This window comes from Amia ocellicauda, chromosome 4 (genome assembly GCF_036373705.1).
Source record: "Amia ocellicauda isolate fAmiCal2 chromosome 4, fAmiCal2.hap1, whole genome shotgun sequence".
Classification (NCBI taxonomy): domain Eukaryota; kingdom Metazoa; phylum Chordata; class Actinopteri; order Amiiformes; family Amiidae; genus Amia; species Amia ocellicauda.
This window is the reverse complement of record NC_089853.1, coordinates 20148697-20209644: the sequence shown is the minus strand read 5'-3', so window position 1 is coordinate 20209644 and position 60948 is coordinate 20148697. Positions and strand designations below refer to the sequence as shown.

Here is a 60948-nt window from a genome sequence, read left to right as displayed (position 1 = left end):
GGACACTGGCGCCGACTCTCGTCTCCTGAGGACCTGCGGCTCTCCCACTACTGCCGGGAGGGCATACCTGACCCCTCTCCCGGGGAGAAGTCCGGGCCCTGGCTGCAGGAGGCCTCCCTCAGGGACGTTACCGATCGGCCTGGTCGGTCCCTGGAATCCGAGGCCTCTCCTGGATCCTGGCTGGTGACGTCAGCAGGGAGCAGTCCTGGTCAGGCCGGGCTCCGGGTAGATGGTCGGCCGGGTTTCTGGATGGGACCCATCCGCCGACTCCTCTGGCTAGGTCCCCTGTCGCTCCCGGTCCGTCCCAATCTCCACTCGCCTCGGCCTCCGGACCGCTCCAAGGACCCAGGACTCTGCAGCTCTGTCAACCGGCACCTCCCCGTCTCGTCTGGTCTGGCCTGATGGATCAGCTCCCTGCAAGGAAAAGAAGAAGACTGTCAAATACAGCTCGATGCCCCCTGCTGGACAAAGGTTTCTCTCACTATTACTGCATAGTTTTGATATATTGATCCTACTATTGGAAAGATAATAAAAACGTTAATATCAATTACATCCCAACAATAATGACAATTCATTTTCATATAAACATGATCACTCACCATATTCCACATGAAAGAATCAAATCTGAACAATACATTTTTCCCAAAACTTATCCATTCACAAAAAAGAACTAAGATCCAGGGTTTCATTTAACCCATATGGTTCCATTGCTTTTACAGTGAAAATCCAAAACGCTTCTCTGTTTAGCAAACGCTTAATGTTATTCTGCTATTTTTTCAATTGCCACAAATGTCAAACTAGAGGCTGACCCATGATTCTTTTTTTTTTATAATGTCTGGCTATAGCATAGTCCATATTGTTATTGCGAATAGCAGCTTTATGTTCTGATATACCTATTTTTAAATTTCTCTTCGTTTGTCACTTTTGTAACCCCTTAACTGAAACCGATTCTGGAGATCTTTAGCTTTACATTCATAATCAGACTCATTGCCACATATTCTTTGAAGGCATGTGAATTGACCATAGGGTATGTTTTTAATCATATATTTCGGATGAGCATGTAAGATCTATTTCGGGCAGTGGGTTTCCGAAAAATTGACATATTAAATGTCCATCAGTATTTATGGAAATATTCAAATCTAAAAAATGCAATTCATTTTGACTATATTCCATAGTAAATTTCAAAGTGTGATGAGTATTGTATATAATTGCTTAACACCATCAAATCATCTGCAGAACCAGTCCACAGTAAAATTATATCACCAATATAGCTTTTCCTTAAATAAACAATTCGTAATAGTGGATTGGAGGAACGATCATTAATATATTGTTTTCCCCAATAACCCAAATATACATTTGCATATTTTGGGGCAAATGACGAACCCATGGCTGTACCCTGAGATTATAAATAATACTTGTTATTGAACAAGAAATAGTTGGACTTCAAGACAAATTCCGTTATTTTTAATAGAAAATGCATAGAAATGTAATCTTTTGGGGTTCAAAATAATATGATAGCGCCTCCAAACCACCTTCATGTGGAATATTCGTGTACAAACTTCCAACATGAAAAGAAACAACAGATACATATATAGATATAGTAATGCGAGTAAAGTGCTCTAAAAAGAAATCTGTAAATCTATTCAAAACTGAGACACTTGTTAATGATTGTTTCGGAAGTACTATATAACTAGACATAAGAATCTGAGTCTGATTATGACGAGAATAAAGAGTCTGACCACTCAGGAAGGATAAGGAGAGAGCAATTGTGTGCGGCCACCACCTGCAAAAGCATTCCCTTGTTGGGGGTGTCCTGCTGTCACTTCCACTCGCACCAAAACAGGTGCCAGTGATGCGCAGCGGCTCAGGCTTCCTAAGCGGCCGGACTGGTGTCCCTTCCTGAGGCAGCGCAGAACAAACACAGCCGCTCTGTTATTGACGAGAGTAAAGAGTCTGACCACTCAGAAAGCGCCCCCTTCCTCCAGCCCCAGAGGGAGGAACGGTCATCAATGGCCGCGCAGCCGCAGTGCAGCTCGGCCCGCTTCGCGCTCAGAAGGGGGCGCTACGGCTCCTCCTCGGGGTCAGAGAGATACTGTTTATTGGGTTAAGTATTTCACATTTTACAAAATTAAAAACAATTCCAATTTTAATACTTATGATTAAAATAGTTTAAAATATCAGTTCTTAAAATCACTTAAAATTTTTTAAAATCTTGTGATTTTTTTAACAAAACTAAAACAATTAACTTTAAAATAAACGTGCTCAAATCAAATAAACAAAACGTGATAAAAGCAAAAACTGCACACCAACAAAAGAGTCAAATACATTGAAAATAACAGAAAATGCATTAGACAAAATAAAGAAACAATTAAAAGGAAAAAATAAAAAACAAACAAAAAGAGTCTAATGCATTTTAAATTAAACCAAAAAACGGTCAATGTATTTGACAACAAAATATAACAAAACTATACCTAAAGAGCCCTAAACAATGTGATTTAAAAACAACTAAATCTTTAAAAACAATTAAGATTCATTATTTAAAATCTTCTTTTAAAAACAATCATTCATAAAATCTTTAAAAGATCTTGGACTCGGGCTCCAGCAGGGGGAACTAACCGTCCCCGGAGGTGGGTCCCATCACGGGATCCTGAGCTCCCCCAGATCTTGTATGCGCCAGTTCTTAAAGGCTTCCTCCTTGCCCCTCTGATGGACCTCCAGATTGACGTAGTCTTTCACAAACACCATGCCCCTCCGCGCGATGACGATCGGGTCCAGCTCCTGCTTATTGAACAAACAGATGTTCCGTCCCTCCCACAGTGCCTGCTTCACTGCGCAGACGACACGCCACCAGCACCTCAAGGTAGATGTAGAGATTCCCTTGGCTGGACCGTATAGGATCTGCTGGGCGGTCGCCCGCGCAGGAACGGCGAACCTGTGGAGGAACGGAGAAAACAGGAGCCAGACCCTGTGGGCGGAGGGGCACTCACTAAAGATGTGAGCCTCCGTCTCCTTCCCCAAGCAACCCTTATAGGGGCAGGTGTCATAAGGAGCTATGCCCCTTCTGTGCATAAACACTCGGGTGGGGAGACACCGACTCACAGCCATCCAGGAGACATCTTTCTGCGTGTTCGTGAGGCAAACGTGCGTAGCGTTAGCCCAGATAAACCGGCAGGTTTCGGGAGGGAAATCTTCTATCCGGCTGGTCTCCTGGGCAGATCTCATCTGACTACAGATGGTCTTATAATCCCAGGAGGCCAGCACGACTTTATGGAGGCCTACTTCGAGCGCAAAGGCTCGGAGCGCCCTGTAGAACGGCGGGGGATCCCACGAGTGCGGCCTGGTGTTGTCCATGGCGCAGAGGCCGAATGGTCTCAGGCTGCTGGCAAAATAAAAGCGGTTCATGAAACTCACTTTCTTGCCAGCAGCCTGGATGTTCTTGACCACATAGGCCAGCCCCTGCGCCTTTATCAGCCGCACAACGTCCGGGACCCCCCTGCCTCCATCCAGGGTACCCTTCACCATCTGCACTCTTTTCAGCCTCTCCATTTTGCTCCCCCAGACAAACCGAAATATAATTCGGGTCACTAGTTTTGCGATACCCTTGTCTGGGGGGAAGATCATTCCTACGTAGAGGAGTATCGGGAAGAGGATGGCCTTTACGACCAGCACCTTACCAGCCATCGTCAAGGTCCTTGTGCTCCAGCCGTGGATCTTCCTTTGGACCTTTGCTATGGCCTCCTCCCAGCTCCGGGTGCCCGTGTTGGTCCCGTCGATCGTGATCCCCAGAACCTTGATAAACGGCTTCACAGGGAACACGGTCGGCCGGCCCCGGCCGACAGGCCATGCCCTGGAGAGGTAGACCTCGCTCTTGGCCTTATTCACAGCGGCCCCCGTCGCCCTGCAGAAGCCGTCCAGCAGTTCCTCGACCCTGGCCACGGACGGAGCGTCCGTGCAGACCACGGCCACGTCGTCCATATAGGCCAGGGCCTTCAGTTGCTCTCCGCCGGAACCCGGGAGATGGAAACCTGTCACCCGGACGTCCCGGCGGATCGCCTGCATGAACGGCTCCAAGCAGAGGACGTACAGCAGGGCCGACAGGGGACAACCCTGCCGGACCCCCGACCTGACCGGAAATGGTTCGGTCAGGTGGCGGTTCACAAGGACCCTGCTGCTTAGGCCGCTGTAGATGATCTTGACCCACTTCCTCAGGCCAAGAGCGAGACCCATCCTCTCCATAACAAGCTGCAGGTATTCGTGGCCCACTCTGTCGAAGGCTTTCTCCTGGTCCAAGCTGATTAGGACCAGGGGAAGCCTTCTCTCGTTCGAGTAGGCCACGACATCCCTGAGCAGCATGGCGTTGTCGGCCGCCGATCTCCCCCGGGCACCACAGACCTGGTCGGGACCCACGACTTGAGGGAGTGGCCGCTGCAGCCGGAGCGTCAGTGCTTTGGCCAGTATCTTGTAGTCGGTGCACAGGAGGCTGACCGGCCGCCAGTTCCTCAGATCTTTCGTGTCTCCCTTCTTGTGAAGAAGGGAGAGGATACTCTTCTTCATCGAAGGGGCCAATCTGCCCTCTCTGTACATCGACCCCAGGACCTGGCCCAGATCTTCCTTAAGCACCTCCCAAAAGATCTTATAGAACTCAGCAGGGATCCCGTCGGGACCCGGTGTCCTTCCAGAGTTAAGACTCTTTATCACCTGGGAGAGTTCAGTGGTGGTGATCTCTGGATCCTCCTCCTCCTCCTCGTCCCCCTCATTGCGGGACTCCAACAGGGACAGAAAGTGATGGATCAGATTTTGATCCACCACCTTCTGGTCGTACAACTCCCTGTAGAAATCCCGCACCACTGTCTCAACAGCCTCTCTGCCCTCCACCTCTTGCCCCGAGGAGTCGATCATGGAGGACATTGCAGGCCGCCTCTCCTTCGTTTTCTTGAAGAAGAAGCGGCTGCATTTCTCATCGTCCTCCATGATGCGGACCCTGGAAAGGACCTTGATCTTCTCTTGCTCCTCCCGATAGAGGGCGGAGAGACTCAGTTTGACCCGGGCCACCTCCTCAGCTAGGTCGAAGCCTCTGAGCTGTAAAAGACTCAGGCGCTGGAGGCGGGCGTTTAGATGGGAATATCTCGCCCGCCTCTCGCGAGCTTTCCGTTTCCCCAGCTGAATGAAGTAGCCCTTGGTTCTTTTCTTCATCATCTCCCACCACTCTATGGGAGAATCAAAAAGGTCCTTCAGGGTCCTCCACTCCTCGAGGCGTCTGCTAAAGGTCTTAATCACACGAGGGTCATCGAGCAGAGAGGTGTTGAGCTTCCAGACCCCAGGCCCCGACTCCCGTGTGCTCGGAATGAGCACCTCTGTCGTCAGGAGCCTGTGGTCTGAAAAGAAGACCGCCTCCGAAGACATGGCGGTCCTCTCCAGTGGCTTGCTGAGGAGGACGAGATCTATCCTGGAGAAGGAGGAGCCAGAAGAACTCACCCAGGTGAACAAGGGGACCAGGTCCCGACCTGCGTCGCAGAGTTCAAAGTCCTCCACGAACGCAGCGAGGTCCCTGCTGGATCTATCGTTGCGGGGCTTACTCCGGTCTACATCCCTCAGAGCACAGTTGAAATCACCTGAAATGATAACTGGCAAGGTGCCGATCAGGAGCGGGCGTAGCTGAGGGAGAAAGAGGACTCTCTCTCTCTGGCTGGTTGGGGCATAGACATTGACCAGCCTCAATACAGCCCCCTTGTATTTAAAATCGAGGCTGGCCAGTCTGCCCGCCTCTATTACCTTAAATGTTTTAACTGTTATGAAGGGGTTTTTCAGGAGTACGGCAATCCCGTCCGCTCGGGACACATTGGACCCCGACCAGAAGGATTCTCCTAGGGTCCAAGTGTCCCGGAGATCTTTATATTCTTTTTGGAACGGGATGCCACACTCCTGCAAACAAATAATATCCGCCTTCATTCCAGCCAGAGAGTTTAAAACATCGGTCCTCTTTTTCACCTCAGCAATGCTCCTCACATTTATTGAAATAATAGTTAATGCCATAATGGCTGTGAGGGCAATTACCCGCTCCGTAACAATCATGTAAAGAAACCTTTCTCTTCCCCACTCCTCTCTTCTCCCTCACCTAGCTTAGCGCTAGCACCCATCATTTCAATCATTTGCCTCATCGCTTGATCCTCTAGGAAGACTATTTGGGGGGCTCGGCTCCCGCCACCCGGTAAGGCTGGCGAAACTCCACTGGGCTCAGGGCCCGTGGTGCTGGAGGTTCTCCCTGGTTCCTTTGAGGCCGAGGCCCGACGAACAGATGGCAGGGCAGAGGCTTTATGTATAACTGGGGAGAAAACTGTGTAGACCCCGCTAGTTGTTCTTTTAACTAATGGTAGGGGAGGGGGTGGTCTCTCCCTTCCCGGCTGTCTGCCGCCGCAGGCCTCCTCCCCCAGCACCAGTGACCTTGCCATTACATCCCTGATGTCTTTCTGGGAAAGGACACTGGCGCCGACTCTCGTCTCCTGAGGACCTGCGGCTCTCCCACTACTGCCGGGAGGGCATACCTGACCCCTCTCCCGGGGAGAAGTCCGGGCCCTGGCTGCAGGAGGCCTCCCTCAGGGACGTTACCGATCGGCCTGGTCGGTCCCTGGAATCCGAGGCCTCTCCTGGATCCTGGCTGGTGACGTCAGCAGGGAGCAGTCCTGGTCAGGCCGGGCTCCGGGTAGATGGTCGGCCGGGTTTCTGGATGGGACCCATCCGCCGACTCCTCTGGCTAGGTCCCCTGTCGCTCCCGGTCCGTCCCAATCTCCACTCGCCTCGGCCTCCGGACCGCTCCAAGGACCCAGGACTCTGCAGCTCTGTCAACCGGCACCTCCCCGTCTCGTCTGGTCTGGCCTGATGGATCAGCTCCCTGCAAGGAAAAGAAGAAGACTGTCAAATACAGCTCGATGCCCCCTGCTGGACAAAGGTTTCTCTCACTATTACTGCATAGTTTTGATATATTGATCCTACTATTGGAAAGATAATAAAAACGTTAATATCAATTACATCCCAACAATAATGACAATTCATTTTCATATAAACATGATCACTCACCATATTCCACATGAAAGAATCAAATCTGAACAATACATTTTTCCCAAAACTTATCCATTCACAAAAAAGAACTAAGATCCAGGGTTTCATTTAACCCATATGGTTCCATTGCTTTTACAGTGAAAATCCAAAACGCTTCTCTGTTTAGCAAACGCTTAATGTTATTCTGCTATTTTTTCAATTGCCACAAATGTCAAACTAGAGGCTGACCCATGATTCTTTTTTTTTTATAATGTCTGGCTATAGCATAGTCCATATTGTTATTGCGAATAGCAGCTTTATGTTCTGATATACCTATTTTTAAATTTCTCTTCGTTTGTCACTTTTGTAACCCCTTAACTGAAACCGATTCTGGAGATCTTTAGCTTTACATTCATAATCAGACTCATTGCCACATATTCTTTGAAGGCATGTGAATTGACCATAGGGTATGTTTTTAATCATATATTTCGGATGAGCATGTAAGATCTATTTCGGGCAGTGGGTTTCCGAAAAATTGACATATTAAATGTCCATCAGTATTTATGGAAATATTCAAATCTAAAAAATGCAATTCATTTTGACTATATTCCATAGTAAATTTCAAAGTGTGATGAGTATTGTATATAATTGCTTAACACCATCAAATCATCTGCAGAACCAGTCCACAGTAAAATTATATCACCAATATAGCTTTTCCTTAAATAAACAATTCGTAATAGTGGATTGGAGGAACGATCATTAATATATTGTTTTCCCCAATAACCCAAATATACATTTGCATATTTTGGGGCAAATGACGAACCCATGGCTGTACCCCGAGTTTATAAATAATACTTGTTATTGAACAAGAAATAGTTGGACTTCAAGACAAATTCCGTTATTTTTAATAGAAAATGCATAGGAAAGTAATCTTTTGGGGTTCAAAATAATATGATAGCGCCTCCAAACCACCTTCATGTGGAATATTCATGTACAAACTTCCAACATGAAAAGAAACAACAGATACATATATAGATATAGTAATGCGAGTAAAGTGCTCTAAAAAGAAATCTGTAAATCTATTCAAAACTTGTTAATGATTGTTTCGGAAGTACTATATAACTAGACATAAGAATCTGAGTCTGATTATGACGAGAATAAAGAGTCTGACCAGTCAGGAAGGATAAGGAGAGAGCAATTGTGTGCGGCCACCACCTGCAAAAGCATTCCCTTGTTGGGGGTGTCCTGCTGTCACTTCCACTCGCACCAAAACAGGTGCCAGTGATGCGCAGCGGCTCAGGCTTCCTAAGCGGCCAGACTGGTGTCCCTAAACTATTTCCAATAAAAGTGCAAGTGCATAGAAAAAACACCCTAAAAATAAAACTATATACAAATTATACATTTTGCCAAATAAAAAATTAACATATATCCAATACAAAGCCCAACACAATTTTATTGTCCCTTCCTGAGGCAGCGCAGAGCAAACACAGCCGCTCTGTTATTGACGAGAGTAAAGAGTCTGACCACTCAGAAAGCGCCCCCTTCCTCCAGCCCCAGAGGGAGGAACGGTCATCAATGGCCGCGCAGCCGCAGTGCAGCTCGGCCCGCTTCGCGCTCAGAAGGGGGCGCTACGGCTCCTCCTCGGGGTCAGAGAGACCAAACACTTTAGAAACGCATTTCTCAAGTCACGCACTATAGAAATGATCCCTGAAAGTATAGTCTTACCAGCCGCCCCGCGGCCACAGCGCCCGCTGAGCCGCTCTGTCTGCGCCGCTGACGGTGTGACGTTTTATCAGCCGCGCTTTTCTTCCCTAAACTGACTTTACAAAGACAGACAAGTCAAGTCATTCAAAGTCTGTACAAAACGTCGATCTCACCAGTAGAAGGTTTACACGTACTTATCTTTTTGTGAAATCCCACAAGGCAACGCGGTAAATCATTTGCATACACACTGAATATATTCTAAAGGGAATTACTCCAAACACTACAAAATCCCACGGTATATATGATGCGTTTATTGATTTACGGGGATAAAGAGTTTTCTATCAAAATGTCCACTCTGAGTTACCTGTGCAAAGTGAGCGCTAAAGAACACGTGGTGCTGCTGTGTCTCTGCGCATGTCAGACTGGACCGCACACAGCATGCGTCATATTCCATATTTGCATAACGCTGTACTGCCTATATAAATTGAATTACCCCCCACACTACTTGCAAAATGCCTCCATATATTACGTGTTTAATCGTTTAAGTAAAATACTGTTGTATTAGGTAAAGTATTTTACATTTCAATAAAATAAAGACATTCAAAATGTTAATACTTTAATACTTAAAAAAAATTAAATCAATCCCTAAAATCACTTAACATTTTTAAAATCTTACAGTGATTAACTTAAACAAAATACATGAACTCAAATAAACATGTGCAATAAATCAAATAAACTTGCGATTAAGGGCAATACTGCCAAATAAAACCATTAAACAAATAAACAATATGGTCAAATACATTTAAATTCACTGAAAATGCATCAGATAAATCATAAAACTAATAAAACCATAAAATAAAAAACAAAACCAAAACAATCTGATACATAAGGAGGGCAAAAAGTTTTCTAACTCGATTTATAACAATAGGTTTGCATGTTATGTTACATGTAATGAACACGTGTTTGGCAGTGGCGGGACGCAGCGCCTGTGTGCGCCGGGACTGGACCCTTCAGCGCGGCATTGTACCCCAGTGTCAACACACATCAACACAGTTGTACTGTTAACTAACTAAAATAAACATACGAAGAAATGTACCTTAAACTACTGCAATCACGTCAATTATATACATCTAACGGAGTGCTATAATACATAATTAATGACGTTTTCTAACTATGTATCACATAACGGGACAACCAACAGTTTTCATTAGTTTCAATCTGATTTTGACAAGAATAAAAAGAAGTCTGACACACAGTGAAGGCATGTTATAATCGTAGGAAACATGGGGAAATTAAGGTAAAACCACAATAACTGTGAAAATACTATTATTAAAACATGTTTTTCTTATTAACTTTCGTAGCAGATGCCATTCCAAGGACTAAACATGCACCATGGGAACCTTTCATCAGGGATGATATATATATATATGAATTTCTGTTACTAATTTTCAATACTTATTTTAGTACCTTTGAGAAAAGTATGTACATTTGAATGGTTATTCTATGTAAAGAATACATTTCTGATTTACCAATTATAGCAACACCTTCCTCTCATGGTAAGGCTGGCTTGGCGTCACCAACAGTTTTGCAGGATGTGCCCCCAGCCATGCACCGGGATGCCATATGCTTGGTTGTGTACAGGCCGTGCAGAAGATCGGTGGTGTATCTCGCAGCAGACACCTTAGAGCAGCGGCCCCTCAGTGACTGTGTAATGAAAGCCTGATGAGGAGACTGCAAAACACAATATAAATATTGGACACAGAAACCATACCTCATTATCCAGCAATGCATGTCAATAACAACTAATTGATCAATATTTACTATAACTACTAAACAGGCTGATGAGCAAGCAATGCTATTTTTTAGGCTGTACACCTGCTCTAACTTAATTGCAAATTAATGTTATTTGCAATATATATATATATATATATATATATATATATATATATTTATATATTTTTTAAATTTTAAATATTGTTTTCTGTCTGGAAATAATTGAAAATAATTAAAATAATGATCAAAACTTTTTCTGAGGAATCAGTAAAAGTTTTCTTAAAATATTTCCATATCAATGCATTTGTACATGCATTTCATGTGATGTACATGTATTTCCAGCTCCTGTATTCGTCCTATTGGCGCTCTGTCAGTGTTACTTGTACGCACTGCTGCTGCAGAGGATGGATCATCAGGTGATCTTGTCCTTACTGATGAAGAAGATGCCATAAATTAGTTTAATGATGGATAATTACCAGTATTCCTAGACTACAATGACCCAGTAAGTAATTAAGTATATTTGACCTTTTAGTCAAGCATGATACTAAGTGCAGATCTCTTCATGGTGGTAAAAATGATTAATCTGAGATGTTTCTGTACATTTGTAGGTTGCACGAGGTAACTATGATGTGCCTACGACACAAGAGGATGAAAATACTATCCACTTGGAACCAAATGAAGCCATGGAGGTAGTGATGCCATTTATAATTAATTTATAGTATTATCAGTTGCAAAAATAAAACTGAATAGAGGTCTCTGAGAAAAAGCACAATCCATAAAGAATATCTGACTTTTTTCTGTTTTTGTTTTTTGGTAGAATACCAAATGCAAAAATACTTAATGCAAATGTGTGGTTTTTGTTTGTTTTAAATACATTGACCCAGTGATTATGCTATACGGGTTTTTTATATTTGTGTGCATTTAAAAAAAAAAAAAAAAATCTTTGCAGGGACAACTTTCTGGCCCTGCTGATGGCATTTTCTTTGAGACATGGCTTGTCTGGTGTAGCTTTAAAAGACATACTGGATTTATTAAATACTGTAGCACCAGGATGTGTACCAAAAACAAAATGGTTTTTGGATAAGGCATTTTTTAACCTGACTGCAGAAGTCCACTTTTACTGCCCAAAGTGTTTAGAATATCTTAGTAGAGATCCAAAGGACCATCGTCAGGCCTGTAATTGTGCAGTGAACAAACAGGGACTACTCAAGTTAGCAAACAATTTTTGGGTTATGCCACTAGCTCCACAACTTAAAATATCTTGTGTCAAACATCAATAAGGTCTCATTTTCGACCTGATGCTGAGACATGTGACATCAGTACTGGAAATCTGTACAAAGAGCAGGGAGAGTTTGTTGAAAATCAAGACAACATCACTATTTCATTCAACTGTGATGGTAGCCCTGTGTTCAAGTCTTCACAGTACTCAATATGGCCTATTTTGTGCACAGTGAATGAGTTGACTTTGAAAGACAGACGTAGTAATGTTGTGCTGCATACGTTGTGGTTTGGAAGACAAAAGCCATGCATTGACACGTATGTTACTCCGTTTGTTTCAGAACTACAGAGTTTACATGCTGATGGCTTTGCTGGGATAGATAAGAATGGACATCAGCATACTAGCAGAGTGCGTGCACTAATATGTGTTTGTGATGCGGTTGCACGTGCCATGGTTCACAATTTTAAACAGTTTAATGGAGCATATGGCTGTGGCTTCTGTTGTCATGAAGGGACAGTTGTTGCAAAAGGGAAGAGTTACGCAAGCGTGTACCCTCTGACTTCTGAAGAACCACCACAGAGAACAATGGCTGGCACAATTGAAATGGTTGAAACAGTATTAGAAAGTAACAATGATCAAGCTGAGTGTCAAAGGTGCTAGGACCCTACTTGTGTTACCTTCTTTTGACATAATTAATGGATTTGTACCAGACTATATGCAATCAGTGTGCCTTGGTGTTGTTTGGCTGTTCACAAATCTATGGGTTGATCCTGAATATCTTGAAGAAGAGTTCCATTTGCAGCCTTTGGATTTAAGGGTTCTTGATGATGAAATGCTCAACATTCAGCCACCTAATGAAGTGAGATGTAATCCAAGACCACTTTCCGAAATACATTTTTGGAAAGCGACCGAATGGAGAGCATTTCTTCTCCTGTATTCTCCAGTGATTTTGAAAAATATTTTACAGAGAAGGTTTTATAACCATTGGATGCTTCTTGTGTGCGCTCTTCATATTCTCCTCTCTTGTGTGACCATTCAAGATCAGCTGAACTGCACAGAATTGTGTCTCATTTATTTTGTGTCACAAATTCCAGAGCACTGTTCTTATTATTCTCATTTGCTTGTGCATCTCACACAAAGTGCTAGGGATCGGGGTCTATTACGGGCCAACTCAGCATTTGTGTATGAAAGTACCAATGAAAATTGCTTGATTTATTCTGTAGAACACAAGCAGTGCCTTGTCAAATCTTAAGGAATTTCTTTGCATAGCAAATAATTATACGCAGTGGTGACTCAGTGCATCCAGAGAAGCAAGCCGCCTTTTCTAAAGACTGACCAGTTATGTTCCTCTGACAAACATGGCAAACTACATTAATGGTGATATAGTTACCCTGGAAAAGGGTATGAAAAGACAACTGTCTGCCAGTGAAAAGGTGGCATTAGAGAAAAATACTGTACATAATTGTTACCTGCAGAATAGTCTTGCTTGCGTTTACAAGCATTGTATTGTTTTCAAGAAATTACTAGCAACTCAAGAATATGGAGTAGGTTACAACAGGAATAATTCTGTCATAGCTACACAACAGTCCTATGGAGTAATTTCTTCTTTTGTGGTGGTCCGAACAGCATGTCAGTGTGTAGAGGAATGCTCTTGTTCAGAGCTGCTAATATTTTACCAGAAGTTGGCCAAGGTGCAGAATCAATGTACTATTTATGATTCTGCTATTAATGTACATATTTCAAAGTTCTTGGTTTAGGTTCAGACCACGCATGAGTTGATGGTGTGTACATCAAAAGAAATTGAAGCAAAATGCATCCTTTTGCAGCATGACAGATTTCTCCACATTATTAAGATGCCATTGTTTGAAATGGACTAGAGATGACCTCTGAATTAGGACTTAACTTTATACCAGTGATTTGAATTTGGCGACCAGTGAAACTTAACATTAACACTGTATTTGTCAACCCTTTCAACTTTTACAGATGTACTAAATATCACTTAAAACAGATTAGTGTGTCTTGCTTGGTTTGTATTAATATATCTGGTTTATTAATAATTTATATTAGTAACTAAGTTCATTTTGAGAGAGTGCATAACGTAAAAAAAATAGCATCTCTTAAATAAACAATTAAGTGTGGTCCAAATAGCTTTTTGTAAATGCACAGGTTGACATTGAATTGTTCTGGTCTCTTGATCCACCTGGTGTGGACATGTACCATGTGCACATTAACACCTATGGTGTTCAAGGTATTTTACTATGGTACATTTTATATATTGTACCATAGTACTATAAAGTAATGTAACATACCATAGTACATACCATTGTATACCATGGTACACCATGGTACACGATTCACATTGTACCATACAGTACCATGATACAGAAACATGTACCATAGTACATCCAATAGTATACCATCGTATACTATTGTAAACTTTCATATGAGTGCAATTACATCATTTACGTACATCTAACGGAATGTTATAATACATAATTAATGATGTTTGTTAAAATCACGAATCACTAAGAGAACAAATACAAACGAACATGGGATGTGCACGTGGTATGTGCACGTGTCACAGATCTAGCATGTCTACTTAGAAGAGGATAACCATTTCGCTGCTACTTGGCTAGTGTTAAATTGCTCCAATAGGCAACCTTCTGTACCAATACAGATTAAGTCTTCAGCAGTGGAGACATGGAAGTTAATGCAATTGAAGTTCCCTTCATGCTGCAACAGCTTTATACTTTACAGTGTAATCAGAAAATGGGCCATTTAATCAGTTCATATTAGATTAAGTAGCTTTACAACCCTTTAATAATGTTTAATTAGTACAGAACTGTATAGCCCTGGTAGTTTTGATTGGTTTCCCTCTGAGTTTGACGAGAATAAAGAGTCTGACCACTCAGGAAGGATAAGGAGAGAGCAATTGTGTGCGGCCACCACCTGCAAAACCATTCCCTTGTTGGGGGTGTCCTGCTGTCACTTTCACTCGCACCAAAACAGGTGACAGTGATGCGCAGCGGCTCAGGCTTCCTAAGCGGCCAGACTGGTGTCCCTTCCTGATGCAGCGCAGTGTGCAGAACAAACACAGCCGCTCTGTTATTGACGAGAGTAAAGAGTCTGACCACTCAGTAAGCGCCCCCTTCCTCCAGCCCCAGAGGGAGGAACGGTCATCAATGGCCGCGCAGCCGCAGTGCAGCTCGGCCCGCCCGCTCCTCCTCGGGGTCAGAGAGACCAAACACTTTTTTTTTTTTTTTATTGAATTTAGTATTTTTCATTTCATAAAATAAAAACAATTCAATTTTTTTAATACTTGTGATTAAAATCATTAAAATATCAATCCTTAAAATCACTTAAAATTTTTAAAATCTGTGATTTTAACAAAGAACAAAACAATTAACTTCAAATTAAACGTGCCCAAAACAACAAAACAAACGTGATAAAAGCAAAAACTGCTCACCAACATAAAGGTCAAATACATTGAAAATAACTGAAAATGCATTGAACAAAATAAAGAAACAATTAAAAAGGAAAAAATAAAAAACAAACAAAAAAGGTCCAATGCATTTTAAATTAAACCCAAAACGGTCAATGTATTTGACAAAAGAATATAACAAAACTATACCAAAAACCCTAAACAATGTGATTTAAAAACAACTAAATCTTTAAAAACAATTAAGATTCATTTTTAAAATCTTTTTTAAAAACAATCATCCATAAAATCTTTAAAAGATCTTGGACTCGGGCTCCAGCAGGGGGAACTGACCGTCCCCGGAGGTGGGTCCCATCATGGGATCCTGAGCTCCCCCAGATCTTGTATACGCCAGTTCTTATAGGCTTCCTCCTTGCCCCTCTGATGGACCTCCAGATTGACATAGTCTCTTACGAACACCATGCCCCTCCGCGCGATGACGATCGGGTCCAGCTCCTGCTTGTTGAACAGACAGATGTTCCGTCCCTCCCACAGTGCCTGCTTCACTGCGCAGACGACACGCCACCAGCACCTCAGGGTAGATGTTGATATTCCCCTGGCCGGACCGTACAGGATCTGCTGGGCGGTCACCCGCGCAGGAACGGCAAACCTGTGGAGGAACGGAGAAAACAGGAGCCAGACCCTGTGGGCGGAGGGGCACTCACTAAAGATGTGAGCCTCCGTCTCCTTCCCCAGGCAACCCTTATAGGGGCAGGTGTCATAAGGAGCTATGCCCCTTCTGTGCATGAACACTCGGGTGGGGAGACACCGACTCACAGCCATCCAGGAGACATCTTTCTGCGTATTCGTGAGACAAACGTGCGTAGCGTTAGCCCAGATAAACCGGCAGGTTTCGGGAGGGAAATCTTCTATCCGGCTGGTCTCCTGGGCAGATCTCATCTGACTACAGATGGTCTTATAATCCCAGGAGGCCAGCACGACTTTATGGAGGCCTACTTCGAGCGCAAAGGCTCGGAGCGCCCTGTAGAACGGCGGGGGATCCCACGAGTGCGGCCTGGTGTTATCCATGGCGCAGAGGCCGAATGGTCTCAGGCTGCTGGCAAAATAAAAGCGGTTCATGAAACTCACTTTCTTGCCAGCAGCCTGGATGTTCTTGACCACATAGGCCAGCCCCTGCGCCTTTATCAGCCGCACAACGTCCGGGACCCCCCTGCCTCCATCCAGGGTACCCTTCACCATCTGCACTCTTTTCAGCCTCTCCATTTTGCTCCCCCAGACAAACCGAAATATAATTCGGGTCACTAGTTTTGCGATGACCTTGTCTGGGGGGAAGATCATTCCTACGTAGAGGAGTATCGGGAAGAGGATGGCCTTTACGACCAGCACCTTACCAGCCATCGTCAAGGTCCTTGTGCTCCAGCCGTGGATCTTCCGTTGGACCTTCGCTATGGCCTCCTCCCAGCTCCGGGTGCCCGTGTTGGTCCCGTCGATCGTGATGCCCAGAACCTTGATAGACGGCTTCACAGGGAACACGGTCGGCGGGCCCCGGCCGACAGGCCATGCCCTGGAGAGGTAGATCTCGCTCTTGGCCTTATTCACAGCGGCCCCCGTCGCCCTGCAGAAGCCGTCCAGCAGTTCCTCGACCCTGGCCACGGACGGAGCGTCCGTGCAGACCACGGCCACGTCGTCCATATAGGCCAGGGCCTTCAGTTGCTCTCCGCCGGAACCCGGGAGATGGAAACCTGTCACCCGGACGTCCCGGCGGATCGCCTGCATGAACGGCTCCAAGCAGAGGACGTACAGCAGGGCCGACAGGGGACAACCCTGCCGGACCCCCGACCTGACCGGAAATGGTTCGGTCAGGTGGCGGTTCACAAGGACCCTGCTGCTTAGGCCGCTGTAGACGATCTTGACCCACTTCCTCAGGCCAAGAGCGAGACCCATCCCCTCCATAACAAGCTGCAGGTATTCGTGGCCCACTCTGTCGAAGGCTTTCTCCTGGTCCAAGCTGATTAGGACCAGGGGAAGCCCTCTCTCGTTCGAGTAGGCCACGACATCCCCGAGCAGCATGGCGTTGTCGGCCGCCGATCTCCCCCGGGCACCACAGACCTGGTCGGGACCCACGACTTGAGGGAGTGGCCGCTGCAGCCGGAGCGTCAGTGCTTTGGCCAGAATCTTGTAGTCGGTGCACAGGAGGCTGACTGGCCGCCAGTTCCTCAGATCTTTCGTGTCTCCCTTCTTGTGAAGAAGGGAGAGGATACTCTTCTTCATCGAAGGGGCCAATCTGCCCTCTCTGTACATCGACCCCAGGACCTGGCCCAGATCTTCCTTAAGCACCTCCCAAAAGATCTTATAGAACTCAGCAGGGATCCCGTCGGGACCCGGTGTCCTTCCAGAGTTAAGACTCTTTATCACCTGGGAGAGTTCAGTGGTGGTGATCTCTGGATCCTCCTCCTCCTCCTCGTCCCCCTCATTGCGGGACTCCAACAGGGACAGAAAGTGATGGATCAGATTTTGATCCACCACCTTCTGGTCGTACAACTCCCTGTAGAAATCCCGCACCACTGTCTCAACAGCCTCTCTGCCCTCCACCTCTTGCCCCGAGGAGTCGATCATGGAGGACATTGCAGGCCGCCTCTCCTTCGTTTTCTTGAAGAAGAAGCGGCTGCATTTCTCATCGTCCTCCATGATACGGACCCTGGAAAGGACCTTGATCTTCTCTTGCTCCTCCCGATAGAGGGCGGAGAGACTCAGTTTGACCCGGGCCACCTCCTCAGCTAGGTCGAAGCCTCTGAGCTGTAAAAGACTCAGGCGCTGGAGGCGGCCGTTTAGATGGGAATATCTCGCCCGCCTCTCGCGAGCTTTCCGTTTCCCCAGCTGAATGAAGTAGCCCTTGGTTCTTTTCTTCATCATCTCCCACCACTCTATGGGAGAATCAAAAAGGTCCTTCAGGGTCCTCCACTCCTCGAGGCGTCTGCTAAAGGTCTTAATCACACGAGGGTCATCGAGCAGAGAGGTGTTGAGCTTCCAGACCCCAGGCCCCGACTCCCGTGTGCTCGGAATGAGCACCTCTGTCGTCAGGAGCCTGTGGTCTGAAAAGAAGACCGCCTCCGAAGACATGGCGGTCCTCTCCAGTGGCTTGCTGAGGAGGACGAGATCTATCCTGGAGAAGGAGGAGCCAGAAGAACTCACCCAGGTGAACAAGGGGACCAGGTCCCGACCTGCGTCGCAGAGTTCAAAGTCCTCCACGAACGCAGCGAGGTCCCTGCTGGATCTATCGTTGCGGGGCTTACTCCGGTCTACATCCCTCAGAGCACAGTTGAAATCACCTGAAATGATAACTGGCAAGGTGCCGATCAGGAGCGGGCGTAGCTGAGGGAGAAAGAGGACTCTCTCTCTCTGGCTGGTGGGGGCATAGACATTGACCAGCCTCAATACAGCCCCCTTGTATTTAAAATCGAGGCTGGCCAGTCTGCCCGCCTCTATTACCTTAAATGTTTTAACTGTTATGAAGGGGTTTTTCAGGAGTACGGCAATCCCGTCCGCTCGGGACACATTGGACCCCGACCAGAAGGATTCTCCTAGGGTCCAAGTGTCCCGGAGATCTTTATATTCTTTTTGGAACGGGATGCCACACTCCTGCAAACAAATAATATCCGCCTTCATTCCAGCCAGAGAGTTTAAAACATCGGTCCTCTTTTTCACCTCAGCAATGCTCCTCACATTTATTGAAATAATAGTTAATGCCATAATGGCTGTGAGGGCAATTACCCGCTCCGTAACAATCATGTAAAGAAACCTTTCTCTTCCCCACTCCTCTCTTCTCCCTCACCTAGCTTAGCGCTAGCACCCATCATTTCAATCATTTGCCTCATCGCTTGATCCTCTAGGAAGACTATTTGGGGGGCTCGGCTCCCGCCACCCGGTAAGGCTGGCGAAACTCCACTGGGCTCAGGGCCCGTGGTGCTGGAGGTTCTCCCTGGTTCCTTTGAGGCCGAGGCCCGACGAACAGATGGCAGGGCAGAGGCTTTATGTATAACTGGGGAGAAAACTGTGTAGACCCCGCTAGTTGTTCTTTTAACTAATGGTAGGGGAGGGGGTGGTCTCTCCCTTCCCGGCTGTCTGCCGCCGCAGGCCTCCTCCCCCAGCACCAGTGACCTTGCCATTACATCCCTGATGTCTTTCTGGGAAAGGACACTGGCGCCGACTCTCGTCTCCTGAGGACCTGCGGCTCTCCCACTACTGCCGGGAGGGCATACCTGACCCCTCTCCCGGGGAGAAGTCCGGGCCCTGGCTGCAGGAGGCCTCCCTCAGGGACGTTACCGATCGGCCTGGTCGGTCCCTGGAATCCGAGGCCTCTCCTGGATCCTGGCTGGTGACGTCAGCAGGGAGCAGTCCTGGTCAGGCCGGGCTCCGGGTAGATGGTCGGCCGGGTTTCTGGATGGGACCCATCCGCCGACTCCTCTGGCTAGGTCCCCTGTCGCTCCCGGTCCGTCCCAATCTCCACTCGCCTCGGCCTCCGGACCGCTCCAAGGACCCAGGACTCTGCAGCTCTGTCAACCGGCACCTCCCCGTCTCGTCTGGTCTGGCCTGATGGATCAGCTCCCTGCAAGGAAAAGAAGAAGACTGTCAAATACAGCTCGATGCCCCCTGCTGGACAAAGGTTTCTCTCACTATTACTGCATAGTTTTGATATATTGATCCTACTATTGGAAAGATAATAAAAACGTTAATATCAATTACATCCCAACAATAATGACAATTCATTTTCATATAAACATGATCACTCACCATATTCCACATGAAAGAATCAAATCTGAACAATACATTTTTCCCAAAACTTATCCATTCACAAAAAAGAACTAAGATCCAGGGTTTCATTTAACCCATATGGTTCCATTGCTTTTACAGTGAAAATCCAAAACGCTTCTCTGTTTAGCAAACGCTTAATGTTATTCTGCTATTTTTTCAATTGCCACAAATGTCAAACTAGAGGCTGACCCATGATTCTTTTTTTTTTATAATGTCTGGCTATAGCATAGTCCATATTGTTATTGCGAATAGCAGCTTTATGTTCTGATATACCTATTTTTAAATTTCTCTTCGTTTGTCACTTTTGTAACCCCTTAACTGAAACCGATTCTGGAGATCTTTAGCTTTACATTCATAATCAGACTCATTGCCACATATTCTTTGAAGGCATGTGAATTGACCATAGGGTATGTTTTTAATCATATATTTCGGATGAGCATGTAAGATCTATTTCGGGCAGTGGGTTTCCGAAAAATTGACATATTAAATGTCCATCAGTATTTATGGAAATATTCAAATCTAAAAAATGCAATTCATTTTGACTATATTCCATAGTAAATTTCAAAGTGTGATGAGTATTGTATATAATTGCTTAACACCATCAAATCATCTGCAGAACCAGTCCACAGTAAAATTATATCACCAATATAGCTTTTCCTTAAATAAACAATTCGTAATAGTGGATTGGAGGAACGATCATTAATATATTGTTTTCCCCAATAACCCAAATATACATTTGCATATTTTGGGGCAAATGACGAACCCATGGCTGTACCCTGAGATTATAAATAATACTTGTTATTGAACAAGAAATAGTTGGACTTCAAGACAAATTCCGTTATTTTTAATAGAAAATGCATAGGAATGTAATCTTTTGGGGTTCAAAATAATATGATAGCGCCTCCAAACCACCTTCATGTGGAATATTCGTGTACAAACTTCCAACATGAAAAGAAACAACAGATACATATATAGATATAGTAATGCGAGTAAAGTGCTCTAAAAAGAAATCTGTAAATCTATTCAAAACTGAGACACTTGTTAATGATTGTTTCGGAAGTACTATATAACTAGACATAAGAATCTGAGTCTGATTATGACGAGAATAAAGAGTCTGACCACTCAGGAAGGATAAGGAGAGAGCAATTGTGTGCGGCCACCACCTGCAAAAGCATTCCCTTGTTGGGGGTGTCCTGCTGTCACTTCCACTCGCACCAAAACAGGTGCCAGTGATGCGCAGCGGCTCAGGCTTCCTAAGCGGCCGGACTGGTGTCCCTTCCTGAGGCAGCGCAGCGCGCAGAGCAAACACAGCCGCTCTGTTATTGACGAGAGTAAAGAGTCTGACCACTCAGAAAGCGCCCCCTTCCTCCAGCCCCAGAGGGAGGAACGGTCATCAATGGCCGCGCAGCCGCAGTGCAGCTCGGCCCGCTTCGCGCTCAGAAGGGGGCGCTACGGCTCCTCCTCGGGGTCAGAGAGACCAAACACTTTAGAAATACTGTTTATTAGGTTTAGTATTTTTACATTTCTTAAAATAGAACAATTTCAATTTTAATACTTGTGATTAAAATCATTTAGAATATCAATTCTTAAAATCACTTAAAATTTTTAAAATCTTGTGATTTTTTTTAACAAAACTAAAACAATTAACTTTAAAATAAACGTGCTCAAATCAAATAAACAAAACGTGATAAAAGCAAAAACTGCACACCAACAAAAGAGTCAAATACATTGAAAATAACAGAAAACGCATTAGACAAAATAAAGAAACAATTAAAAGGAAAAAATAAAAAACAAACAAAAAAAGTCTAATGCATTTTAAATTAAACCCAAAAACGGTCAATGTATTTGACAACAAAATATAACAAAACTATACCTAAAAAGCCCTAAACAATGTGATTTAAAAACAACTAAATCTTTAAAAACAATTAAGATTCATTATTTAAAATCTTCTTTTAAAAACAATCATTCATAAAATCTTTAAAAGATCTTTAAAAGATCTTGGACTCGGGCTCCAGCAGGGGGAACTAACCGTCCCCGGAGGTGGGTCCCATCACGGGATCCTGAGCTCCCCCAGATCTTGTATGCGCCAGTTCTTAAAGGCTTCCTCCTTGCCCCTCTGATGGACCTCCAGATTGACGTAGTCTTTCACAAACACCATGCCCCTCCGCGCGATGACGATCGGGTCCAGCTCCTGCTTATTGAACAAACAGATGTTCCGTCCCTCCCACAGTGCCTGCTTCACTGCGCAGACGACACGCCACCAGCACCTCAAGGTAGATGTAGAAATTCCCTTGGCTGGACCGTATAGGATCTGCTGGGCGGTCGCCCGCGCAGGAACGGCAAACCTGTGGAGGAACGGAGAAAACAGGAGCCAGACCCTGTGGGCGGAGGGGCACTCACTAAAGATGTGAGCCTCCGTCTCCTTCCCCAAGCAACCCTTATAGGGGCACGTGTCATAAGGAGCTATGCCCCTTCTGTGCATGAACACTCGGGTGGGGAGACACCGACTCACAGCCATCCAGGAGACATCTTTCTGCGTGTTCGTGAGGCAAACGTGCGTAGCGTTAGCCCAGATAAACCGGCAGGTTTCGGGAGGGAAATCTTCTATCCGGCTGGTCTCCTGGGCAGATCTCATCTGACTACAGATGGTCTTATAATCCCAGGAGGCCAGCACGACTTTATGGAGACCTACTTCGAGCGCAAAGGCTCGGAGCGCCCTGTAGAACGGCGGGGGATCCCACGAGTGCGGCCTGGTGTTGTCCATGGCGCAGAGGCCGAATGGTCTCAGGCTGCTGGCAAAATAAAAGCGGTTCATGAAACTCACTTTCTTGCCAGCAGCCTGGATGTTCTTGACCACATAAGCCAGCCCCTGCGCCTTTATCAGCCGCACAACGTCCGGGACCCCCCTACCTCCATCCAGGGTACCCTTCACCATCTGCACTCTTTTCAGCCTCTCCATTTTGCTCCCCCAGACAAACCGAAATATAATTCGGGTCACTAGTTTTGCGATACCCTTGTCTGGGGGGAAGATCATTCCTACGTAGAGGAGTATCGGGAAGAGGATGGCCTTTACGACCAGCACCTTACCAGCCATCGTCAAGGTCCTTGTGCTCCAGCCGTGGATCTTCTTTTGGACCTTTGCTATGGCCTCCTCCCAGCTCCGGGTGCCCGTGTTGGTCCCGTCGATCGTGATCCCCAGAACCTTGATAAACGGCTTCACAGGGAACACGGTCGGCGGGCCCCGGCCGACAGGCCATGCCCTGGAGAGGTAGACCTCGCTCTTGGCCTTATTCACAGCGGCCCCCGTCGCCCTGCAGAAGCCGTCCAGCAGTTCCTCGACCCTGGCCACGGACGGAGCGTCCGTGCAGACCACGGCCACGTCGTCCATATAGGCCAGGGCCTTCAGTTGCTCTCCGCCGGAACCCGGGAGATGGAAACCTGTCACCCGGACGTCCCGGCGGATCGCCTGCATGAACGGCTCCAAGCAGAGGACGTACAGCAGGGCCGACAGGGGACAACCCTGCCGGACCCCCGACCTGACCGGAAATGGTTCGGTCAGGTGGCGGTTCACAAGGACCCTGCTGCTTAGGCCGCTGTAGATGATCTTGACCCACTTCCTCAGGCCAAGAGCGAGACCCATCCTCTCCATAACAAGCTGCAGGTATTCGTGGCCCACTCTGTCGAAGGCTTTCTCCTGGTCCAAGCTGATTAGGACCAGGGGAAGCCCTCTCTCGTTCGAGTAGGCCACGACATCCCTGAGCAGCATGGCGTTGTCGGCCGCCGATCTCCCCCGGGCACCACAGACCTGGTCGGGACCCACGACTTGAGGGAGTGGCCGCTGCAGCCGGAGCGTCAGTGCTTTGGCCAGTATCTTGTAGTCGGTGCACAGGAGGCTGACTGGCCGCCAGTTCCTCAGATCTTTCGTGTCTCCCTTCTTGTGAAGAAGGGAGAGGATACTCTTCTTCATCGAAGGGGCCAATCTGCCCTCTCTGTACATCGACCCCAAGACCTGGCCCAGATCTTCTTTAAGCACCTCCCAAAGGATCTTATAGAACTCAGCAGGGATCCCGTCGGGACCTGGTGTCCTTCCAGAGTTAAGACTCTTTATCACCTGGGAGAGTTTAGTGGTGGTGATCTCTGGATCCTCCTCCTCCTCCTCGTCCCCCTCATTGCAGGACTCCAACAGGGACAGAAAGTGATGGATCAGATTTTGATCCACCACCTTCTGATCGTACAACTCCCTGTAGAAATCCCGCACCACTGTCTCAACAGCCTCTCTGCCCTCCACCTCTTGCCCCGAGGAGTCGATCATGGAGGACATTGCAGGCCGCCTCTCCTTCGTTTTCTTGAAGAAGAAGCGGCTGCATTTCTCATCGTCCTCCATGATGCGGACCCTGGAAAGGACCTTGATCTTCTCTTGCTCCTCCCGATAGAGGGCGGAGAGACTCAGTTTGACCCGGGCCACCTCCTCAGCTAGGTCGAAGCCTCTGAGCTGTAAAAGACTCAGGCGCTGGAGGCGGCCGTTTAGATGGGAATATCTCGCCCGCCTCTCACGAGCTTTCCGTTTCCCCAGCTGAATGAAGTAGCCCTTGGTTCTTTTCTTCACCATCTCCCACCACTCTATGGGAGAATCAAAAAGGTCCTTCAGGGTCCTCCACTCCTCGAGGCGTCTGCTAAAGGTCTTAATAACAGGGTCATCGAGCAGGGAGGTGTTGAGCTTCCAGACCCCAGGCCCCGACTCCCGTGTGCTCGGAATGAGCACCTCTGTCGTCAGGAGCCTGTGGTCTGAAAAGAAGACCGCCTCCGAAGACATGGCAGTCCTCTCCAGTGGCTTACTGAGGAGGACGAGATCTATCCTGGAGAAGGAGGAGCCAGAAGAACTCACCCAGGTGAACAAGGGGACCAGGTCCCGACCTGCGTCGCAGAGTTCAAAGTCCTCCACGAACGCAGCGAGGTCCCTGCTGGATCTATCGTTGCGGGGCTTACTCCGGTCTACATCCCTCAGAGCACAGTTGAAATCACCTGAAATGATAACTGGCAAGGTGCCGATCAGGAGCGGGCGTAGCTGAGGGAGAAAGAGGACTCTCTCTCTCTGGCTGGTGGGGGCATAGACATTGACCAGCCTCAATACAGCCCCCTTGTATTTAAAATCGAGGCTGGCCAGTCTGCCCGCCTCTATTACCTTAAATGTTTTAACTGTTATGAAGGGGTTTTTCAGGAGTACGGCAATCCCGTCCGCTCGGGACACATTGGACCCCGACCAGAAGGATTCTCCTAGGGTCCAAGTGTCCCGGAGATCTTTATATTCTTTTTGGAACGGGATGCCACACTCCTGCAAACAAATAATATCCGCCTTCATTCCAGCCAGAGAGTTTAAAACATCGGTCCTCTTTTTCACCTCAGCAATGCTCCTCACATTTATTGAAATAATAGTTAATGCCATAATGGCTGTGAGGGCAATTACCCGCTCCGTAACAATCATGTAAAGAAACCTTTCTCTTCCCCACTCCTCTCTTCTCCCTCACCTAGCTTAGCGCTAGCACCCATCATTTCAATCATTTGCCTCATCGCTTGATCCTCTAGGAAGACTATTTGGGGGGCTCGGCTCCCGCCACCCGGTAAGGCTGGCGAAACTCCACTGGGCTCAGGGCCCGTGGTGCTGGAGGTTCTCCCTGGTTCCTTTGAGGCCGAGGCCCGACGAACAGATGGCAGGGCAGAGGCTTTATGTATAACTGGGGAGAAAACTGTGTAGACCCCGCTAGTTGTTCTTTTAACTAATGGTAGGGGAGGGGGTGGTCTCTCCCTTCCCGGCTGTCTGCCGCCGCAGGCCTCCTCCCCCAGCACCAGTGACCTTGCCATTACATCCCTGATGTCTTTCTGGGAAAGGACACTGGCGCCGACTCTCGTCTCCTGAGGACCTGCGGCTCTCCCACTACTGCCGGGAGGGCATACCTGACCCCTCTCCCGGGGAGAAGTCCGGGCCCTGGCTGCAGGAGGCCTCCCTCAGGGACGTTACCGATCGGCCTGGTCGGTCCCTGGAATCCGAGGCCTCTCCTGGATCCTGGCTGGTGACGTCAGCAGGGAGCAGTCCTGGTCAGGCCGGGCTCCGGGTAGATGGTCGGCCGGGTTTCTGGATGGGACCCATCCGCCGACTCCTCTGGCTAGGTCCCCTGTCGCTCCCGGTCTGTACCAATCTCCACTCGCCTCGGCCTCCGGACCGCTCCAAGGACCCAGGACTCTGCAGCTCTGTCAACCGGCACCTCCCCGTCTCGTCTGGTCTGGCCTGATGGATCAGCTCCCTGCAAGGAAAAGAAGAAGACTGTCAAATACAGCTCGATGCCCCCTGCTGGACAAAGGTTTCTCTCACTATTACTGCATAGTTTTGATATATTGATCCTACTATTGGAAAGATAATAAAAACGTTAATATCAATTACATCCCAACAATAATGACAATTCATTTTCATATAAACATGATCACTCACCATATTCCACATGAAAGAATCAAATCTGAACAATACATTTTTCCCAAAACTTATCCATTCACAAAAAAGAACTAAGATCCAGGGTTTCATTTAACCCATATGGTTCCATTGCTTTTACAGTGAAAATCCAAAACGCTTCTCTGTTTAGCAAACGCTTAATGTTATTCTGCTATTTTTTCAATTGCCACAAATGTCAAACTAGAGGCTGACCCATGATTCTTTTTTTTTTATAATGTCTGGCTATAGCATAGTCCATATTGTTATTGCGAATAGCAGCTTTATGTTCTGATATACCTATTTTTAAATTTCTCTTCGTTTGTCACTTTTGTAACCCCTTAACTGAAACCGATTCTGGAGATCTTTAGCTTTACATTCATAATCAGACTCATTGCCACATATTCTTTGAAGGCATGTGAATTGACCATAGGGTATGTTTTTAATCATATATTTCAGATGAGCATGTAAGATCTATTTCGGGCAGTGGGTTTCCGAAAAATTGACATATTAAATGTCCATCAGTATTTATGGAAATATTCAAATCTAAAAAATGCAATTCATTTTGACTATATTCCATAGTAAATTTCAAAGTGTGATGAGTATTGTATATAATTGCTTAACACCATCAAATCATCTGCAGAACCAGTCCACAGTAAAATTATATCACCAATATAGCTTTTCCTTAAATAAACAATTCGTAATAGTGGATTGGAGGAACGATCATTAATATATTGTTTTCCCCAATAACCCAAATATACATTTGCATATTTTGGGGCAAATGACGAACCCATGGCTGTACCCTGAGATTATAAATAATACTTGTTATTGAACAAGAAATAGTTGGACTTCAAGACAAATTCCGTTATTTTTAATAGAAAATGCATAGGAATGTAATCTTTTGGGGTTCAAAATAATATGATAGCGCCTCCAAACCACCTTCATGTGGAATATTCGTGTACAAACTTCCAACATGAAAAGAAACAACAGATACATATATAGATATAGTAATGCGAGTAAAGTGCTCTAAAAAGAAATCTGTAAATCTATTCAAAACTGAGACACTTGTTAATGATTGTTTCGGAAGTACTATATAACTAGACATAAGAATCTGAGTCTGATTTTGACGAGAATAAAGAGTCTGACCAGTCAGGAAGGATAAGGAGAGAGCAATTGTGTGCGGCCACCACCTGCAAAAGCATTCCCTTGTTGGGGGTGTCCTGCTGTCACTTCCACTCGCACCAAAACAGGTGCCAGTGATGCGCAGCGGCTCAGGCTTCCTAAGCGGCCGGACTGGTGTCCCTTCCTGAGGCAGCGCAGAGCAAACACAGCCGCTCTGTTATTGACGAGAGTAAAGAGTCTGACCACTCAGAAAGCGCCCCCTTCCTCCAGCCCCAGAGGGAGGAACGGTCATCAATGGCCGCGCAGCCGCAGTGCAGCTCGGCCCGCTTCGCGCTCAGAAGGGGGCGCTACGGCTCCTCCTCGGGGTCAGAGAGACCAAACACTTTAGAAACGCATTTCTCAAGTCACGCACTATAGAAATGATCCCTGAAAGTATAGTCTTACCAGCCGCCCCGCGGCCACAGCGCCCGCTGAGCCGCTCTGTCTGCGCCGCTGACGGTGTGACGTTTTAGCAGCCGCGCTTTTCTTCCCTAAACTGACTTTACAAAGACAGACAAGTCAAGTCATTCAAAGTCTGTACAAAACGTCGATCTCACCAGTAGAAGGTTTACACGTACTTATCTTTTTGTGAAATCCCACAAGGCAACGCGGTAAATCATTTGCATACACACTGAATATATTCTAAAGGGAATTACTCCAAACACTACAAAATCCCACGGTATATATGATGCGTTTATTGATTTACGGGGATAAAGAGTTTTCTATCAAAATGTCCACTCTGAGTTACCTGTGCAAAGTGAGCGCTAAAGAACACGTGGTGCTGCTGTGTCTCTGCGCATGTCAGACTGGACCGCACACAGCATGCGTCATATTCCATATTTGCATAACGCTGTACTGCCTATATAAATTGAATTACCCCCCACACTACTTGCAAAATGCCTCCATATATTACGTGTTTAATCGTTTAAGTAAAATACTGTTTTATTAGGTAAAGTATTTTACATTTCAATAAAATAAAGACATTCAAAATGTTAATACTTTAATACTTAAAAAAAATTAAATCAATCCCTAAAATCACTTAACATTTTTAAAATCTTACAGTGATTAACTTAAACAAAATACATGAACTCAAATAAACATGTGCAATAAATCAAATAAACTTGCGATTAAGGGCAATACTGCCAAATAAAACCATTAAACAAATAAACAATATGGTCAAATACATTTAAATTCACTGAAAATGCATCAGATAAATCATAAAACTAATAAAACCATAAAATAAAAAACAAAACCAAAACAATCTGATACATAAGGAGGGCAAAAAGTTTTCTAACTCGATTTATAACAATAGGTTTGCATGTTATGTTACATGTAATGAACACGTGTTTGGCAGTGGCGGGACGCAGCGCCTGTGTGCGCCGGGACTGGACCCTTCAGCGCGGCATTGTACCCCAGTGTCAACACACATCAACACAGTTGTACTGTTAACTAACTAAAATAAACATACGAAGAAATGTACCTTAAACTACTGCAATCACGTCAATTATATACATCTAACGGAGTGCTATAATACATAATTAATGACGTTTTCTAACTATGTATCACATAACGGGACAACCAACAGTTTTCATTAGTTTCAATCTGATTTTGACAAGAATAAAAAGAAGTCTGACACACAGTGAAGGCATGTTATAATCGTAGGAAACATGGGGAAATTAAGGTAAAACCACAATAACTGTGAAAATACTATTATTAAAACATGTTTTTCTTATTAACTTTCGTAGCAGATGCCATTCCAAGGACTAAACATGCACCATGGGAACCTTTCATCAGGGATGATATATATATATATGAATTTCTGTTACTAATTTTCAATACTTATTTTAGTACCTTTGAGAAAAGTATGTACATTTGAATGGTTATTCTATGTAAAGAATACATTTCTGATTTACCAATTATAGCAACACCTTCCTCTCATGGTAAGGCTGGCTTGGCGTCACCAACAGTTTTGCAGGATGTGCCCCCAGCCATGCACCGGGATGCCATATGCTTGGTTGTGTACAGGCCGTGCAGAAGATCGGTGGTGTATCTCGCAGCAGACACCTTAGAGCAGCGGCCCCTCAGTGACTGTGTAATGAAAGCCTGATGAGGAGACTGCAAAACACAATATAAATATTGGACACAGAAACCATACCTCATTATCCAGCAATGCATGTCAATAACAACTAATTGATCAATATTTACTATAACTACTAAACAGGCTGATGAGCAAGCAATGCTATTTTTTAGGCTGTACACCTGCTCTAACTTAATTGCAAATTAATGTTATTTGCAATATATATATATATATATATATATATATATATATATATATATATATATATATATTATATATTTTTTAAATTTTAAATATTGTTTTCTGTCTGGAAATAATTGAAAATAATTAAAATAATGATCAAAACTTTTTCTGAGGAATCAGTAAAAGTTTTCTTAAAATATTTCCATATCAATGCATTTGTACATGCATTTCATGTGATGTACATGTATTTCCAGCTCCTGTATTCGTCCTATTGGCGCTCTGTCAGTGTTACTTGTACGCACTGCTGCTGCAGAGGATGGATCATCAGGTGATCTTGTCCTTACTGATGAAGAAGATGCCATAAATTAGTTTAATGATGGATAATTACCAGTATTCCTAGACTACAATGACCCAGTAAGTAATTAAGTATATTTGACCTTTTAGTCAAGCATGATACTAAGTGCAGATCTCTTCATGGTGGTAAAAATGATTAATCTGAGATGTTTCTGTACATTTGTAGGTTGCACGAGGTAACTATGATGTGCCTACGACACAAGAGGATGAAAATACTATCCACTTGGAACCAAATGAAGCCATGGAGGTAGTGATGCCATTTATAATTAATTTATAGTATTATCAGTTGCAAAAATAAAACTGAATAGAGGTCTCTGAGAAAAAGCACAATCCATAAAGAATATCTGACTTTTTTCTGTTTTTGTTTTTTGGTAGAATACCAAATGCAAAAATACTTAATGCAAATGTGTGGTTTTTGTTTGTTTTAAATACATTGACCCAGTGATTATGCTATACGGGTTTTTTATATTTGTGTGCATTTAAAAAAAAAAAAAAAAATCTTTGCAGGGACAACTTTCTGGCCCTGCTGATGGCATTTTCTTTGAGACATGGCTTGTCTGGTGTAGCTTTAAAAGACATACTGGATTTATTAAATACTGTAGCACCAGGATGTGTACCAAAAACAAAATGGTTTTTGGATAAGGCATTTTTTAACCTGACTGCAGAAGTCCACTTTTACTGCCCAAAGTGTTTAGAATATCTTAGTAGAGATCCAAAGGACCATCGTCAGGCCTGTAATTGTGCAGTGAACAAACAGGGACTACTCAAGTTAGCAAACAATTTTTGGGTTATGCCACTAGCTCCACAACTTAAAATATCTTGTGTCAAACATCAATAAGGTCTCATTTTCGACCTGATGCTGAGACATGTGACATCAGTACTGGAAATCTGTACAAAGAGCAGGGAGAGTTTGTTGAAAATCAAGACAACATCACTATTTCATTCAACTGTGATGGTAGCCCTGTGTTCAAGTCTTCACAGTACTCAATATGGCCTATTTTGTGCACAGTGAATGAGTTGACTTTGAAAGACAGACGTAGTAATGTTGTGCTGCATACGTTGTGGTTTGGAAGACAAAAGCCATGCATTGACACGTATGTTACTCCGTTTGTTTCAGAACTACAGAGTTTACATGCTGATGGCTTTGCTGGGATAGATAAGAATGGACATCAGCATACTAGCAGAGTGCGTGCACTAATATGTGTTTGTGATGCGGTTGCACGTGCCATGGTTCACAATTTTAAACAGTTTAATGGAGCATATGGCTGTGGCTTCTGTTGTCATGAAGGGACAGTTGTTGCAAAAGGGAAGAGTTACGCAAGCGTGTACCCTCTGACTTCTGAAGAACCACCACAGAGAACAATGGCTGGCACAATTGAAATGGTTGAAACAGTATTAGAAAGTAACAATGATCAAGCTGAGTGTCAAAGGTGCTAGGACCCTACTTGTGTTACCTTCTTTTGACATAATTAATGGATTTGTACCAGACTATATGCAATCAGTGTGCCTTGGTGTTGTTTGGCTGTTCACAAATCTATGGGTTGATCCTGAATATCTTGAAGAAGAGTTCCATTTGCAGCCTTTGGATTTAAGGGTTCTTGATGATGAAATGCTCAACATTCAGCCACCTAATGAAGTGAGATGTAATCCAAGACCACTTTCCGAAATACATTTTTGGAAAGCGACCGAATGGAGAGCATTTCTTCTCCTGTATTCTCCAGTGATTTTGAAAAATATTTTACAGAGAAGGTTTTATAACCATTGGATGCTTCTTGTGTGCGCTCTTCATATTCTCCTCTCTTGTGTGACCATTCAAGATCAGCTGAACTGCACAGAATTGTGTCTCATTTATTTTGTGTCACAAATTCCAGAGCACTGTTCTTATTATTCTCATTTGCTTGTGCATCTCACACAAAGTGCTAGGGATCGGGGTCTATTACGGGCCAACTCAGCATTTGTGTATGAAAGTACCAATGAAAATTGCTTGATTTATTCTGTAGAACACAAGCAGTGCCTTGTCAAATCTTAAGGAATTTCTTTGCATAGCAAATAATTATACGCAGTGGTGACTCAGTGCATCCAGAGAAGCAAGCCGCCTTTTCTAAAGACTGACCAGTTATGTTCCTCTGACAAACATGGCAAACTACATTAATGGTGATATAGTTACCCTGGAAAAGGGTATGAAAAGACAACTGTCTGCCAGTGAAAAGGTGGCATTAGAGAAAAATACTGTACGTAATTGTTACCTGCAGAATAGTCTTGCTTGCGTTTACAAGCATTGTATTGTTTTCAAGAAATTACTAGCAACTCAAGAATATGGAGTAGGTTACAACAGGAATAATTCTGTCATAGCTACACAACAGTCCTATGGAGTAATTTCTTCTTTTGTGGTGGTCCGAACAGCATGTCAGTGTGTAGAGGAATGCTCTTGTTCAGAGCTGCTAATATTTTACCAGAAGTTGGCCAAGGTGCAGAATCAATGTACTATTTATGATTCTGCTATTAATGTACATATTTCAAAGTTCTTGGTTTAGGTTCAGACCACGCATGAGTTGATGGTGTGTACATCAAAAGAAATTGAAGCAAAATGCATCCTTTTGCAGCATGACAGATTTCTCCACATTATTAAGATGCCATTGTTTGAAATGGACTAGAGATGACCTCTGAATTAGGACTTAACTTTATACCAGTGATTTGAATTTGGCGACCAGTGAAACTTAACATTAACACTGTATTTGTCAACCCTTTCAACTTTTACAGATGTACTAAATATCACTTAAAACAGATTAGTGTGTCTTGCTTGGTTTGTATTAATATATCTGGTTTATTAATAATTTATATTAGTAACTAAGTTCATTTTGAGAGAGTGCATAACGTAAAAAAAATAGCATCTCTTAAATAAACAATTAAGTGTGGTCCAAATAGCTTTTTGTAAATGCACAGGTTGACATTGAATTGTTCTGGTCTCTTGATCCACCTGGTGTGGACATGTACCATGTGCACATTAACACCTATGGTGTTCAAGGTATTTTACTATGGTACATTTTATATATTGTACCATAGTACTATAAAGTAATGTAACATACCATAGTACATACCATTGTATACCATGGTACACCATGGTACACGATTCACATTGTACCATACAGTACCATGATACAGAAACATGTACCATAGTACATCCAATAGTATACCATCGTATACTATTGTAAACTTTCATATGAGTGCAATTACATCATTTACGTACATCTAACGGAATGTTATAATACATAATTAATGATGTTTGTTAAAATCACGAATCACTAAGAGAACAAATACAAACGAACATGGGATGTGCACGTGGTATGTGCACGTGTCACAGATCTAGCATGTCTACTTAGAAGAGGATAACCATTTCGCTGCTACTTGGCTAGTGTTAAATTGCTCCAATAGGCAACCTTCTGTACCAATACAGATTAAGTCTTCAGCAGTGGAGACATGGAAGTTAATGCAATTGAAGTTCCCTTCATGCTGCAACAGCTTTATACTTTACAGTGTAATCAGAAAATGGGCCATTTAATCAGTTCATATTAGATTAAGTAGCTTTACAACCCTTTAATAATGTTTAATTAGTACAGAACTGTATAGCCCTGGTAGTTTTGATTGGTTTCCCTCTGAGTTTGACGAGAATAAAGAGTCTGACCACTCAGGAAGGATAAGGAGAGAGCAATTGTGTGCGGCCACCACCTGCAAAACCATTCCCTTGTTGGGGGTGTCCTGCTGTCACTTTCACTCGCACCAAAACAGGTGACAGTGATGCGCAGCGGCTCAGGCTTCCTAAGCGGCCAGACTGGTGTCCCTTCCTGATGCAGCGCAGTGTGCAGAACAAACACAGCCGCTCTGTTATTGACGAGAGTAAAGAGTCTGACCACTCAGTAAGCGCCCCCTTCCTCCAGCCCCAGAGGGAGGAACGGTCATCAATGGCCGCGCAGCCGCAGTGCAGCTCGGCCCGCCCGCTCCTCCTCGGGGTCAGAGAGACCAAACACTTTTTTTTTTTTTTTATTGAATTTAGTATTTTTCATTTCATAAAATAAAAACAATTCAATTTTTTTAATACTTGTGATTAAAATCATTAAAATATCAATCCTTAAAATCACTTAAAATTTTTAAAATCTGTGATTTTAACAAAGAACAAAACAATTAACTTCAAATTAAACGTGCCCAAAACAACAAAACAAACGTGATAAAAGCAAAAACTGCTCACCAACATAAAGGTCAAATACATTGAAAATAACTGAAAATGCATTGAACAAAATAAAGAAACAATTAAAAAGGAAAAAATAAAAAACAAACAAAAAAGGTCCAATGCATTTTAAATTAAACCCAAAACGGTCAATGTATTTGACAAAAGAATATAACAAAACTATACCAAAAACCCTAAACAATGTGATTTAAAAACAACTAAATCTTTAAAAACAATTAAGATTCATTTTTAAAATCTTTTTTAAAAACAATCATCCATAAAATCTTTAAAAGATCTTGGACTCGGGCTCCAGCAGGGGGAACTGACCGTCCACGGAGGTGGGTCCCATCATGGGATCCTGAGCTCCCCCAGATCTTGTATACGCCAGTTCTTATAGGCTTCCTCCTTGCCCCTCTGATGGACCTCCAGATTGACATAGTCTCTTACGAACACCATGCCCCTCCGCGCGATGACGATCGGGTCCAGCTCCTGCTTGTTGAACAGACAGATGTTCCGTCCCTCCCACAGTGCCTGCTTCACTGCGCAGACGACACGCCACCAGCACCTCAGGGTAGATGTTGATATTCCCCTGGCCGGACCGTACAGGATCTGCTGGGCGGTCACCCGCGCAGGAACGGCAAACCTGTGGAGGAACGGAGAAAACAGGAGCCAGACCCTGTGGGCGGAGGGGCACTCACTAAAGATGTGAGCCTCCGTCTCCTTCCCCAGGCAACCCTTATAGGGGCAGGTGTCATAAGGAGCTATGCCCCTTCTGTGCATGAACACTCGGGTGGGGAGACACCGACTCACAGCCATCCAGGAGACATCTTTCTGCGTATTCGTGAGACAAACGTGCGTAGCGTTAGCCCAGATAAACCGGCAGGTTTCGGGAGGGAAATCTTCTATCCGGCTGGTCTCCTGGGCAGATCTCATCTGACTACAGATGGTCTTATAATCCCAGGAGGCCAGCACGACTTTATGGAGGCCTACTTCGAGCGCAAAGGCTCGGAGCGCCCTGTAGAACGGCGGGGGATCCCACGAGTGCGGCCTGGTGTTATCCATGGCGCAGAGGCCGAATGGTCTCAGGCTGCTGGCAAAATAAAAGCGGTTCATGAAACTCACTTTCTTGCCAGCAGCCTGGATGTTCTTGACCACATAGGCCAGCCCCTGCGCCTTTATCAGCCGCACAACGTCCGGGACCCCCCTGCCTCCATCCAGGGTACCCTTCACCATCTGCACTCTTTTCAGCCTCTCCATTTTGCTCCCCCAGACAAACCGAAATATAATTCGGGTCACTAGTTTTGCGATGACCTTGTCTGGGGGGAAGATCATTCCTACGTAGAGGAGTATCGGGAAGAGGATGGCCTTTACGACCAGCACCTTACCAGCCATCGTCAAGGTCCTTGTGCTCCAGCCGTGGATCTTCCGTTGGACCTTCGCTATGGCCTCCTCCCAGCTCCGGGTGCCCGTGTTGGTCCCGTCGATCGTGATGCCCAGAACCTTGATAGACGGCTTCACAGGGAACACGGTCGGCGGGCCCCGGCCGACAGGCCATGCCCTGGAGAGGTAGATCTCGCTCTTGGCCTTATTCACAGCGGCCCCCGTCGCCCTGCAGAAGCCGTCCAGCAGTTCCTCGACCCTGGCCACGGACGGAGCGTCCGTGCAGACCACGGCCACGTCGTCCATATAGGCCAGGGCCTTCAGTTGCTCTCCGCCGGAACCCGGGAGATGGAAACCTGTCACCCGGACGTCCCGGCGGATCGCCTGCATGAACGGCTCCAAGCAGAGGACGTACAGCAGGGCCGACAGGGGACAACCCTGCCGGACCCCCGACCTGACCGGAAATGGTTCGGTCAGGTGGCGGTTCACAAGGACCCTGCTGCTTAGGCCGCTGTAGACGATCTTGACCCACTTCCTCAGGCCAAGAGCGAGACCCATCCCCTCCATAACAAGCTGCAGGTATTCGTGGCCCACTCTGTCGAAGGCTTTCTCCTGGTCCAAGCTGATTAGGACCAGGGGAAGCCCTCTCTCGTTCGAGTAGGCCACGACATCCCCGAGCAGCATGGCGTTGTCGGCCGCCGATCTCCCCCGGGCACCACAGACCTGGTCGGGACCCACGACTTGAGGGAGTGGCCGCTGCAGCCGGAGCGTCAGTGCTTTGGCCAGAATCTTGTAGTCGGTGCACAGGAGGCTGACTGGCCGCCAGTTCCTCAGATCTTTCGTGTCTCCCTTCTTGTGAAGAAGGGAGAGGATACTCTTCTTCATCGAAGGGGCCAATCTGCCCTCTCTGTACATCGACCCCAGGACCTGGCCCAGATCTTCCTTAAGCACCTCCCAAAAGATCTTATAGAACTCAGCAGGGATCCCGTCGGGACCCGGTGTCCTTCCAGAGTTAAGACTCTTTATCACCTGGGAGAGTTCAGTGGTGGTGATCTCTGGATCCTCCTCCTCCTCCTCGTCCCCCTCATTGCGGGACTCCAACAGGGACAGAAAGTGATGGATCAGATTTTGATCCACCACCTTCTGGTCGTACAACTCCCTGTAGAAATCCCGCACCACTGTCTCAACAGCCTCTCTGCCCTCCACCTCTTGCCCCGAGGAGTCGATCATGGAGGACATTGCAGGCCGCCTCTCCTTCGTTTTCTTGAAGAAGAAGCGGCTGCATTTCTCATCGTCCTCCATGATACGGACCCTGGAAAGGACCTTGATCTTCTCTTGCTCCTCCCGATAGAGGGCGGAGAGACTCAGTTTGACCCGGGCCACCTCCTCAGCTAGGTCGAAGCCTCTGAGCTGTAAAAGACTCAGGCGCTGGAGGCGGCCGTTTAGATGGGAATATCTCGCCCGCCTCTCGCGAGCTTTCCGTTTCCCCAGCTGAATGAAGTAGCCCTTGGTTCTTTTCTTCATCATCTCCCACCACTCTATGGGAGAATCAAAAAGGTCCTTCAGGGTCCTCCACTCCTCGAGGCGTCTGCTAAAGGTCTTAATCACACGAGGGTCATCGAGCAGAGAGGTGTTGAGCTTCCAGACCCCAGGCCCCGACTCCCGTGTGCTCGGAATGAGCACCTCTGTCGTCAGGAGCCTGTGGTCTGAAAAGAAGACCGCCTCCGAAGACATGGCGGTCCTCTCCAGTGGCTTGCTGAGGAGGACGAGATCTATCCTGGAGAAGGAGGAGCCAGAAGAACTCACCCAGGTGAACAAGGGGACCAGGTCCCGACCTGCGTCGCAGAGTTCAAAGTCCTCCACGAACGCAGCGAGGTCCCTGCTGGATCTATCGTTGCGGGGCTTACTCCGGTCTACATCCCTCAGAGCACAGTTGAAATCACCTGAAATGATAACTGGCAAGGTGCCGATCAGGAGCGGGCGTAGCTGAGGGAGAAAGAGGACTCTCTCTCTCTGGCTGGTGGGGGCATAGACATTGACCAGCCTCAATACAGCCCCCTTGTATTTAAAATCGAGGCTGGCCAGTCTGCCCGCCTCTATTACCTTAAATGTTTTAACTGTTATGAAGGGGTTTTTCAGGAGTACGGCAATCCCGTCCGCTCGGGACACATTGGACCCCGACCAGAAGGATTCTCCTAGGGTCCAAGTGTCCCGGAGATCTTTATATTCTTTTTGGAACGGGATGCCACACTCCTGCAAACAAATAATATCCGCCTTCATTCCAGCCAGAGAGTTTAAAACATCGGTCCTCTTTTTCACCTCAGCAATGCTCCTCACATTTATTGAAATAATAGTTAATGCCATAATGGCTGTGAGGGCAATTACCCGCTCCGTAACAATCATGTAAAGAAACCTTTCTCTTCCCCACTCCTCTCTTCTCCCTCACCTAGCTTAGCGCTAGCACCCATCATTTCAATCATTTGCCTCATCGCTTGATCCTCTAGGAAGACTATTTGGGGGGCTCGGCTCCCGCCACCCGGTAAGGCTGGCGAAACTCCACTGGGCTCAGGGCCCGTGGTGCTGGAGGTTCTCCCTGGTTCCTTTGAGGCCGAGGCCCGACGAACAGATGGCAGGGCAGAGGCTTTATGTATAACTGGGGAGAAAACTGTGTAGACCCCGCTAGTTGTTCTTTTAACTAATGGTAGGGGAGGGGGTGGTCTCTCCCTTCCCGGCTGTCTGCCGCCGCAGGCCTCCTCCCCCAGCACCAGTGACCTTGCCATTACATCCCTGATGTCTTTCTGGGAAAGGACACTGGCGCCGACTCTCGTCTCCTGAGGACCTGCGGCTCTCCCACTACTGCCGGGAGGGCATACCTGACCCCTCTCCCGGGGAGAAGTCCGGGCCCTGGCTGCAGGAGGCCTCCCTCAGGGACGTTACCGATCGGCCTGGTCGGTCCCTGGAATCCGAGGCCTCTCCTGGATCCTGGCTGGTGACGTCAGCAGGGAGCAGTCCTGGTCAGGCCGGGCTCCGGGTAGATGGTCGGCCGGGTTTCTGGATGGGACCCATCCGCCGACTCCTCTGGCTAGGTCCCCTGTCGCTCCCGGTCCGTCCCAATCTCCACTCGCCTCGGCCTCCGGACCGCTCCAAGGACCCAGGACTCTGCAGCTCTGTCAACCGGCACCTCCCCGTCTCGTCTGGTCTGGCCTGATGGATCAGCTCCCTGCAAGGAAAAGAAGAAGACTGTCAAATACAGCTCGATGCCCCCTGCTGGACAAAGGTTTCTCTCACTATTACTGCATAGTTTTGATATATTGATCCTACTATTGGAAAGATAATAAAAACGTTAATATCAATTACATCCCAACAATAATGACAATTCATTTTCATATAAACATGATCACTCACCATATTCCACATGAAAGAATCAAATCTGAACAATACATTTTTCCCAAAACTTATCCATTCACAAAAAAGAACTAAGATCCAGGGTTTCATTTAACCCATATGGTTCCATTGCTTTTACAGTGAAAATCCAAAACGCTTCTCTGTTTAGCAAACGCTTAATGTTATTCTGCTATTTTTTCAATTGCCACAAATGTCAAACTAGAGGCTGACCCATGATTCTTTTTTTTTTATAATGTCTGGCTATAGCATAGTCCATATTGTTATTGCGAATAGCAGCTTTATGTTCTGATATACCTATTTTTAAATTTCTCTTCGTTTGTCACTTTTGTAACCCCTTAACTGAAACCGATTCTGGAGATCTTTAGCTTTACATTCATAATCAGACTCATTGCCACATATTCTTTGAAGGCATGTGAATTGACCATAGGGTATGTTTTTAATCATATATTTCGGATGAGCATGTAAGATCTATTTCGGGCAGTGGGTTTCCGAAAAATTGACATATTAAATGTCCATCAGTATTTATGGAAATATTCAAATCTAAAAAATGCAATTCATTTTGACTATATTCCATAGTAAATTTCAAAGTGTGATGAGTATTGTATATAATTGCTTAACACCATCAAATCATCTGCAGAACCAGTCCACAGTAAAATTATATCACCAATATAGCTTTTCCTTAAATAAACAATTCGTAATAGTGGATTGGAGGAACGATCATTAATATATTGTTTTCCCCAATAACCCAAATATACATTTGCATATTTTGGGGCAAATGACGAACCCATGGCTGTACCCTGAGATTATAAATAATACTTGTTATTGAACAAGAAATAGTTGGACTTCAAGACAAATTCCGTTATTTTTAATAGAAAATGCATAGGAATGTAATCTTTTGGGGTTCAAAATAATATGATAGCGCCTCCAAACCACCTTCATGTGGAATATTCGTGTACAAACTTCCAACATGAAAAGAAACAACAGATACATATATAGATATAGTAATGCGAGTAAAGTGCTCTAAAAAGAAATCTGTAAATCTATTCAAAACTGAGACACTTGTTAATGATTGTTTCGGAAGTACTATATAACTAGACATAAGAATCTGAGTCTGATTATGACGAGAATAAAGAGTCTGACCACTCAGGAAGGATAAGGAGAGAGCAATTGTGTGCGGCCACCACCTGCAAAAGCATTCCCTTGTTGGGGGTGTCCTGCTGTCACTTCCACTCGCACCAAAACAGGTGCCAGTGATGCGCAGCGGCTCAGGCTTCCTAAGCGGCCGGACTGGTGTCCCTTCCTGAGGCAGCGCAGCGCGCAGAGCAAACACAGCCGCTCTGTTATTGACGAGAGTAAAGAGTCTGACCACTCAGAAAGCGCCCCCTTCCTCCAGCCCCAGAGGGAGGAACGGTCATCAATGGCCGCGCAGCCGCAGTGCAGCTCGGCCCGCTTCGCGCTCAGAAGGGGGCGCTACGGCTCCTCCTCGGGGTCAGAGAGACCAAACACTTTAGAAATACTGTTTATTAGGTTTAGTATTTTTACATTTCTTAAAATAGAACAATTTCAATTTTAATACTTGTGATTAAAATCATTTAGAATATCAATTCTTAAAATCACTTAAAATTTTTAAAATCTTGTGATTTTTTTTAACAAAACTAAAACAATTAACTTTAAAATAAACGTGCTCAAATCAAATAAACAAAACGTGATAAAAGCAAAAACTGCACACCAACAAAAGAGTCAAATACATTGAAAATAACAGAAAACGCATTAGACAAAATAAAGAAACAATTAAAAGGAAAAAATAAAAAACAAACAAAAAAAGTCTAATGCATTTTAAATTAAACCCAAAAACGGTCAATGTATTTGACAACAAAATATAACAAAACTATACCTAAAAAGCCCTAAACAATGTGATTTAAAAACAACTAAATCTTTAAAAACAATTAAGATTCATTATTTAAAATCTTCTTTTAAAAACAATCATTCATAAAATCTTTAAAAGATCTTTAAAAGATCTTGGACTCGGGCTCCAGCAGGGGGAACTAACCGTCCCCGGAGGTGGGTCCCATCACGGGATCCTGAGCTCCCCCAGATCTTGTATGCGCCAGTTCTTAAAGGCTTCCTCCTTGCCCCTCTGATGGACCTCCAGATTGACGTAGTCTTTCACAAACACCATGCCCCTCCGCGCGATGACGATCGGGTCCAGCTCCTGCTTATTGAACAAACAGATGTTCCGTCCCTCCCACAGTGCCTGCTTCACTGCGCAGACGACACGCCACCAGCACCTCAAGGTAGATGTAGAAATTCCCTTGGCTGGACCGTATAGGATCTGCTGGGCGGTCGCCCGCGCAGGAACGGCAAACCTGTGGAGGAACGGAGAAAACAGGAGCCAGACCCTGTGGGCGGAGGGGCACTCACTAAAGATGTGAGCCTCCGTCTCCTTCCCCAAGCAACCCTTATAGGGGCACGTGTCATAAGGAGCTATGCCCCTTCTGTGCATGAACACTCGGGTGGGGAGACACCGACTCACAGCCATCCAGGAGACATCTTTCTGCGTGTTCGTGAGGCAAACGTGCGTAGCGTTAGCCCAGATAAACCGGCAGGTTTCGGGAGGGAAATCTTCTATCCGGCTGGTCTCCTGGGCAGATCTCATCTGACTACAGATGGTCTTATAATCCCAGGAGGCCAGCACGACTTTATGGAGACCTACTTCGAGCGCAAAGGCTCGGAGCGCCCTGTAGAACGGCGGGGGATCCCACGAGTGCGGCCTGGTGTTGTCCATGGCGCAGAGGCCGAATGGTCTCAGGCTGCTGGCAAAATAAAAGCGGTTCATGAAACTCACTTTCTTGCCAGCAGCCTGGATGTTCTTGACCACATAAGCCAGCCCCTGCGCCTTTATCAGCCGCACAACGTCCGGGACCCCCCTACCTCCATCCAGGGTACCCTTCACCATCTGCACTCTTTTCAGCCTCTCCATTTTGCTCCCCCAGACAAACCGAAATATAATTCGGGTCACTAGTTTTGCGATACCCTTGTCTGGGGGGAAGATCATTCCTACGTAGAGGAGTATCGGGAAGAGGATGGCCTTTACGACCAGCACCTTACCAGCCATCGTCAAGGTCCTTGTGCTCCAGCCGTGGATCTTCTTTTGGACCTTTGCTATGGCCTCCTCCCAGCTCCGGGTGCCCGTGTTGGTCCCGTCGATCGTGATCCCCAGAACCTTGATAAACGGCTTCACAGGGAACACGGTCGGCGGGCCCCGGCCGACAGGCCATGCCCTGGAGAGGTAGACCTCGCTCTTGGCCTTATTCACAGCGGCCCCCGTCGCCCTGCAGAAGCCGTCCAGCAGTTCCTCGACCCTGGCCACGGACGGAGCGTCCGTGCAGACCACGGCCACGTCGTCCATATAGGCCAGGGCCTTCAGTTGCTCTCCGCCGGAACCCGGGAGATGGAAACCTGTCACCCGGACGTCCCGGCGGATCGCCTGCATGAACGGCTCCAAGCAGAGGACGTACAGCAGGGCCGACAGGGGACAACCCTGCCGGACCCCCGACCTGACCGGAAATGGTTCGGTCAGGTGGCGGTTCACAAGGACCCTGCTGCTTAGGCCGCTGTAGATGATCTTGACCCACTTCCTCAGGCCAAGAGCGAGACCCATCCTCTCCATAACAAGCTGCAGGTATTCGTGGCCCACTCTGTCGAAGGCTTTCTCCTGGTCCAAGCTGATTAGGACCAGGGGAAGCCCTCTCTCGTTCGAGTAGGCCACGACATCCCTGAGCAGCATGGCGTTGTCGGCCGCCGATCTCCCCCGGGCACCACAGACCTGGTCGGGACCCACGACTTGAGGGAGTGGCCGCTGCAGCCGGAGCGTCAGTGCTTTGGCCAGTATCTTGTAGTCGGTGCACAGGAGGCTGACTGGCCGCCAGTTCCTCAGATCTTTCGTGTCTCCCTTCTTGTGAAGAAGGGAGAGGATACTCTTCTTCATCGAAGGGGCCAATCTGCCCTCTCTGTACATCGACCCCAAGACCTGGCCCAGATCTTCTTTAAGCACCTCCCAAAGGATCTTATAGAACTCAGCAGGGATCCCGTCGGGACCTGGTGTCCTTCCAGAGTTAAGACTCTTTATCACCTGGGAGAGTTTAGTGGTGGTGATCTCTGGATCCTCCTCCTCCTCCTCGTCCCCCTCATTGCAGGACTCCAACAGGGACAGAAAGTGATGGATCAGATTTTGATCCACCACCTTCTGATCGTACAACTCCCTGTAGAAATCCCGCACCACTGTCTCAACAGCCTCTCTGCCCTCCACCTCTTGCCCCGAGGAGTCGATCATGGAGGACATTGCAGGCCGCCTCTCCTTCGTTTTCTTGAAGAAGAAGCGGCTGCATTTCTCATCGTCCTCCATGATGCGGACCCTGGAAAGGACCTTGATCTTCTCTTGCTCCTCCCGATAGAGGGCGGAGAGACTCAGTTTGACCCGGGCCACCTCCTCAGCTAGGTCGAAGCCTCTGAGCTGTAAAAGACTCAGGCGCTGGAGGCGGCCGTTTAGATGGGAATATCTCGCCCGCCTCTCACGAGCTTTCCGTTTCCCCAGCTGAATGAAGTAGCCCTTGGTTCTTTTCTTCACCATCTCCCACCACTCTATGGGAGAATCAAAAAGGTCCTTCAGGGTCCTCCACTCCTCGAGGCGTCTGCTAAAGGTCTTAATAACAGGGTCATCGAGCAGGGAGGTGTTGAGCTTCCAGACCCCAGGCCCCGACTCCCGTGTGCTCGGAATGAGCACCTCTGTCGTCAGGAGCCTGTGGTCTGAAAAGAAGACCGCCTCCGAAGACATGGCAGTCCTCTCCAGTGGCTTACTGAGGAGGACGAGATCTATCCTGGAGAAGGAGGAGCCAGAAGAACTCACCCAGGTGAACAAGGGGACCAGGTCCCGACCTGCGTCGCAGAGTTCAAAGTCCTCCACGAACGCAGCGAGGTCCCTGCTGGATCTATCGTTGCGGGGCTTACTCCGGTCTACATCCCTCAGAGCACAGTTGAAATCACCTGAAATGATAACTGGCAAGGTGCCGATCAGGAGCGGGCGTAGCTGAGGGAGAAAGAGGACTCTCTCTCTCTGGCTGGTGGGGGCATAGACATTGACCAGCCTCAATACAGCCCCCTTGTATTTAAAATCGAGGCTGGCCAGTCTGCCCGCCTCTATTACCTTAAATGTTTTAACTGTTATGAAGGGGTTTTTCAGGAGTACGGCAATCCCGTCCGCTCGGGACACATTGGACCCCGACCAGAAGGATTCTCCTAGGGTCCAAGTGTCCCGGAGATCTTTATATTCTTTTTGGAACGGGATGCCACACTCCTGCAAACAAATAATATCCGCCTTCATTCCAGCCAGAGAGTTTAAAACATCGGTCCTCTTTTTCACCTCAGCAATGCTCCTCACATTTATTGAAATAATAGTTAATGCCATAATGGCTGTGAGGGCAATTACCCGCTCCGTAACAATCATGTAAAGAAACCTTTCTCTTCCCCACTCCTCTCTTCTCCCTCACCTAGCTTAGCGCTAGCACCCATCATTTCAATCATTTGCCTCATCGCTTGATCCTCTAGGAAGACTATTTGGGGGGCTCGGCTCCCGCCACCCGGTAAGGCTGGCGAAACTCCACTGGGCTCAGGGCCCGTGGTGCTGGAGGTTCTCCCTGGTTCCTTTGAGGCCGAGGCCCGACGAACAGATGGCAGGGCAGAGGCTTTATGTATAACTGGGGAGAAAACTGTGTAGACCCCGCTAGTTGTTCTTTTAACTAATGGTAGGGGAGGGGGTGGTCTCTCCCTTCCCGGCTGTCTGCCGCCGCAGGCCTCCTCCCCCAGCACCAGTGACCTTGCCATTACATCCCTGATGTCTTTCTGGGAAAGGACACTGGCGCCGACTCTCGTCTCCTGAGGACCTGCGGCTCTCCCACTACTGCCGGGAGGGCATACCTGACCCCTCTCCCGGGGAGAAGTCCGGGCCCTGGCTGCAGGAGGCCTCCCTCAGGGACGTTACCGATCGGCCTGGTCGGTCCCTGGAATCCGAGGCCTCTCCTGGATCCTGGCTGGTGACGTCAGCAGGGAGCAGTCCTGGTCAGGCCGGGCTCCGGGTAGATGGTCGGCCGGGTTTCTGGATGGGACCCATCCGCCGACTCCTCTGGCTAGGTCCCCTGTCGCTCCCGGTCCGTCCCAATCTCCACTCGCCTCGGCCTCCGGACCGCTCCAAGGACCCAGGACTCTGCAGCTCTGTCAACCGGCACCTCCCCGTCTCGTCTGGTCTGGCCTGATGGATCAGCTCCCTGCAAGGAAAAGAAGAAGACTGTCAAATACAGCTCGATGCCCCCTGCTGGACAAAGGTTTCTCTCACTATTACTGCATAGTTTTGATATATTGATCCTACTATTGGAAAGATAATAAAAACGTTAATATCAATTACATCCCAACAATAATGACAATTCATTTTCATATAAACATGATCACTCACCATATTCCACATGAAAGAATCAAATCTGAACAATACATTTTTCCCAAAACTTATCCATTCACAAAAAAGAACTAAGATCCAGGGTTTCATTTAACCCATATGGTTCCATTGCTTTTACAGTGAAAATCCAAAACGCTTCTCTGTTTAGCAAACGCTTAATGTTATTCTGCTATTTTTTCAATTGCCACAAATGTCAAACTAGAGGCTGACCCATGATTCTTTTTTTTTTATAATGTCTGGCTATAGCATAGTCCATATTGTTATTGCGAATAGCAGCTTTATGTTCTGATATACCTATTTTTAAATTTCTCTTCGTTTGTCACTTTTGTAACCCCTTAACTGAAACCGATTCTGGAGATCTTTAGCTTTACATTCATAATCAGACTCATTGCCACATATTCTTTGAAGGCATGTGAATTGACCATAGGGTATGTTTTTAATCATATATTTCAGATGAGCATGTAAGATCTATTTCGGGCAGTGGGTTTCCGAAAAATTGACATATTAAATGTCCATCAGTATTTATGGAAATATTCAAATCTAAAAAATGCAATTCATTTTGACTATATTCCATAGTAAATTTCAAAGTGTGATGAGTATTGTATATAATTGCTTAACACCATCAAATCATCTGCAGAACCAGTCCACAGTAAAATTATATCACCAATATAGCTTTTCCTTAAATAAACAATTCGTAATAGTGGATTGGAGGAACGATCATTAATATATTGTTTTCCCCAATAACCCAAATATACATTTGCATATTTTGGGGCAAATGACGAACCCATGGCTGTACCCTGAGATTATAAATAATACTTGTTATTGAACAAGAAATAGTTGGACTTCAAGACAAATTCCGTTATTTTTAATAGAAAATGCATAGGAATGTAATCTTTTGGGGTTCAAAATAATATGATAGCGCCTCCAAACCACCTTCATGTGGAATATTCGTGTACAAACTTCCAACATGAAAAGAAACAACAGATACATATATAGATATAGTAATGCGAGTAAAGTGCTCTAAAAAGAAATCTGTAAATCTATTCAAAACTGAGACACTTGTTAATGATTGTTTCGGAAGTACTATATAACTAGACATAAGAATCTGAGTCTGATTTTGACGAGAATAAAGAGTCTGACCAGTCAGGAAGGATAAGGAGAGAGCAATTGTGTGCGGCCACCACCTGCAAAAGCATTCCCTTGTTGGGGGTGTCCTGCTGTCACTTCCACTCGCACCAAAACAGGTGCCAGTGATGCGCAGCGGCTCAGGCTTCCTAAGCGGCCGGACTGGTGTCCCTTCCTGAGGCAGCGCAGAGCAAACACAGCCGCTCTGTTATTGACGAGAGTAAAGAGTCTGACCACTCAGAAAGCGCCCCCTTCCTCCAGCCCCAGAGGGAGGAACGGTCATCAATGGCCGCGCAGCCGCAGTGCAGCTCGGCCCGCTTCGCGCTCAGAAGGGGGCGCTACGGCTCCTCCTCGGGGTCAGAGAGACCAAACACTTTAGAAACGCATTTCTCAAGTCACGCACTATAGAAATGATCCCTGAAAGTATAGTCTTACCAGCCGCCCCGCGGCCACAGCGCCCGCTGAGCCGCTCTGTCTGCGCCGCTGACGGTGTGACGTTTTAGCAGCCGCGCTTTTCTTCCCTAAACTGACTTTACAAAGACAGACAAGTCAAGTCATTCAAAGTCTGTACAAAACGTCGATCTCACCAGTAGAAGGTTTACACGTACTTATCTTTTTGTGAAATCCCACAAGGCAACGCGGTAAATCATTTGCATACACACTGAATATATTCTAAAGGGAATTACTCCAAACACTACAAAATCCCACGGTATATATGATGCGTTTATTGATTTACGGGGATAAAGAGTTTTCTATCAAAATGTCCACTCTGAGTTACCTGTGCAAAGTGAGCGCTAAAGAACACGTGGTGCTGCTGTGTCTCTGCGCATGTCAGACTGGACCGCACACAGCATGCGTCATATTCCATATTTGCATAACGCTGTACTGCCTATATAAATTGAATTACCCCCCACACTACTTGCAAAATGCCTCCATATATTACGTGTTTAATCGTTTAAGTAAAATACTGTTTTATTAGGTAAAGTATTTTACATTTCAATAAAATAAAGACATTCAAAATGTTAATACTTTAATACTTAAAAAAAATTAAATCAATCCCTAAAATCACTTAACATTTTTAAAATCTTACAGTGATTAACTTAAACAAAATACATGAACTCAAATAAACATGTGCAATAAATCAAATAAACTTGCGATTAAGGGCAATACTGCCAAATAAAACCATTAAACAAATAAACAATATGGTCAAATACATTTAAATTCACTGAAAATGCATCAGATAAATCATAAAACTAATAAAACCATAAAATAAAAAACAAAACCAAAACAATCTGATACATAAGGAGGGCAAAAAGTTTTCTAACTCGATTTATAACAATAGGTTTGCATGTTATGTTACATGTAATGAACACGTGTTTGGCAGTGGCGGGACGCAGCGCCTGTGTGCGCCGGGACTGGACCCTTCAGCGCGGCATTGTACCCCAGTGTCAACACACATCAACACAGTTGTACTGTTAACTAACTAAAATAAACATACGAAGAAATGTACCTTAAACTACTGCAATCACGTCAATTATATACATCTAACGGAGTGCTATAATACATAATTAATGACGTTTTCTAACTATGTATCACATAACGGGACAACCAACAGTTTTCATTAGTTTCAATCTGATTTTGACAAGAATAAAAAGAAGTCTGACACACAGTGAAGGCATGTTATAATCGTAGGAAACATGGGGAAATTAAGGTAAAACCACAATAACTGTGAAAATACTATTATTAAAACATGTTTTTCTTATTAACTTTCGTAGCAGATGCCATTCCAAGGACTAAACATGCACCATGGGAACCTTTCATCAGGGATGATATATATATATATGAATTTCTGTTACTAATTTTCAATACTTATTTTAGTACCTTTGAGAAAAGTATGTACATTTGAATGGTTATTCTATGTAAAGAATACATTTCTGATTTACCAATTATAGCAACACCTTCCTCTCATGGTAAGGCTGGCTTGGCGTCACCAACAGTTTTGCAGGATGTGCCCCCAGCCATGCACCGGGATGCCATATGCTTGGTTGTGTACAGGCCGTGCAGAAGATCGGTGGTGTATCTCGCAGCAGACACCTTAGAGCAGCGGCCCCTCAGTGACTGTGTAATGAAAGCCTGATGAGGAGACTGCAAAACACAATATAAATATTGGACACAGAAACCATACCTCATTATCCAGCAATGCATGTCAATAACAACTAATTGATCAATATTTACTATAACTACTAAACAGGCTGATGAGCAAGCAATGCTATTTTTTAGGCTGTACACCTGCTCTAACTTAATTGCAAATTAATGTTATTTGCAATATATATATATATATATATATATATATATATATATATATATATATATATATTTATATATTTTTTAAATTTTAAATATTGTTTTCTGTCTGGAAATAATTGAAAATAATTAAAATAATGATCAAAACTTTTTCTGAGGAATCAGTAAAAGTTTTCTTAAAATATTTCCATATCAATGCATTTGTACATGCATTTCATGTGATGTACATGTATTTCCAGCTCCTGTATTCGTCCTATTGGCGCTCTGTCAGTGTTACTTGTACGCACTGCTGCTGCAGAGGATGGATCATCAGGTGATCTTGTCCTTACTGATGAAGAAGATGCCATAAATTAGTTTAATGATGGATAATTACCAGTATTCCTAGACTACAATGACCCAGTAAGTAATTAAGTATATTTGACCTTTTAGTCAAGCATGATACTAAGTGCAGATCTCTTCATGGTGGTAAAAATGATTAATCTGAGATGTTTCTGTACATTTGTAGGTTGCACGAGGTAACTATGATGTGCCTACGACACAAGAGGATGAAAATACTATCCACTTGGAACCAAATGAAGCCATGGAGGTAGTGATGCCATTTATAATTAATTTATAGTATTATCAGTTGCAAAAATAAAACTGAATAGAGGTCTCTGAGAAAAAGCACAATCCATAAAGAATATCTGACTTTTTTCTGTTTTTGTTTTTTGGTAGAATACCAAATGCAAAAATACTTAATGCAAATGTGTGGTTTTTGTTTGTTTTAAATACATTGACCCAGTGATTATGCTATACGGGTTTTTTATATTTGTGTGCATTTAAAAAAAAAAAAAAAAATCTTTGCAGGGACAACTTTCTGGCCCTGCTGATGGCATTTTCTTTGAGACATGGCTTGTCTGGTGTAGCTTTAAAAGACATACTGGATTTATTAAATACTGTAGCACCAGGATGTGTACCAAAAACAAAATGGTTTTTGGATAAGGCATTTTTTAACCTGACTGCAGAAGTCCACTTTTACTGCCCAAAGTGTTTAGAATATCTTAGTAGAGATCCAAAGGACCATCGTCAGGCCTGTAATTGTGCAGTGAACAAACAGGGACTACTCAAGTTAGCAAACAATTTTTGGGTTATGCCACTAGCTCCACAACTTAAAATATCTTGTGTCAAACATCAATAAGGTCTCATTTTCGACCTGATGCTGAGACATGTGACATCAGTACTGGAAATCTGTACAAAGAGCAGGGAGAGTTTGTTGAAAATCAAGACAACATCACTATTTCATTCAACTGTGATGGTAGCCCTGTGTTCAAGTCTTCACAGTACTCAATATGGCCTATTTTGTGCACAGTGAATGAGTTGACTTTGAAAGACAGACGTAGTAATGTTGTGCTGCATACGTTGTGGTTTGGAAGACAAAAGCCATGCATTGACACGTATGTTACTCCGTTTGTTTCAGAACTACAGAGTTTACATGCTGATGGCTTTGCTGGGATAGATAAGAATGGACATCAGCATACTAGCAGAGTGCGTGCACTAATATGTGTTTGTGATGCGGTTGCACGTGCCATGGTTCACAATTTTAAACAGTTTAATGGAGCATATGGCTGTGGCTTCTGTTGTCATGAAGGGACAGTTGTTGCAAAAGGGAAGAGTTACGCAAGCGTGTACCCTCTGACTTCTGAAGAACCACCACAGAGAACAATGGCTGGCACAATTGAAATGGTTGAAACAGTATTAGAAAGTAACAATGATCAAGCTGAGTGTCAAAGGTGCTAGGACCCTACTTGTGTTACCTTCTTTTGACATAATTAATGGATTTGTACCAGACTATATGCAATCAGTGTGCCTTGGTGTTGTTTGGCTGTTCACAAATCTATGGGTTGATCCTGAATATCTTGAAGAAGAGTTCCATTTGCAGCCTTTGGATTTAAGGGTTCTTGATGATGAAATGCTCAACATTCAGCCACCTAATGAAGTGAGATGTAATCCAAGACCACTTTCCGAAATACATTTTTGGAAAGCGACCGAATGGAGAGCATTTCTTCTCCTGTATTCTCCAGTGATTTTGAAAAATATTTTACAGAGAAGGTTTTATAACCATTGGATGCTTCTTGTGTGCGCTCTTCATATTCTCCTCTCTTGTGTGACCATTCAAGATCAGCTGAACTGCACAGAATTGTGTCTCATTTATTTTGTGTCACAAATTCCAGAGCACTGTTCTTATTATTCTCATTTGCTTGTGCATCTCACACAAAGTGCTAGGGATCGGGGTCTATTACGGGCCAACTCAGCATTTGTGTATGAAAGTACCAATGAAAATTGCTTGATTTATTCTGTAGAACACAAGCAGTGCCTTGTCAAATCTTAAGGAATTTCTTTGCATAGCAAATAATTATACGCAGTGGTGACTCAGTGCATCCAGAGAAGCAAGCCGCCTTTTCTAAAGACTGACCAGTTATGTTCCTCTGACAAACATGGCAAACTACATTAATGGTGATATAGTTACCCTGGAAAAGGGTATGAAAAGACAACTGTCTGCCAGTGAAAAGGTGGCATTAGAGAAAAATACTGTACGTAATTGTTACCTGCAGAATAGTCTTGCTTGCGTTTACAAGCATTGTATTGTTTTCAAGAAATTACTAGCAACTCAAGAATATGGAGTAGGTTACAACAGGAATAATTCTGTCATAGCTACACAACAGTCCTATGGAGTAATTTCTTCTTTTGTGGTGGTCCGAACAGCATGTCAGTGTGTAGAGGAATGCTCTTGTTCAGAGCTGCTAATATTTTACCAGAAGTTGGCCAAGGTGCAGAATCAATGTACTATTTATGATTCTGCTATTAATGTACATATTTCAAAGTTCTTGGTTTAGGTTCAGACCACGCATGAGTTGATGGTGTGTACATCAAAAGAAATTGAAGCAAAATGCATCCTTTTGCAGCATGACAGATTTCTCCACATTATTAAGATGCCATTGTTTGAAATGGACTAGAGATGACCTCTGAATTAGGACTTAACTTTATACCAGTGATTTGAATTTGGCGACCAGTGAAACTTAACATTAACACTGTATTTGTCAACCCTTTCAACTTTTACAGATGTACTAAATATCACTTAAAACAGATTAGTGTGTCTTGCTTGGTTTGTATTAATATATCTGGTTTATTAATAATTTATATTAGTAACTAAGTTCATTTTGAGAGAGTGCATAACGTAAAAAAAATAGCATCTCTTAAATAAACAATTAAGTGTGGTCCAAATAGCTTTTTGTAAATGCACAGGTTGACATTGAATTGTTCTGGTCTCTTGATCCACCTGGTGTGGACATGTACCATGTGCACATTAACACCTATGGTGTTCAAGGTATTTTACTATGGTACATTTTATATATTGTACCATAGTACTATAAAGTAATGTAACATACCATAGTACATACCATTGTATACCATGGTACACCATGGTACACGATTCACATTGTACCATACAGTACCATGATACAGAAACATGTACCATAGTACATCCAATAGTATACCATCGTATACTATTGTAAACTTTCATATGAGTGCAATTACATCATTTACGTACATCTAACGGAATGTTATAATACATAATTAATGATGTTTGTTAAAATCACGAATCACTAAGAGAACAAATACAAACGAACATGGGATGTGCACGTGGTATGTGCACGTGTCACAGATCTAGCATGTCTACTTAGAAGAGGATAACCATTTCGCTGCTACTTGGCTAGTGTTAAATTGCTCCAATAGGCAACCTTCTGTACCAATACAGATTAAGTCTTCAGCAGTGGAGACATGGAAGTTAATGCAATTGAAGTTCCCTTCATGCTGCAACAGCTTTATACTTTACAGTGTAATCAGAAAATGGGCCATTTAATCAGTTCATATTAGATTAAGTAGCTTTACAACCCTTTAATAATGTTTAATTAGTACAGAACTGTATAGCCCTGGTAGTTTTGATTGGTTTCCCTCTGAGTTTGACGAGAATAAAGAGTCTGACCACTCAGGAAGGATAAGGAGAGAGCAATTGTGTGCGGCCACCACCTGCAAAACCATTCCCTTGTTGGGGGTGTCCTGCTGTCACTTTCACTCGCACCAAAACAGGTGACAGTGATGCGCAGCGGCTCAGGCTTCCTAAGCGGCCAGACTGGTGTCCCTTCCTGATGCAGCGCAGTGTGCAGAACAAACACAGCCGCTCTGTTATTGACGAGAGTAAAGAGTCTGACCACTCAGTAAGCGCCCCCTTCCTCCAGCCCCAGAGGGAGGAACGGTCATCAATGGCCGCGCAGCCGCAGTGCAGCTCGGCCCGCCCGCTCCTCCTCGGGGTCAGAGAGACCAAACACTTTTTTTTTTTTTTTATTGAATTTAGTATTTTTCATTTCATAAAATAAAAACAATTCAATTTTTTTAATACTTGTGATTAAAATCATTAAAATATCAATCCTTAAAATCACTTAAAATTTTTAAAATCTGTGATTTTAACAAAGAACAAAACAATTAACTTCAAATTAAACGTGCCCAAAACAACAAAACAAACGTGATAAAAGCAAAAACTGCTCACCAACATAAAGGTCAAATACATTGAAAATAACTGAAAATGCATTGAACAAAATAAAGAAACAATTAAAAAGGAAAAAATAAAAAACAAACAAAAAAGGTCCAATGCATTTTAAATTAAACCCAAAACGGTCAATGTATTTGACAAAAGAATATAACAAAACTATACCAAAAACCCTAAACAATGTGATTTAAAAACAACTAAATCTTTAAAAACAATTAAGATTCATTTTTAAAATCTTTTTTAAAAACAATCATCCATAAAATCTTTAAAAGATCTTGGACTCGGGCTCCAGCAGGGGGAACTGACCGTCCCCGGAGGTGGGTCCCATCATGGGATCCTGAGCTCCCCCAGATCTTGTATACGCCAGTTCTTATAGGCTTCCTCCTTGCCCCTCTGATGGACCTCCAGATTGACATAGTCTCTTACGAACACCATGCCCCTCCGCGCGATGACGATCGGGTCCAGCTCCTGCTTGTTGAACAGACAGATGTTCCGTCCCTCCCACAGTGCCTGCTTCACTGCGCAGACGACACGCCACCAGCACCTCAGGGTAGATGTTGATATTCCCCTGGCCGGACCGTACAGGATCTGCTGGGCGGTCACCCGCGCAGGTACGGCAAACCTGTGGAGGAACGGAGAAAACAGGAGCCAGACCCTGTGGGCGGAGGGGCACTCACTAAAGATGTGAGCCTCCGTCTCCTTCCCCAGGCAACCCTTATAGGGGCAGGTGTCATAAGGAGCTATGCCCCTTCTGTGCATGAACACTCGGGTGGGGAGACACCGACTCACAGCCATCCAGGAGACATCTTTCTGCGTATTCGTGAGACAAACGTGCGTAGCGTTAGCCCAGATAAACCGGCAGGTTTCGGGAGGGAAATCTTCTATCCGGCTGGTCTCCTGGGCAGATCTCATCTGACTACAGATGGTCTTATAATCCCAGGAGGCCAGCACGACTTTATGGAGGCCTACTTCGAGCGCAAAGGCTCGGAGCGCCCTGTAGAACGGCGGGGGATCCCACGAGTGCGGCCTGGTGTTATCCATGGCGCAGAGGCCGAATGGTCTCAGGCTGCTGGCAAAATAAAAGCGGTTCATGAAACTCACTTTCTTGCCAGCAGCCTGGATGTTCTTGACCACATAGGCCAGCCCCTGCGCCTTTATCAGCCGCACAACGTCCGGGACCCCCCTGCCTCCATCCAGGGTACCCTTCACCATCTGCACTCTTTTCAGCCTCTCCATTTTGCTCCCCCAGACAAACCGAAATATAATTCGGGTCACTAGTTTTGCGATGACCTTGTCTGGGGGGAAGATCATTCCTACGTAGAGGAGTATCGGGAAGAGGATGGCCTTTACGACCAGCACCTTACCAGCCATCGTCAAGGTCCTTGTGCTCCAGCCGTGGATCTTCCGTTGGACCTTCGCTATGGCCTCCTCCCAGCTCCGGGTGCCCGTGTTGGTCCCGTCGATCGTGATGCCCAGAACCTTGATAGACGGCTTCACAGGGAACACGGTCGGCGGGCCCCGGCCGACAGGCCATGCCCTGGAGAGGTAGATCTCGCTCTTGGCCTTATTCACAGCGGCCCCCGTCGCCCTGCAGAAGCCGTCCAGCAGTTCCTCGACCCTGGCCACGGACGGAGCGTCCGTGCAGACCACGGCCACGTCGTCCATATAGGCCAGGGCCTTCAGTTGCTCTCCGCCGGAACCCGGGAGATGGAAACCTGTCACCCGGACGTCCCGGCGGATCGCCTGCATGAACGGCTCCAAGCAGAGGACGTACAGCAGGGCCGACAGGGGACAACCCTGCCGGACCCCCGACCTGACCGGAAATGGTTCGGTCAGGTGGCGGTTCACAAGGACCCTGCTGCTTAGGCCGCTGTAGATGATCTTGACCCACTTCCTCAGGCCAAGAGCGAGACCCATCCCCTCCATAACAAGCTGCAGGTATTCGTGGCCCACTCTGTCGAAGGCTTTCTCCTGGTCCAAGCTGATTAGGACCAGGGGAAGCCCTCTCTCGTTCGAGTAGGCCACGACATCCCCGAGCAGCATGGCGTTGTCGGCCGCCGATCTCCCCCGGGCACCACAGACCTGGTCGGGACCCACGACTTGAGGGAGTGGCCGCTGCAGCCAGAGCGTCAGTGCTTTGGCCAGTATCTTGTAGTCGGTGCACAGGAGGCTGACTGGCCGCCAGTTCCTCAGATCTTTCGTGTCTCCCTTCTTGTGAAGAAGGGAGAGGATACTCTTCTTCATCGAAGGGGCCAATCTGCCCTCTCTGTACATCGACCCCAGGACCTGGCCCAGATCTTCCTTAAGCACCTCCCAAAAGATCTTATAGAACTCAGCAGGGATCCCGTCGGGACCCGGTGTCCTTCCAGAGTTAAGACTCTTTATCACCTGGGAGAGTTCAGTGGTGGTGATCTCTGGATCCTCCTCCTCCTCCTCGTCCCCCTCATTGCGGGACTCCAACAGGGACAGAAAGTGATGGATCAGATTTTGATCCACCACCTTCTGGTCGTACAACTCCCTGTAGAAATCCCGCACCACTGTCTCAACAGCCTCTCTGCCCTCCACCTCTTGCCCCGAGGAGTCGATCATGGAGGACATTGCAGGCCGCCTCTCCTTCGTTTTCTTGAAGAAGAAGCGGCTGCATTTCTCATCGTCCTCCATGATACGGACCCTGGAAAGGACCTTGATCTTCTCTTGCTCCTCCCGATAGAGGGCGGAGAGACTCAGTTTGACCCGGGCCACCTCCTCAGCTAGGTCGAAGCCTCTGAGCTGTAAAAGACTCAGGCGCTGGAGGCGGCCGTTTAGATGGGAATATCTCGCCCGCCTCTCGCGAGCTTTCCGTTTCCCCAGCTGAATGAAGTAGCCCTTGGTTCTTTTCTTCATCATCTCCCACCACTCTATGGGAGAATCAAAAAGGTCCTTCAGGGTCCTCCACTCCTCGAGGCGTCTGCTAAAGGTCTTAATCACACGAGGGTCATCGAGCAGAGAGGTGTTGAGCTTCCAGACCCCAGGCCCCGACTCCCGTGTGCTCGGAATGAGCACCTCTGTCGTCAGGAGCCTGTGGTCTGAAAAGAAGACCGCCTCCGAAGACATGGCGGTCCTCTCCAGTGGCTTGCTGAGGAGGACGAGATCTATCCTGGAGAAGGAGGAGCCAGAAGAACTCACCCAGGTGAACAAGGGGACCAGGTCCCGACCTGCGTCGCAGAGTTCAAAGTCCTCCACGAACGCAGCGAGGTCCCTGCTGGATCTATCGTTGCGGGGCTTACTCCGGTCTACATCCCTCAGAGCACAGTTGAAATCACCTGAAATGATAACTGGCAAGGTGCCGATCAGGAGCGGGCGTAGCTGAGGGAGAAAGAGGACTCTCTCTCTCTGGCTGGTGGGGGCATAGACATTGACCAGCCTCAATACAGCCCCCTTGTATTTAAAATCGAGGCTGGCCAGTCTGCCCGCCTCTATTACCTTAAATGTTTTAACTGTTATGAAGGGGTTTTTCAGGAGTACGGCAATCCCGTCCGCTCGGGACACATTGGACCCCGACCAGAAGGATTCTCCTAGGGTCCAAGTGTCCCGGAGATCTTTATATTCTTTTTGGAACGGGATGCCACACTCCTGCAAACAAATAATATCCGCCTTCATTCCAGCCAGAGAGTTTAAAACATCGGTCCTCTTTTTCACCTCAGCAATGCTCCTCACATTTATTGAAATAATAGTTAATGCCATAATGGCTGTGAGGGCAATTACCCGCTCCGTAACAATCATGTAAAGAAACCTTTCTCTTCCCCACTCCTCTCTTCTCCCTCACCTAGCTTAGCGCTAGCACCCATCATTTCAATCATTTGCCTCATCGCTTGATCCTCTAGGAAGACTATTTGGGGGGCTCGGCTCCCGCCACCCGGTAAGGCTGGCGAAACTCCACTGGGCTCAGGGCCCGTGGTGCTGGAGGTTCTCCCTGGTTCCTTTGAGGCCGAGGCCCGACGAACAGATGGCAGGGCAGAGGCTTTATGTATAACTGGGGAGAAAACTGTGTAGACCCCGCTAGTTGTTCTTTTAACTAATGGTAGGGGAGGGGGTGGTCTCTCCCTTCCCGGCTGTCTGCCGCCGCAGGCCTCCTCCCCCAGCACCAGTGACCTTGCCATTACATCCCTGATGTCTTTCTGGGAAAGGACACTGGCGCCGACTCTCGTCTCCTGAGGACCTGCGGCTCTCCCACTACTGCCGGGAGGGCATACCTGACCCCTCTCCCGGGGAGAAGTCCGGGCCCTGGCTGCAGGAGGCCTCCCTCAGGGACGTTACCGATCGGCCTGGTCGGTCCCTGGAATCCGAGGCCTCTCCTGGATCCTGGCTGGTGACGTCAGCAGGGAGCAGTCCTGGTCAGGCCGGGCTCCGGGTAGATGGTCGGCCGGGTTTCTGGATGGGACCCATCCGCCGACTCCTCTGGCTAGGTCCCCTGTCGCTCCCGGTCCGTCCCAATCTCCACTCGCCTCGGCCTCCGGACCGCTCCAAGGACCCAGGACTCTGCAGCTCTGTCAACCGGCACCTCCCCGTCTCGTCTGGTCTGGCCTGATGGATCAGCTCCCTGCAAGGAAAAGAAGAAGACTGTCAAATACAGCTCGATGCCCCCTGCTGGACAAAGGTTTCTCTCACTATTACTGCATAGTTTTGATATATTGATCCTACTATTGGAAAGATAATAAAAACGTTAATATCAATTACATCCCAACAATAATGACAATTCATTTTCATATAAACATGATCACTCACCATATTCCACATGAAAGAATCAAATCTGAACAATACATTTTTCCCAAAACTTATCCATTCACAAAAAAGAACTAAGATCCAGGGTTTCATTTAACCCATATGGTTCCATTGCTTTTACAGTGAAAATCCAAAACGCTTCTCTGTTTAGCAAACGCTTAATGTTATTCTGCTATTTTTTCAATTGCCACAAATGTCAAACTAGAGGCTGACCCATGATTCTTTTTTTTTTATAATGTCTGGCTATAGCATAGTCCATATTGTTATTGCGAATAGCAGCTTTATGTTCTGATATACCTATTTTTAAATTTCTCTTCGTTTGTCACTTTTGTAACCCCTTAACTGAAACCGATTCTGGAGATCTTTAGCTTTACATTCATAATCAGACTCATTGCCACATATTCTTTGAAGGCATGTGAATTGACCATAGGGTATGTTTTTAATCATATATTTCGGATGAGCATGTAAGATCTATTTCGGGCAGTGGGTTTCCGAAAAATTGACATATTAAATGTCCATCAGTATTTATGGAAATATTCAAATCTAAAAAATGCAATTCATTTTGACTATATTCCATAGTAAATTTCAAAGTGTGATGAGTATTGTATATAATTGCTTAACACCATCAAATCATCTGCAGAACCAGTCCACAGTAAAATTATATCACCAATATAGCTTTTCCTTAAATAAACAATTCGTAATAGTGGATTGGAGGAACGATCATTAATATATTGTTTTCCCCAATAACCCAAATATACATTTGCATATTTTGGGGCAAATGACGAACCCATGGCTGTACCCTGAGATTATAAATAATACTTGTTATTGAACAAGAAATAGTTGGACTTCAAGACAAATTCCGTTATTTTTAATAGAAAATGCATAGGAATGTAATCTTTTGGGGTTCAAAATAATATGATAGCGCCTCCAAACCACCTTCATGTGGAATATTCGTGTACAAACTTCCAACATGAAAAGAAACAACAGATACATATATAGATATAGTAATGCGAGTAAAGTGCTCTAAAAAGAAATCTGTAAATCTATTCAAAACTGAGACACTTGTTAATGATTGTTTCGGAAGTACTATATAACTAGACATAAGAATCTGAGTCTGATTATGACGAGAATAAAGAGTCTGACCACTCAGGAAGGATAAGGAGAGAGCAATTGTGTGCGGCCACCACCTGCAAAAGCATTCCCTTGTTGGGGGTGTCCTGCTGTCACTTCCACTCGCACCAAAACAGGTGCCAGTGATGCGCAGCGGCTCAGGCTTCCTAAGCGGCCGGACTGGTGTCCCTTCCTGAGGCAGCGCAGCGCGCAGAGCAAACACAGCCGCTCTGTTATTGACGAGAGTAAAGAGTCTGACCACTCAGAAAGCGCCCCCTTCCTCCAGCCCCAGAGGGAGGAACGGTCATCAATGGCCGCGCAGCCGCAGTGCAGCTCGGCCCGCTTCGCGCTCAGAAGGGGGCGCTACGGCTCCTCCTCGGGGTCAGAGAGACCAAACACTTTAGAAACGCATTTCTCAAGTCACGCACTATAGAAATGATCCCTGAAAGTATAGTCTTACCAGCCGCCCCGCGGCCACAGCGCCCGCTGAGCCGCTCTGTCTGCGCCGCTGACGGTGTGACGTTTTAGCAGCCGCGCTTTTCTTCCCTAAACTGACTTTACAAAGACAGACAAGTCAAGTCATTCAAAGTCTGTACAAAACGTCGATCTCACCAGTAGAAGGTTTACACGTACTTATCTTTTTGTGAAATCCCACAAGGCAACGCGGTAAATCATTTGCATACACACTGAATATATTCTAAAGGGAATTACTCCAAACACTACAAAATCCCACGGTATATATGATGCGTTTATTGATTTACGGGGATAAAGAGTTTTCTATCAAAATGTCCACTCTGAGTTACCTGTGCAAAGTGAGCGCTAAAGAACACGTGGTGCTGCTGTGTCTCTGCGCATGTCAGACTGGACCGCACACAGCATGCGTCATATTCCATATTTGCATAACGCTGTACTGCCTATATAAATTGAATTACCCCCCACACTACTTGCAAAATGCCTCCATATATTACGTGTTTAATCGTTTAAGTAAAATACTGTTTTATTAGGTAAAGTATTTTACATTTCAATAAAATAAAGACATTCAAAATGTTAATACTTTAATACTTAAAAAAAATTAAATCAATCCCTAAAATCACTTAACATTTTTAAAATCTTACAGTGATTAACTTAAACAAAATACATGAACTCAAATAAACATGTGCAATAAATCAAATAAACTTGCGATTAAGGGCAATACTGCCAAATAAAACCATTAAACAAATAAACAATATGGTCAAATACATTTAAATTCACTGAAAATGCATCAGATAAATCATAAAACTAATAAAACCATAAAATAAAAAACAAAACCAAAACAATCT

General features: G+C 45.6%; 7 non-coding genes and 3 pseudogenes across 7 annotated transcripts; all 10 read right to left on the bottom strand.

Moving 5' to 3' along the window:
• Positions 1 to 1956: 1956 nt before the first annotated feature.
• Positions 1957 to 2154, bottom strand: LOC136748966 (small nucleolar RNA U3). The gene has a single exon (XR_010816685.1). It is a non-coding gene; the product is annotated as a small nucleolar RNA U3 (small nucleolar RNA).
• Positions 2155 to 8557: 6403 nt separating this feature from the next.
• LOC136748959 (small nucleolar RNA U3) lies at positions 8558 to 8758 on the bottom strand. Its single transcript, XR_010816679.1, has one exon. It is a non-coding gene; the product is annotated as a small nucleolar RNA U3 (small nucleolar RNA).
• A 6102-nt stretch (positions 8759 to 14860) lies between these two features.
• LOC136748977 (uncharacterized) lies at positions 14861 to 15033 on the bottom strand (annotated as a pseudogene).
• A 6292-nt stretch (positions 15034 to 21325) lies between these two features.
• LOC136748970 (small nucleolar RNA U3) lies at positions 21326 to 21523 on the bottom strand. The gene has a single exon (XR_010816689.1). It is a non-coding gene; the product is annotated as a small nucleolar RNA U3 (small nucleolar RNA).
• Positions 21524 to 27823: 6300 nt separating this feature from the next.
• On the bottom strand, positions 27824 to 28024 carry LOC136748958 (small nucleolar RNA U3). Its single transcript, XR_010816678.1, has one exon. It is a non-coding gene; the product is annotated as a small nucleolar RNA U3 (small nucleolar RNA).
• Positions 28025 to 34141: 6117 nt separating this feature from the next.
• LOC136748976 (uncharacterized) lies at positions 34142 to 34314 on the bottom strand (annotated as a pseudogene).
• A 6292-nt stretch (positions 34315 to 40606) lies between these two features.
• LOC136748969 (small nucleolar RNA U3) lies at positions 40607 to 40804 on the bottom strand. The gene has a single exon (XR_010816688.1). It is a non-coding gene; the product is annotated as a small nucleolar RNA U3 (small nucleolar RNA).
• Positions 40805 to 47104: 6300 nt separating this feature from the next.
• LOC136748957 (small nucleolar RNA U3) lies at positions 47105 to 47305 on the bottom strand. Its single transcript, XR_010816677.1, has one exon. It is a non-coding gene; the product is annotated as a small nucleolar RNA U3 (small nucleolar RNA).
• A 6116-nt stretch (positions 47306 to 53421) lies between these two features.
• Positions 53422 to 53594, bottom strand: LOC136748975 (uncharacterized; annotated as a pseudogene).
• A 6292-nt stretch (positions 53595 to 59886) lies between these two features.
• LOC136748956 (small nucleolar RNA U3) lies at positions 59887 to 60087 on the bottom strand. The gene has a single exon (XR_010816676.1). It is a non-coding gene; the product is annotated as a small nucleolar RNA U3 (small nucleolar RNA).
• Between the last annotated feature and the right edge of the window lie 861 nt (positions 60088 to 60948).